Source organism: Neovison vison, chromosome 8, assembly GCF_020171115.1.
Source record: "Neovison vison isolate M4711 chromosome 8, ASM_NN_V1, whole genome shotgun sequence".
NCBI lineage: Eukaryota > Metazoa > Chordata > Mammalia > Carnivora > Mustelidae > Neogale > Neogale vison.
In genome coordinates this window covers 111107994-111180082 of record NC_058098.1, presented here as the reverse complement: position 1 = coordinate 111180082, position 72089 = coordinate 111107994, and the positions used below count along the sequence as shown (strand labels likewise).

At 35.6% G+C, this 72089-nt stretch overlaps 1 pseudogene; it reads left to right on the top strand.

Annotated features, from left to right (window-relative positions):
- The first annotated feature begins 14779 nt into the window (after positions 1–14779).
- On the top strand, positions 14780–16790 carry LOC122915471 (annotated as a pseudogene).
- Positions 16791–72089: the final 55299 nt, after the last annotated feature.

Sequence of the window (72089 nt, the reverse complement as noted above, 5' to 3'; positions counted from 1 at the left end):
GGTGATATAGGATAATACATATTGCCCTTGAATTGGCTAAATCATGCCTCTAAAAGTAGTTCTTCCACAATATTTCTTTGTTTGTGTCTGTTATTGCTGGGGGTGGAAAGGGAATGAAAAGGGAAGGATACGTCTTGTAACAATGTTCTGGGAACCCATCATTTCGCTATGGGTACAGCCCTTAGGCATGTAATTTTTCCCAAAGGATAGTTCAAAATATAATGTTTCAAAATGAATCAAAAAGTTCCTCTGAACTAACAAAGAGAAAAACCTTGTCAAATGATGCATAAATTGCATCTAATTCATCAAATTCTTTCATAACCTACTTTGGGGTGGGGAAATCACCAAGGCCTAAGTATGGGGAAAAAAGGGGTCTGTAGCTATAGAAAATAATAGTTTTTAATGATACCCTTTTTTGGGTATTGGTCTTGAAAGCACACAACATTTTCAATCATCTAGGAAACTTAAATATGTCAATAAAGTCTTTGGTTTTTCACAGAAATCATTTTGCTAATATCTGTAGACTTACCAAAAGCCTGATTTGGAAGCACATGGTTATCTATTTTGTGTGTGTTGAGTTTGAGAAGTTCTTTATAGGTCCTGGATATCAGTCTTTTGTTTGTACTGTCATTTGCAAATATCTTCTCCCATTCTGTGGGTTGCCTCTGTTTTGTTGACTGTTTCCTTTGCTGTGCAGAAGATTTTGATCTTGATGAAGTTCTGAAAGTTCATTTTCGCTTTTGTTTCCTTTGCCTTTGGAGACATATCTTGAAAGAAGTTGCTGTGGCTGATATCGAAGAGGTTACTGCCTATGTGCTCCTCTAGGATGTGATAGATTCCTGTCTCACGTTGAGGTCTTTTATCCATTTTGAGTTCATCTTTGTGTACAGTGTAAGAGAATGGTCGAGTTTCATTCTTCTGCATATAGCTGTCTAATTTTCCCAGCACCATTTATTGAAGAGACTGTCTTTTTTTCCATTGCATATTTTTTTCCTGCTTTGTCGAAGATTATTTGACCATAGAGTTGAGGGTCCATATCTGAGCTCTCTACTCTGTTCCTCTGGTCTATGTGTCTGTTTTTATGCCAGTACCATGCTGTCTTGGTGATCACAACTTTGTAGTAAAGCTTGAAATCACGTAATGTGATGCTGCCAGTTTTGTTTTTCTTTTTCAACATTTCCTTAGCAATTCAGGGTCTCTTCTGATTCCACACAAATTTTAGGATTATTTGCTCTAGCTCTTTGAAAAATACTGGTGGAATTTTGATCGGAATGGCATTAAAAGTATAGATTGCTCTAGGCAGTATAGACATTTGAACAATGTTTAGTCTTCTGATCCAAGAGCATGAAATGGTCTTCCATCTTTTTGTGTATTCTTTGATTTCTTTCATGAGTGTTCTGTAGTTCCTCGAGTACAGATCCTTTACCTCTTTGGTTAGGTTTATTTCCAGGTATCTTATGGTTCTTGGTGCTATAGTAAATGGATTCAATTCTCTAATTTCCCTTTCTATATTTTCATTGTTAGTGTATAAGAAAGCAACTGATTTCTGTACGTTGACTTTGTATCCTGCCATATTACTGAATTGCTGTATGAGTTCTAGTAGTTTAGGGGTGGAGTCTTTGGGTTTTCCATATAAAGTATCATGTCATCTGCAAAGAGAGAAAGTTTGACTTCTTCATTGACAATTTGGATAACTTTTATTTCCCTTTGTTGTCTGATTGCTGTTGCTAGGACTTCTAATACTATGTTGAACAAGAGTGGTGAGAGTGGGCATCCTTGTTGTGTTCCTGATCTCAATGGGAAGGCTGTGAGCTTTTTTCCATTGAGGATGATATTTGCTGTGGGTTTTTCATAGATAGATTTTATGACGTTCAGGAATGTTCCCTCTATCCCTATACTTTGAAACATTTTAATCAGGAATGGATGCTGGATTTTGTCAAACACTTTTTCTGCATCAACTGAGAGGACCACGTGGTTCTTCTCTCTTCTCTTATTGATTTGCTCTATCACATTGATTGATTTGCGAATGTTGAACCATCCTTGCAACCCAGGGATGAATCCCACCTGGTAATGGTGGATAATCTTTTTAATGTTTGTTGAGAATCTTAGCATCCGTATTCATCAGTGATATTGGTCTGAAATTCTCCTTTTTGGTGGGGTCTTTGCCTGGTTTGGGGATCAGGGAGATGCTGGCTTCATAAAAAGAGTCTGGAAGTTTTCCTTCTGCTTCAATTTTTTGAAACAGCTTCAGCAGAATAGGTGTTACTTCTTCTTTGAGAGTTTGGTAGAATTCCCCAGGGAATTCATCAGGCCCTGGGCTCTTGTTTTTCAGGAGGTTTTTGATCACTGCTTCAATCTCATTACTAGATGGTCCTTTTAATAAATCAGGGTCTAGAGAGTATTATGATTTTCCAACATGTAATTAGGGTATTTCTTTTGGGGGCTGAATTAGTTTTTGTTTTTTAAGATGTTGTAGGTCCAATCTCTTTGTTAACTTTCTATATTACTGTAGCCATGTAAGACATTTTTATGTTTCTCATATGCATTGAGCTTGTTCAGAAAGAATGAAGTAATTTACCTGAGTTGTTTCAGGCAGGTTCATATAATCCATTCTCTTTAATGGCTTCACAGAATGTTAGTTACCTTTCTCTACATTGTCTCATAGTGTGAAATACAGCATTTCCTACACCTAGGTTAATCCTACCAGTACTCTTTTCCAAAATGAGTCATGATCTGGCACCAAATTAGGGTGGTCGACTTTTTTAAAGTATCAGTCAGGCAGTGCGGAAAAGGCAGAGGAATAAAATGGCCTGTCTAGTCATAGAGCAGGGTCCTGCATGATCAAGTTATCTCATTTCCCATGGGCTTCACATTAGCAGCACCCTGTCTGTCCTGTTAATTTATCACCAGCGCCTCCCATCTCCTAGGGCTGGATCAGTGTTGGCTAAATATATAAGTAAATGAATAAAACTCTATTAGGCATGTATGTATCCTGCAAGGAAAGCACTGGGAGCAGTTTAAAGGACATAAATACCATGACTGAGTTTAAGAGTCATGTCCAGGATGAACATGCTTGGTATTCCTTCATTTTAGGCATAGAAATCACCTTCAAGCACACAGGGGCAAGTTAGGCAGCACATATTATTGAGAACTTGGTGCATGTTTCACATTTATCTAGATCATGGGTATATACAAAAGAATCATAGATACAATTCTCTACCTCCAACCTCTTGGTTGTAACTGGCTAAGGAACAAACTTGATTTATTTAATTAGAAAAATTAAAACTCTCCATAAGGCTTTATGACATTATTCACAAACTTGAGTAAGCATTAAAATCACCTGGAGGGCATGCTATAACTGTGAATGCTGGGCTCCATCTGTCAGAGTTTCTCATTCAGTAGGTCAAAATTGGACCAGAGAATCTGCATTTCCAGCAGATTCCCAGGTGATGCTAATGCTGCTATGCCACACTCCGAGAATCATTGCTCTATGGTTCACAACTCTGGTTGCCTGTTAAAGTCATCTGAATTTTTCTTAATTAAAAAATATGTATTGATGTCTAGGCACTGAACCTACAGATGTATATTTAATTAGCTTAGGGTAAACTATCATCAATTTGATGATGTCAATCCACTGAAGAATCACTGTTCTAGAAATATCCAGAATTACAATTTTCATAGTCAACCTATAGATCACAGAAATACCGTTCAAGGTCAATAGGCCCTTGGCAGTGAGCAGTGCATTTTACCAGTCAATTGATCTTGTTTCCTTCTAGCACAATTTTTAGACTTTGAGGAAATAATTCCTTCTACCATAATTTTTGGACTTTAATTTGAGAAAATAAGCTAGGACATTATCTTCTTTTCAGTTCCCATCCTATTCTAACTTATAGAGACAAGACTGGAAAGGAAAATGCAAACTTACATATCTAGGTATATTCCCTTCAGGGTTCAATGACCTTTTGAGCAAAGGTCGGTTTTGTTTTTTCCTTTTTATTAATAATTTGAATTAATAACTCCAGGAAGACCAGCATCATCCTCTTAACTTTCTACACTCTTAGCCCAGAGTTTTTAATGTTCCTCATCAGGGCAAGGGTTGGAGAGCCTATTGTGACCACTTGCTATATTCCCACTGCAACCCAAATAATGTCAACGGTGAGAACTGATGCAACCTTGTCCAATACATTTGCATTCAGTGGCTCACAGATAACTTTACCAGCCTAGGTACCAGTAGATAGTACTGAAGGATGGCACCGTACTCTGTGCTCTGAAGATAACAGTTCTTCTGGATTACACGGACATGGTCAAACATTTTACTTAAAATGGACCTGCTCTGTCAATGTGATTGGGTCAGGTAGGGCTTCCACACCTACATAACATGCTTTGCTAAAATAGCCTTCATTCAAGAACAGATTAAGGTTTGCTGTCACCTTCATACATTTTAGTTTGAGGTACGTTTCTTGCAGGAAATATCCATCTGGAACCTTTCAATCTATGAGAGAAGGTCTAATAAGGTGGATCCTAAAAGAGGAAGAAATCTGGATTCCCTTTCCTCGAGGTGCTCATTGGCCCCACACATATTTTTTACATACACTCCAGCTATCATTCCTGTATACCAGGGAGATTTCAGAATAAGAGCTATGGGTAGCCTCAAAAGTTGCTGTCATGTTCCTTTTCACAGGGCAATGAGCCTTACTAAAAGTACTGTCTATTGGCATTACTAAGTGTGGTCATTCAAATCATTATTTTCCTAGTAATCAAAATCTACTCTAGGCTGATAAAATTTCTATACCATATAGCCACAAAAGGACTGGCATTTTTTTAAAAAAATTCTTCCTTAAAGGGAATTTGTTTTTTGAACTGGAACTTTCTTCTCCAAACATCCCAAGGAAAGAGACTATGTTTTATTCATTTGATATTTACATTCGCTCTCCTAGTCTAGCATACCATGTGGAAAGCACTGATTGAATGTTAAACTGAATTAAATTCCTCCCATTCATTCTATTTCTACTTACACAAAATATGTCTCCCTGGTGTTTTTATCTTTCTCATTGGAGATACATAAAATAAATATAATAACTCTCAAACATAAAAATTCTTCAACTGTTTGATGGCAGCTATTTTCTTCCTACCCTTTTGGTATTCTTTACTCCAAACTAAACATCTTTAATTCCTTTAACTGTTTTCTTATGTTAGAGAATCAATAATTCTTACTGCCTTGCCACTTGGTCTGAGATCAGACATTCTTTAGCTTAAGTCCATGAACACTTGGGAAATTCATACATGGTTTCAGGGATGCTGTAAACCTTCTGAAATTGTATATAAAATTCTGTGTATATGTATTTTTTTCCTGGGGAGGTATCTATAGCTTCTTTTAAAGTCCTAATGAATATTATCTATGATCTCCCAAAGATTAAGACTCACTGATAGAGAAGTTACCTAGTTTGTCACTGTTGACCCTAAAATGTGGTTCCCAAACTTGCATATAATGCTGCAGTACAACCAGAGAGAGCACAGAGGAATTGGTATTTCTCTTGTCAAGAAAATATTTTTCTATCAGTGAAACTCAGGCTTCCAGGCACCTCTAATTGTCATTTGATAGTCCTAGTTAACATTAAATTTGTTTGTAAATAAAACTACTAACTCTCTTACCAGCATACACATGAACACACACACACACACACACACACACACACTTGCACACACAAAACTACACAAGTTGGTCTTCACTAACAGTGAAAACGTTTATATATCTTTTAGTGTGAAATACATATTCTACATTTATACCTGTCAAAATTCATCATGCTGACTTGGCTTTTCATAGTAATAGACATTTTCTTGCATCTTATTTCTTACATTAATTAACCTTTCTGGTTTCTAGTCATTTATAAATTTGATAACCATGTCTTCTCTCTCATCTTCCAAGTTGTTAATAATACTGTTGACAGCTCTGTACCAGTTTATAAAAGATATCCTTTCCTATTGCTATGAACCCATTAAGATCCACACTCTTTGGGAGTTTTTCAGCAGAGTATATTGCTGTGCCAGTAAATACCTTCCCAGTGTTTCAGAAGAGATAACATGAAAGATTTTGGTAATGCCTAAATAAAATTAGGGGCTTTCTCTATAAAAACATGCAATCTGCTAATCCTGTCACCACAGAAAATAAGGTTAGTTTTGACAAGGCCTTACTGAACACAATATAATCAATTAATATCCAGTTACTGACTTTTCAAATTTTTGGTTGGTAATTCCAGAACATCACCAATTTGAAATAATCACTGGAAGAAGATCCTCATGCATAACAATACATTAATCCATAATCACTGCGTGCATAAAACTTAGCATTTTAGAATAGTCTAAAGTTTGGGAATTTTTACCTTTCAAAATGGATTATCTTCAGAAATTTTTTTTAAGGTTTTATTTATTTATTTGACAGACAAGTAGGCAGAGAGGCAGGCAGAGAGAGAGAGGAGGAAGCAGGCTCCCTGCTGAACAGAGAGCCCGATGCGGGGCTTGATCCCAGGACCCTGAGTTCATGACCTGAGCTGAAGGCAGAGGCTTAACCCACTGAACCACCCAGGCGCCCCCAGAAATTGGTTTTTAAAGCAACAAATTTGCTTTAGGATATAGAAACAAGCATTTTTAAAAAAAAGATAAAAACTGACCCACCTTAGTATAAGAGCCTGTTGTCATTCTCCCAATGGCAGAGTGATGATTCTTTATAATAAACACTGCCACACATATCATGGCATAATGTATAGAATTGTCAAATCACTACGGTGTGCACCTGAAGAGATTAACACTGAATGTCAGACATACTTTAATAAAACAAAACAAAACAAAACACTACAACCTATGATCCTTATATAGATATATGGATATTGAATTACTTATGCAAAACTGAATATCATGATTTAATATATTTTCTTAAAAATGAACATTTTTTCTTTGGTTGAATGGTGCATGACTAGAATAAGTAGAAAAAAGAATCAAATCAAATATTTTAATATCATAGATGGTAAAACATAATTATAAAACTTTAAGAATTACCATATATATAAATAACAGATGTCTTATTAATTTTAATAATATAACTTTAAGATATATTGATCTATTCTATAAAGTGATTTACCTACAAATGTTAATAGTTTTCTAGAACTAAATATAAGTTAAGAGTATAATATGATTTTTGGCCTGTCCTGCAAGTGAAATAAGAGTAGATAAATAATTAATAAGAGAAAATATGAAACAAAATGGAACACATAATTGTAAAATACTTGTTATTTATTTAAAGATCAATACATTGCATCAAGAAAATTTTCTACATTTTATAAATATAAAAGCACACAAAAACAAAATGTTAAGGAATAAAATGAAATCATTTTTGAATTTTTTCTATGAATTTTAAAAGTTTATAAAATATGTTTATAATCAAAACGCATTTAATTGCTGCAGAAAAAAAAGCAGTGAACTACTTCAAGAATAATAACCTTGGTCCTGAATAATATGTAATTTTATTTGATGAGATAAAAGCCATACTTCTGAATAAAAGGGCTGCCATCCAGGTTCCTAGCAAAGGTGAGAGCTAGAGGTATCAAGAAAACGGGAAATAAATCATGATAGCTTAATTATATACAATATGTTTCACATGTTTATCATATAGGAAATTATTTGAGAAACTGGAAAATTATTTGAAAGTTTGGAAAAGCTGAGAGCATTTAGATCAAATGATGTTTAAAGGTCTATTGAGCACAAGGACTCTTTGAACCTGAATTTGTTGAGTTCTTGATCCAGCAGTTCAAACGATACTAACATCTTTCTCAAATCTTGTCCATCATTATGTGACTGCCTATCTGCACACTCCCGAGCACACGTGCCCTATCCACCTGAAGAATGACTGGGCTGTTTCTGTCCTAATCCCCTTCCTCTTCCTATCCTTTGCCTACAGCTGTCAGAGATGATTCATGTTTATCCCTCTTTGAGTCCTGCCATTCTATTAAGAATGGAACAGAGTCGCTCTTGGGTTTTGAATTCTGAGTTCAGAGGTTTATTTACATGATCATCGAACTGTGGAGAACAAGGAAATAACATAGTGCATAAAAGATGGGGATCTTCCACTTTGGGTTTCACCAGTGTTCCTTCTCCTTTGGAGATGAGATGTGGCAAAAGAAACTGTGATGGGCATATTTGAAAAGCCCATGTACTGAGAACAAGAGGTTTGACCTGCCCATTACCAGCAGCATGCTCATATAAATAATTTGTGGTGTAAATCCTATGGCATACCACTTAGAAATAAAGAATGAACTAATGTTACACTCAACAGTATAGATAAATATCACAGATATAAAGATGAGAAAAAGATGGTGGTCACACAAAAACATAGCATATTTTGAAATCCAAGTGTACATGAAATTGGCAAAACTAAGCTATTGTGATAGGTTAGCAAGAATGCTAGTTACCTTGAGTGTGCAGGGTATTCACTGAGATGGGGCATGATGAGAAATTTTGAAATATCGTGTATCTTAATCTGCCTGGTGCTTACCTGAGTGCATATATACACAGAAGCTCCTAGAGCTGTAGTGTACTATATTATACTTTAATAAAACATTTTAAAAGCAATATTACTAACAGGGGCAATTAAATATAAACCCACATCTATTGCATTTGGGGATATATAACTTTTAAGTTTTTTTCTTTTGTTTTTTAGCTATGCTAACTACTTAGCTAAACTACCACCTAATAAAATATAAAATTTTATTTATGGTTCTTCTCTTTTATCCCAACTATTATATATAATTTTTATTCCACTTTTAATTTAAGCCACCTTTTAATATTTTGTAACCCAATTTAAAAAATTTTTCCTAAACAGGTATACCTTAATTTTTATTTAACTAGATTCTAAAATAGTGCCCTTCATAAATTTTATGAAGATTTTGGGTAAGATTTCAGAAACAGGGTTTAGAAACAGAATCTTACAAAACCCTTTATTTATACACAAGATTAATTATGACAGAATACAAAAAACTGTTACCTTTGAGTTTATAAAAGCCAGTGTCCTTTTTCATGACTGAGAAAATCGTGATTTTGAATTAAGAAACACTGTATAGTGTATCTACATAATAACATTTGGCAAGAGATTAACAAACATTTTTGCTGTACAAGGATGATTTATAGAATATTTGAGTTTAAATTTTTATTTTATACTAAATATGATTTTTGGTTAGGCTTATGTAATTCTTCAAGTGTGTGGGATGCAGATTAATGAGCCAGGCCAGCAAAGAGATTCAAATTGCTGCTAAAGAACTCTATGATCTATAGAACATCTTTCCTGCCCACCTAGTCACATTTAGCTTCCGTACAGGGAGAAAGAAAATATAGAAGGAAGACAACATCCGTCAATATGCTGACATTGCTGGAAGACCATGCAAATATTTTATAAAGAAAAGTCATACTTGGCCCCTTGGGTTTACTTTCTCAGGAAAGGGAAATACAGTTTTTTTTTTCTTCTGAAATGTATGTTTCCAAGAAAGTACAGTACTTCTTGGAATTAAACAAAAATCTAAGGAAGACACAATTTGCATATACCATGTGATGCATATGTGTGTGTTTGGTGATGACTACCTCCCCCTGTGACACAGAACCACTGTATGTGATGGATCAGTCCTGTTCATATCAAAATGAAATCTCTGCCCTGAAAAGTACATACTCTCTTCCTCAAAATAGTTCCCTAAGATGCACATTCCTTCTAATGTTTAAAATCTTATGGGAATAGGCTCAACCTTCAAATTTCTTGTTCAGTGAAATTTTGCCATAATAGGGGAAGAGGGGAACTGGAAAGATAATTTGTGTGCATGTGTGAGAGAAAACACTAATGTGTTCCTATCATAAAAGCTGGGAAAGGACTTTTGAGTATTTCTGACTAGGGTAAAGGAAGAGGTCCTGTATTAGTGCTTAAAAAATAAAAATATGGAAGGATTCTTATTTTAATGATTTTGTAACCTAATTTAACTATAGTATAGTATTTACAGATTAACTACTAGCAGTTTTTCTTCATTATTACACGGTTTCAGAATACATGCAAAGTGCCCAAGGTTTCAGAATATACGCAAAGTATTAACTTTTAGGTCAGAACGATCATGTAATGTTCTCCATGGTATGTATAATTTTGGGATATAACAATATGGGATTTCCATTTTCCACCATCAGGCTCATGGAAATTAGAATCTTTGTGGGATGCCTCATTATTCCACTGCTGGAAGATCAAGAAGGACACTGATGCTTCCAAAATATATAACAACCAACAACTATAAAATTCTAGGTTGGTGAACATAGAATTTCATAGAAATTATGATTGCTTTTGAAGTTTGTCCCATTTATTCAGAATGTTGAACACTATATTAATAAGCTATGGATTCTAAACCGTCTTCACCATTTACAGTATTTAGTCTGGCAATATTCCAGCTCAAGTGAAATAAACTCTCCTACAGGGTATTGGAAACACTTCCAAGGATGATATTTTGAATTGAACAGAATTAATAGCATTTAAAATAAGTAGATATTTGTATTTTTATTGACTAAACTTCATAGATTTGCTTAAGTTTTCTTTTTCTGGATCTTCATTTATTAACCTTTTAAACAAAAAAATCATAAGGATTCACCTTCATTTATTAATTTTTTTTAAAGATTTTATTTATTTATTTGACAGAGAGAGATCACAAGTAGGCAGAGAGGCAGGCAGAGAGAGAAGAGGAAGCTGGCTCCCTGCCAAGCAGAGAGCCCGATGCAGGACTTGATCCCAGGACCCTGAGATCAGGACCCTGGGATCATGACCTGAGTCAAAGGCAGAGGCTTAACCCACTGGGCCACCCAGGCACCCCATTTATTAATCTTTTTTTTTTGAAGATTTTATTTATTTGACAGAGAGAGCTCACAAATAGGCAGAGAGGCAGGCAGAGAGAGAGGGAAGAAGCAGGCTCTCCACTGAGCGGAGCCTGACATGGGGCTTGATCCCAGGACCCTGAGACCATGACCAGAGCCGAAGGCAGAAGCTTAACCCACTGAGCCACCCAGGCACCCCATTTATTAATATTTTTAACAAACGTTTTTACCTCAGGGAAGATCCTTCCTTCCTTCCTTCCTTCCTTCCTTCCTTTCAAGGAAGAGAGAGAAAGATGGAGAGAGAGGGTAAGGGGAGAGGCAGAAGGAAAGGGTGAGAGAGAATCTTAAGCAGGTTCCATGGCCAGCGTGGAGCCTAAAGTGGGGCTCGGTCTTACATCCCTGAGATTATAACCTGAGCCAAAAGCAAGAGTCACACAATTAACCCACTGAGCCACCCAGAAACCCCTTCTCAGGGCAGATTTTTAAAAATTATAAATATTTCACCTGTCTTAACAGAGTTATTCCCTGAGTTATCAGCATCCTCTAATTAGAAATCTATGTATTTGAACAAACATAGGGATAGTTACACAGTGACAGCTACTGGTGCTCCTCCCTCCCCAATTTTTAACACAAATTTTTAAAGTGTGAGGGGTATCAGGATTTAGATGGAGTTGAACAAATCTCTCATTCTGAATGAAACTAAATGACCATTAGCTTTTCAAATTTTTTAATTGTTTTCTTTCCCAGCCAGCATGCCAACACCAGTAAAGAGCTCTCTCTCTCAAATAATGTCTCTGGGTAACTTTCAAAATCAAAGAAGGCAGTGAAACAGATTAAATATCTCTAAAATCAGTTGTCTCCAAATATTACAAATAAAGATTTTTAAAAGTCCATCTATGCTACTGAATTTTAATTGCAGCCTTTGTGAGAACATCTCTCCCACTCTTCTTTATTGAAAATGGACCATTTTTACTTTGGCAGTCAAATTAGTTTTCTTTTCTTTTCTCTTTTCTCACTTTACCTTAAAAAGTGTTTCCATGGAAAAGTGCTTTCCATCTCCCAAGTCGCCAACTTATGAACAAATCTATGCCTCACAACCTGGCTTTTAAGTGGGGAACTTATTATATTAAAAATGTCTATCTTTTAGTGACATGCTGGTGTCATTATTTATAGCAATAATAAGTTCTAACTGCCACTTTTCAGCACTAGGTTTAATTACAGATCTTAGAAGGCACCATAGAGAAAATTTATTCTAATAGTTACAAGCACTTAAAAATAGATTTCTAAGTCCACTTCCTAAAAAAAAAAAAAAAAAAGTCCAGCAAACCCAGTCTAGAAATACCTAATAGATAGCAGTATTTACTGCAGAATAGGAGTGAGGTTGGGCAGCAGGTGGACAAACATTTGCCCAGTCACTCTCCATTCTGATCCTTAGGGTCCTCTGAGGGGTATCTTCGGAGGCTGTGTTTGAATGTATCAGATCTAGTCTATCCACTTCATTTAAAGATATAAAGTAGAGTAAAAAAGGGGAGGGTTGCCTGGGTGGCTAAGTGGATTAAAGCCTCTGCCTTTGGCTTGGGTCATGATCTCGTGTCCTGGGATCAAGCCCCACATTGGGCTCTCTGTCTCTGCCTGCCTCTCTGACTGCTTGTGATCTCTCTCTCTCTGTAAAATAAATAAATAAAATCTTTTAAAAAGGGGGGGGCAGGGAATAACTCACAGAAGTCAACACACAGGTCAATGGAAATAAAGATGTGAGTCTGATCTACGGAATCACTTAACTATCTTGCCTTGAACAGTGTTGGCTTATATACTGTTTAAGCAGTTAAGTCAGAAAATGAAGCTCAAGTGTACTTGTTTGTGTACCCTCTGTGAGCCCTTCTTCACAGTTCTCTTTTGGAAAAAGTGGTAGAAATTTTATTAGGTGGATTTCAATGTATAAAAAATAACTGGCCACATGAAAAGTATCATTGAATATTTCCACTTTAGGTCCTAATAGTTTTGATTGGCTTTCCCATTAAAAAATCTGATTTTTGTTAAACCCATCATAAGGACTCACTTGGGAAAAACTTCTCTTCTAAAAACAAAAGAATGCTGGGGTGCCTGGGTAGTGCTGTTGGTTAAGCATCAGATACTTGGTTTCAGCTCAGGTCATAATCTCTGGATCATGAGATCAAGCCCCGTATTGGGCTGCACGCTCAGTGAGGAGTCTGCTTGAGTTTCTCTCTCCCTCTCTTTCTCAAATAAATAAATAAATCTTTAGAAACAAGGGAATGCTATCTTTTTGTTAACTGTGAAATAGAACTATTTTGAGATTCCAACGCCCACTGTCCAGTTGTTGTTGGACAGGAACAAAATAAAAGCAAGGGCAGGGAGAGATTCTAATTGTTATGAATTTTTTTTCCATTACAACTTTTGGTTTTCTCTAATAGGCCTTCTTGTTTTGTTGTTTTTCCTGTTGCTCAAAGTGGAGTGAATCATAGCAGCTTGCTTGCTTCCATTAGAGGCTTGAGATAGGATTTTCAGGTTTATTGAAATGTAGCACATGAGAAAATCCTCAGGAAATGCCTTTATGCTGGTTTAGCATTAGCTCTAACAAATGGACTCCCAGAATTTTCTCAGTTTTCGGTTTTCTCATTAGGTACACTGGTTGGTAAGAAAAATATGGTTGTTTTTTAATATAACCAACAGGGAAATGATCAGAAATATCTGTTAAAATGCAGTTTTCAAGAAAAAAAGTATATTGATGCTGCCAGTTCTTCAAAAATTATGTCCTACATACCCATAATCCCTATCTGTGAACTGCTTATATTCTGTACATTTGATGACTGCAATTTATAAACAGAAATGAACTTTCATAATGTCTGAATGAAGTCAGTCATTTATCAGGACAAGTCAATAAGTGATATTAGTTTATAATATCACTAAAATATTATATATTTACAATGAACAACCAGAGGGAATATTATGACTTCAAATGAATAATGCTTCCATACTGCATTTTAATGACATACTACTTTTGATAGAAGTAACATTGGCAGATAAAAATTACAACAAAATTGCCAACATTTTCAAAGTGATCTTGTTAGGTATTTCTTAAATTTGAATAATTTAAAAATTCCTTTTAAAGAAAATGACTTTTAGGCATTTTTAGATAATATTTAACCTGTTAAATATTAAATAATATTTAAATTTAAATAAATATTAAATAATATTTAACCTGTACAAGTATAAATAATTGTATATGACATAAAGCTATCCTACGTGCTATACATCTATTAAAAAACCTACAAAACCAAAAGGTAAAATTCAAACATTAAAAGTTTTTTTTTCTCTCTCTCACTATATAAGTATGGCAAGCACTTTTGAGGTGAGATGTTAACAACATACTTACTTTATAGAGATTTAAGAAATAGATTTTTTCCTTTTCTGAACTTCTGCAAATCTTCGGTTGGCTGACACAAATTAACACTCACTTATTTGGAAAGAATAATTTATATATAAAATATATACCACTTCTTTTCTGATCCATACAACAATGATTAGGATACTATAGCTCTACTATGTAGCACCAAAGAATTACAGGCATATCTCAGAGATACTGTGGATTTATTTCCAGACCACTGCAATAAAGCAAGTAAAGCACGTCAAAGGGATTTTTGGTGGTTTCTCAGTGTATACAAAATTTATGTGTACCCTACACCATAGTATATTAAGTGAGCAATAGCATTATGTCTGAAAAACACTGTACATACCTTAATTTAGAAAAAAAAACTTCATTGCTGTAAAATGCTAACCATCATCTGAGCTATCAGTGAGTTGTAGTCCCTGATCACAGATCACCATAACAAATATAATAATACTTTAAAAGTCTGAAATACTATGGGAATTACCAAACATGGAGATAGGAAGTGAGCACATGCTGTTGGGAAAATGGCACCAACAGACTTACCCCAGGCAGGATTGCCACAAACCTTCAATTTGTAAGAAATGCAGGATCTGGGAAGTGCAACGAAACAAAGCACAACAGAGTGAGGTAGGCCAGCACACACACAAATGAACATGTGTTTGAATAGCACCTATCGGTTCAGGGCAAAGAAGCGGTCATCTCTGAAAAATACTTAAATTAGTCTTTTTACATTTTGTGATTGAGAACACAGAACAGAAAAATTATTGTAGAAAGCTTGTAAAATCCAAATAATACATTTGGCTCCTCTCGGTTTTGACACACTCTAGTCTACTCTTGCTGAAATCTTGAATCTCTATGATTTTTTAATAACTTTATTGTGATAAAATTTATACCAACAAACTGTGCCCATCTAAAGAGTACATTTCCATACGTTTTAAGAGGTGCATATATCTGAGAAACCACCATCACAAGATACGAAGTTGTTTCCAACAACTTCAGAAGTGTCATGCCCCTCTGCAGTCTATCCCAAGCCCCCACCCCCACCCCACACCAAGTCCTAGATAACCACTGGCCCACTTTCTATCACTATGAATAAGTTTGTATTTTAGAGTTTTATTCAGGTAGAACTATTCAATATGTACCATTTTGTGTCTGACTTGTTTCACTAAGAATAATGACTTTGAGTTTCATCTATGTTGTTGTGTGCATGATCAGTTTGTTCCTTTTAAGATTTTATTTATTTGACAGAGAGAGAGAGATAGCAGGAAACAGCATGAACAGGGGGCAGGGAGAGGGAGAAGCAGCCTCCCTGAGAAGCAGGGAGCCCAAGAGGGGGGCCTCCTGGGATCATGACCTGAGCAGAAGGCAGACATTTAACTGCCTGAGCCACCCATGTGCTTGAGTTTGTTCTTTTCTCTTTGCTGTGATTTTATCTTTGCTATATATCTAATAACACTACAGCTTGAGAACCCCTAGGTTTGATGAGTGGTTCCTTGGCAGATAAGCTGGAGACACATGGTTCTGAAGCTGTGAAAAAGGCCCAATAATGGTTTCATCAGTTCCATGGGTAGTGGGAGCAGTGAGCAGACCCCAAAGATCCCAGAGCAGCCCAGTTGAGCAGGGGCAGTTACCCCGTACCACAGGAGAAGGCGCCCAAGTCAGTCACCATCCCCACAACCCAGACCAACAAGGATGAGACCCAACAGCCACCACAGCCCCTGCCCTCGGCGCTGCTAACACCAAGCCTGGCGCCATTGGCAGCAGCGAAGGTAGTGGTGGCCAGGTGACCTCACATCGCTGGTGCCTGCCTGGGGTGAGAAGAAGGTCATCACAAGGAAGGTTTTGAGAATAGTCAAATTGTTCAGTGTAAGAAACAGATAATGGTTTCATCAACAGGAATGATGCCAAGGAAGTGTATTTGCACAACGGACCACCATAAAGAATAGGCCTAGGAAGTTCTTTGGCAGTGTAGGAGATGGGGAGATGGTAGGGTTTGATGTTGCTGAAGGAGAAGAGAGTGTGGGGGCAGCTTCTGTGATAGGCCCTGGTGGAGCTCCAGTGCAGGGCAGTAAATATGCAGCCCACTGTAACCATTATAGACCCTCTCCACATGGCTAGGGTCCTCCACACAACTGCCAACAGAATTTCTAGAACAGTGAGAGTGGGGAAAAGGAGGGTTGAGAAAGTGCTCCCAAAGTCCATGCCCCACAGAGCTGCTCTCTGGCAGGGGAGGGTTCCCACCTTACCACAGGCAGAGACCCTAAAGTCTTGGGCCACAGTCCTCCAACCTTCCTGTGCTAGGAGAGGTGATGGCGGGAGCTGACAATCAGGGTGCAGAGGAACAAGGTAGGCCACTGAGACAATATGTATCAGGGTACAGATCACGATTCTACAGGGGCCTCCTGGCCAATGAGAGCTTAAGGAGGATGGCAATGAAGAAAATAAGGAAAATCAAGGAGATGAGACCCAAGGTCACCAGCCATCTGACCTACGTTGGTAGGTACCATGGTATATTCAGTTACCTGCACAGATGCCTGGAAAACCCTAACGCACAAAAGTAAAGCTTGAGACAAAGCTAAGAGACAAAAGCAGCAAGCATATCCACCAACTGAGAATTCACCAGCTCCCAGGCTGAGCAAGGTAGGACTGAGTAAATGCCATTTTACCATCTCTACAATCATCCAACACAAAGACATGAGTATGAAATTCCAGCAATAAGAAATGAACAAAAGATTGAGGCTGAAGGCCTTAAATGCTTGCTTTTTGCCCACTGACAAGATAAACAGGACTATCATCATCACCTATGCAGCATGGGTTTTTTATTATTTTTTACCTAAAGACATCTATTTTTGGTAATGACAAACATTTTTTTTTTCAATATACCTTCAAAGGTTTATTAATTGTTTCATATCTGGTCAAGTTGAGAGTTTTAAGAACCTCATTTTTCATTTGTAATGAAAGTTTATGACTTTTTTTTTCAAAAAAGTTGACAAACAACAAGCATCTGTTAATAAGGTCTTAAAATAATTGTCAAAAGGAAAAAAAAGGGACCAATAATTGCTGTTAATAGAGGAGGTCCTCAGAAACCACTCATTTTAATCTTGCTAAGTCATTGGATATTATGGGAGATTACGCCTATCTCAATTTTGTCTTTGAGAAAGCACCATTCCTTTTGTCACTGTAGATGTCTTTCTTACTAAGAATTCAGACTAAGATCAGAACAGTGAAGTTTTTTTTCAGTTGAGTTAGAAAAAATAAACTCTCACCAGAAATATTTTTCTCTTTATTGTTGATAAGTTAAGGTCTCTTATCACTTAATAAAATTACTCTCAGATGAAGACATGCACATGTATTTCATACTGGAGGTTAAAATCTTAATATCATTTATGTAGTCCTTCGTATGGCAGTGCAATATTGTGAAACATGACTGTGAAGCCAGAGACTATGGAATCTTAATAATTGATAAGAAAGATTATGATTGTTCCCTGATCTTTAAAATTTTTGTCAAATCATTCAAAGCACTCTTACTGTCAGTTGTAAATGCATAGAAGAATGCAAAAAACAATAAAATTAATATTTAGTACACTCTAATTTATAATACTAGAAGCCCTGAGAACTAAAGTGTTTTATTTCTTTGTAAAAAACTTAGTAAGGAGGAGAGGGAGCCTGGGTGGCTCAGTTGCTTAAGCGACTGCCTTTGGCTCTGGTCATGGGATCAAGCTCTGCATCAGGCTCCTAGCTCAGTGGGGAGCCTGCTTCTCCTTTTGCTCCTCCTGCTTGTTCTCTCTTTCTCTCTGTTAAATAAATCAATAAAATCTTAAAAAACAAACAAACAAACAAACAAACAAGCTTAGCAAGGGTCGTTTGAACAACACTTGCCTTACTCTTCTTGTTACATAATTTATATATGAAGGATCTTTCATATATGAAAGGACCATTTATATAGAAAGATCTCTTCTGTGCCTTAGCAAGCTATCATACTTCTTTCTAAATTTGGATTCGCTCCCAACACTTTAGTTTTTGTGCTTGCAATGTTTGAAATACCTTTGAGAGTTCCATTAATGTGGAGTATTTTCCTAGCATCACTTACTCTGGACATGCTGCCAGTTCTTGAACTAATAGGTGAGTAGCGACCACTCATGGATGGATTTGGAGAGAAGTGATGTGACTGCTCATGGATTGTGATGCGCTTCTGTTATTTACGCAGTGATCTGTGGGCCAATGAACTTGCAGCAAAGCTGGTACTTTATGCAATTGTTCACAGGTAGTATACCATAATTAAAGTTTGAACTGTATTTCTGGGGAGTGGTATTATTTATCTAAATCACCATAACTAAAATTTATGCACACTGGAACTGAGCAAAACAAGGCCTGTGTGTGCGTGCGTGCGCGTGTGTGTGTGTGTGTGTGTTACATTTTTCCCATAGTTCTCTAATAATCAAAAACTAGGACTTGGATTCTTTCTGCATTTGGTAAATAATCAGCATTGGACAGCTGTCTCATTTAAAATATACATCCACTCTTGATCTACTCTTCCTACTTTTAATTCTTTATCTGAGTCTGTCTGGGGGACTTGTCTTCATGACAGGTTTATACTACTTTATTATCACAGTTTATACTTGATGGCACACAGGAACAAAGAAATGGAGAAGCTGACCAAAAACCATGAAAAATCTCTCATTCCAAAATTTAGGAAATTTACGTTCTCCTGACCTCAGATGCTTTAGGCAGCAAAAAACCACGATGAAATGTTTTGAATGAAAAATTCTACTTCTGCAATTAGAAGACAACAAACATTAAGCCCTACTTTTTACAATTAGAATCAGTTCTAACTTCTTTGCATATTAGGGAGCAAAAGTGTTTATGACATTGGCTTTCCTGGGGCCCCTGGGTAGCTCAGTCATTAAGTGTCTGCCTTCTGCTCAGGTCATGATCCAGGGTCCTGGGATGGAGCCCCACATTGGACTCTGCTCAGTGGGGAGCTTGCTTCTCCCTCTCCCACTCCCTCTGCTTGTGTTCCCTCACTTGCTGTCTCTTTCTGTCAAATAAATAAAATCTTTAGAAAGAAAGAAAAAAGAAAGGAAGGTAGGTAGGGAGGGAGGAAGGAAGGAAGAAGAGAGAAAAGGAAAGGCAAAGCAAGGGAAGAAAGAGAGAGAGAGAGAGAAAGAAAGGAAGAAAGAAAGAAATTGGCTTTTTTTTTCTCTACATGTAGTTTACCTCCTGGTATTCAAATTCTAACTCTCAAAATATCGAGTTCTTTCTTAAATAATAGAATGTTATGTGCCAATTTCTGCCTATGAGAAATAGCCCTTTCTCTTTTAATTGTGCTTAAAATGGAAAATACAAGACAGAAGATACAAACCCTCAATATTATTTGCAATAAAATCCTCTCATTTAAATGTATTTAAAACCAGATTCTAAATATTTCAGCTTTTAATATAGGCACATGCTGCACTAAGAGTTACAGTAGAAAGTGAAGAGTTACATTTTTTAATCACAACCTTCCTTGACTGAAGGTGGTACATAAATTGACCAGATGAAAATTGTCCTTCATTAGGACAGTCCCAGGTCTAGCAACGTCTTTTGCTTTGTATTCTATTTTTAAAAGCTGCAAACATATTTGGGCCCCTATTCTTCTTAACCTTGAGCTACTTTTAACCTTTAAAGAGGTATCTTGGCTTTAGGCTGGTGTATGTAATTTTTGAAGTGTTCGCTCTAAGTCCAAGTTTCCTTTTCTTGCCCTCAAGGAATCTTCTCTGTTTCCACACTAACAAAACTGAACAATCTCTGGGGGAAAGACTGGGTTGGGGAGGGGGCTCTAAAATATCTTTCTGTATTTCAAACATTGACTTGGGTGAAGTAATAGAGTATAACCATTAAGCATGTGAACTCTGCAGCCAAAATACATAAATCTAAATTCCAGTTCCACCATTCAGTGTCTGTAAGACCAGAGTTACTTACTCTATTGATGCTCTTTTCCTCTGTAAAATGTGGGTGATACAAGTGTCTAGCATACGGAGTTTAAATGATGTGATGTCATAGTATTCCTCACATACCATGTTCAATACATACTAGTTTTTATTAGTATTATTAATATTATGATGATGATAAAAATTTCATATTTGTTTCATTTTAAATCTTCCAGAGAATCTATAATTTTAGGTTTTATCACCCCAATCAATCACTTATAAAACATTCACTTATAACAAATAGGGCTATTCCTAGAGTTCTCGACTTTTCCTATAAAAATTGATATGGCTGGAAACAACTTAAGAAGTATTAGAAAGCCTCTTCCCATACTTGAAGAGACTTTAGTTTTCTGTAAAGCACCATACGCTATAATTATTTTTGTGACCTGAATGTGACAATTCTGTTAAAAATAGTACAAGTTATGTTAAAAATATCTTCTTATTTCTGTGAGCCAGAGTCTCGGGAAAGAGTGCTCTCATTTCAAATAATTACTTCATATTGGTCATTCTGAATTCCCCTTAGGAACATAAAATGAAGACTTAAAAAAATGCATTGCGTACTGATTGCAATGAAACATTTTTTTCCATTGAGAAACAAAGTTCACCATTTTGTTAATTTTTTGTTATTATGTAGAAAGTGGTGCTCTATAGCAGAACTAAAAGATAATGCATTACATCATTTATAAAAAAAAATCAGAAGAGGAAGGTACAGCCATTTCAAGTCAAGTTTCCTTTCCATACACTACAGTCATGAAGTATTATATTTTAGTTTTCCATCTATTCTCTTAAGCATATACAAGCTTCCCTTTCTTTTCAAATTCATACTGACGGAAAGAGAAATCATGTCAGAAGCTTAAAGATAAAACACAGTATTTTTAAAGGAAGAGACAATATTATTTTGGCTGGACTTATATTTTTTGATATGAATTAGAAGCTGAAGTCATCCAAAGTTTGATATTTAGAGTGAGGGCAGTTAGTATGGAATAATGAGACTCAGTAGCTATATATATATATATATATATATATATATATATATATATATATATTTGTCTAAGTATGTAATTTTCCAAAATAATATTTCAGATGTAACTTGCAGCTGAATATTTAAAGTCAGTTTGGTTGACTTTCCTCTTGGTTGTAAAATATTTCATAATGGATTTAACATTTTCTGATGAAATATCAATTTATATCATAAATATTTCATCAGCATCTGACAGATGACAAACAACTTATCAGGCTTCAAGAAATTAAAAAATGAGTGAAACACACAATTTCCTCTCAGAAAGCTCAATCTTTTCTGCATGTGAACTTTTATTACAAAATGAGAAACTTTAAAGATTCTCTACTGAGGTTAATTTTATAATTGTAATCTTGTTTCCTAATTATACACCTATTGTGATTAGTTTCACCTGTTTAGTTTCCACACTAACAAAACTGAACAATCTCTGGGGGAAAGACTGGGTTGGGGAGGGGGCTCTAAAATATCTTTCTGTATTTCAAACATTGACTTGGGTGAAGTAATAGAGTATAACCATTAAGCATGTGAACTCTGCAGCCAAAATACATAAATCTAAATTCCAAAAGTGACTCCAAATTCTGACTCTGCCAGAGGCATCACTGTGTGGTCATCTTGGGAGTAGACTGTTCTTTGGTCTGCCCAGACATGCTCAAAAATTGATCAATGTAACATTTTATATTTCTCTTGATGACTTCAACATTTTTACATCTACTTGATTATACTCCACCAAGCCTTTCATTCCCTTTATTTTCCAGAAATATTTTATGTAAAGAAATCAATAAATAAGACATATATAATAAAAATATGACTTAATTAAAATTGTGTTTGGTTAAGGATAAAATAATGAATCCAGCAACCAAGGTCATGCTAATGGTGGATTAGTGACATGGAGCATGAGGAATGATCAAACAAGACATGTTGCAAATAGTTATTTGAATATTTCTATATTATTGTTTATATTATATAAATAATATAATGAGTAATATATATTATAAATAGTCTCAGAGATAATTTATGCTCTTTTATAGAATCACAGGTTATTCAAACTCATACCTTCCATTCAGATGATTTAAAAAAAAAAGAAAAGAAAAAGAAGAAAATAATTCAATTGTATGGAAATAAAAAAGTTCAGGAAACTCACATTTTGACATTCAAAGAAGCTTATTAATTTGCTAAGGCCTAATACTTCCTTTAACAAAAGTATTACACAACAACTATTCTGTGGTAAATATGCTCAAAAAACTAAAATTAAATGTAGTTTCAGTGGAAAATGATGAAAATTAATTAGTATAATTCTATACAATGTTTTCAGACTTTTGTCTTCTTCTTTGTCATAATTTTCAGGATTCAACCTATGTAAGTACCTATAGTTTGAACATTATATCATCCTTACATTATATTGAATACAGTAATTAAAAGAAATACTAACAAAAATTAGGTCTTAAATTCACTTACCTCTCTTTACATGAGTATCAGAAGACTGAAGAAAACAACCCTATTTCTATTTCTATAGGGATAGGAAATCCAGCTAGAAAGGAAGCCATTCAGGAAATGTTGATATTCTTAAGACAGTGGTCTTCCTTCTATATTTGCTTTCAAATTCTGCTCAAAAGGAAATTTACTGGTTTCTCCCAAAAGCCAGTCAACCCATATCCTCTCCCTAAAACTGATTCTCTTTTATTTTCAACAATTTTAATTATTTTCCCCCTTTCTTATATAAAAGAAAATACACATGGAAAGATTAAGACCTATGTAACAGCCCTTTCTGTATAAGTATATATAAATATATTATAAGTATAGCCAAGAATGTGACTAAACACAATATTTTCCTGAAATCTTTTCTTGCGTGGTATTATTTTAATATGCAACACTTTGGTTCTTTATACCAAAAGAGATTTTTAAAATTCTCAATATGTTAAAACCTAAATTCATTATTTCTGTGATGATTATATTTGAATGCTCATCTTTGTTTTTCTAGTCATTTAAAGGAAAAAAAACCCACCAAAAATAATACATACACCTGTGATATCCCAGAATATAAGGTAACTTCCTTTTGCATTTCTGTTGTTCTCCAATCACAGAAAAAATTCTGAATCTCAAATAAAATAGCAATGATAATAATATACCAATTTGAGTGATCTTAGAAGACTATCAGCTCCTTATGATGATTTATGAGTAGGCTTTTATAGGAATTCACTATTGGTTTTCTACTGATAGGTTTATAATTGGAGAATGCATATACCTAGGATCTAAAATTTTAGAAAATCAAAACATAAAATGTTGAGTGTAGATGAATTTATCAATGCTGTGGTCAACTGAGTAAACTTTTCCTTCTTATTTCCATGGATGTTTAATTTATAAATATACAAATATCCAAAGCATTTTTAATTACAACATTTTTACAAATGGAAAAATAACTATCTTCCAAGAATTATTTCAGATAAAAGCAAAGTTTCACTTGTAAGTATTAACATAAAGAACAGAAATTCTTCCAGTGTTATATAGGCAAATTTCCTATATTAATATGAAAAGTTTAAAAATAAATTGTATAAAATATGCTCACTCTTACTTTCATGCTTGTCACTGTTTTCCTTATATTCTTTTCAATTAATAGTGTATTTTTAGAAAGTGGCTATAATAGGGGCACTTGGGTGGCTCAGTCAGTAAAGCTCTGACTTCAGCTCAGGTCATGATCTTGGGTCCTAGAATGGAGCCTGCCACTAGCTCTGCACTCAGCAGGGAGTCTTGCTTCTCCCTCTCTTTCTGCCCTCCCCCCCAACTGTGTTCTCTCTCTCTCTCTCTCTCTCTCAAATAAGTAAAATCTTTAAAAAAATAAATTAAAAATAAAAAGTGGCTATGATAACAAAATATATGTATATGGTTGTTCTGTGCTCCAAATAGTTTCCTTAAAATTGTCTAAATAATGGTTCAGTGAATTTGTGAAATCACATTGTCTTGATGTCTAATAAGTTACAGAAATGTAAATAATAATACTTGTTCATCAAAAATCGATATTTAGATGTTAAACTTCCCACCATTTCTTACAAATCTGATTTCCTTTCAAGCTTCAGCAATTTTGAATCTATCTTATTTTAGATGGTGATGAAATTTGACAGTTTCCTAACAGTAGATCTCCAGAAGGTAAGGAATATTATTACCAAGTATCTAAACATCCAGTGGTTAAAAAAAAAAAAAAAATTATTAATTATAACTGCTCTTTCCAAAAAACCATAAAATATATAAAATTGAAATGATTTAAAAATGCTTGGTGATATATTGGGGCTTCTAGGAAGCTCAGTCAGTTAAGTGCCCAACTCCTGGCTTTGGCTCAGATCATGATCTTAGGGTTGTAAGATCGAATCCCACATCAGCTCTGTGCTCAGCACTGAGGCCACTTGATTCTCTCTCCTCCCTCCTCAGTCCTTCCCCTGGCTCACGCTTAAATAAATAAATAAATACAATCTTAAAAAAAAAAAAAAGATGCTTGGTGATGTAATCCATTCTGGTTTTGTTCTTCACTCTGAGGAGGAAGTTTTTTTTCTATTCCTTGAATAGCACCTTAGAGTTGACTCCATGACAAAGGACAGAGTTATAACTGGAATACCAGGTTTCATTTAACTGAAGGGTTTTCTTTTGTGCTCTCGATTTTTCCACTGTAATGCAAATGTCAAGTGTTTTTTTTGGTAATTTCCCCCCAAAACCCAGTGGCTTTAGAGTTGGGAGAATAATTACAGTCACAACAGTGCATTATCACATGATTTGGGAATACTCAATTTTACCAAGAAATAAACCAGTTATTGGAGATCCTGCTGGCTCATTTCGATGACCTCACTTGAAAACTAAAATAAAGCCCTTCAGTAATGTACATGTAGTTGTAGATGTATTCCTGAGAACATGTTTTTAGGAGGACTGCTATTCCAGAATGAAGTTGGCTCTTTTCGTTTTTTATGAGCAGTAAAACGCTTTTCCTAAAGTTGAGCAAAATTTTGAAGAGGTGATTTGTACAAAAACAAAGTATGTCTGAAGTCTCAAGTAAGTGTCATAAAGTGATGTCAACCAAGAAATTACATTTCCCATTTTATTTTCCTAATAATAGCTATATTTATAGAGAAGTTAGTATGCTCCAGTTACAAAGTAGAAAGAGAACATCAGAAAATTAATGATATCATTCACAAAAACTGAAAACAAGTCAGAAAAGAAGGACTCATTAAAATAATGCCTATATTTATCAACTCTTCTATTAAGCTGATATATATTAATTACTTAAAGTCATTTTTTTTAAAAAGCACTGGCTTGAAAGTGAAAGGACCTGAAAGTTCTTCATTAATCTAAAAACCATGACATTTTTCACAAAAAAACCAATTTAAATCTATGGGTTTCAGTATCTTTTTTAAGGACAATAGGGATATAATATGAACCTCAACAGAAGTATTCAATGAGAACTTCCACAGATTCTTCTAAGATCATATCTACCAACCTACATGTATCTCTGTAGGAACAAAATATTCATGTTCCTCCACATTATATTTAACACTCTTTTGTCTGTTTAGTTTCCTTTCCATCTGCTTCATTATCAATTTTTCATGTTTGCTGGATCATTTTGATTTAGTATAAAAAGCCTGATACGATATATGCCATATTAAATTTTTTATTTGTGCACACATTCTGCTCCAGTTAATAACCCATTTCTTTGCATCTTTACACAATAAAACTCTGAAAAAACTGTCTCCACTTGTTATCTTTCATTTACTCTTTAAGCCAGTATAATTTCACCTTCTATACTACTCCAACAAATGGCTACTGTCAAGGTCAATAGTGACCAACACACTGCTAAATCCAATGGTTTTACTTACCAAGACAGTTGACCATTTATTCCATCATAAACTCTTTCCTCACCCTATTTTCAAGATATCAATCTCTCTCAATTCTCCTCCTACCTCCATTACTGCTACTTTCCTTCCCAATAACCTATAAATATTGGAAAGTGCCAGGATTTAGGTCTCAGACTTCTCCTTTACCTGCAGTTACTCCATAGGAAACCCCATTCACTCTTATAGCATTATTTATATGCTTAGGATTCCCCATTTTATATCTCTAAAGCTGACTATTCCTTTGAATTCTAGACTTTCATATACAACAAATTTGTCAACATGGTAGTTCAGTATCATGTGCCAGCCTTGTTCTTTTGAAACTTAACATAAAACTATTAATCTTTTTTTGTTCCTTTACCTTTCCCAAAACCTCCTCCTTACCTACCCTACCTGATTTGGAGTATTGATTCCTCTGTTTCTTTCATACACTATATCCAATCTATCAGCAAATTCTATTGGCTTGAGCTTCAAAATAGATCTGGAATTTCACCCTCAGAATTTCTACTGCTGCAAGCAAATTCCAAGCCATCATTGTCTCTTATCTGGATTACTGCAATAATTTATAACTAGTATCCCTGTTTTTGTCCCTGCTCTCTACTCTGCCACCATAAATAAAATCATGTCACTCATATAAAATCCTTTAATGAATTCGCTTCTCAGAGTAAATACCAAAATCTAAACAATATCTTACAAAACACTAGATGTTCTGGCCTACCCCAGCTACCATCCTGATAACTCATCCACTATCCCTCTTCCCTGCCCTGAACTCTGCTCTGTCATATACACAAAGTATTCTTGGAGGGCTGAAACCCTCCAAGCACATTTATGACTTAGTAGTTTGCACTGGGTCTTTCCTCTGCCTGAAATTCTCTGCTTTAGATAAGCTTGCAATTCCCTTCTTCACACCTTTCAAGTCTCAAATGCTCTATTTGCAGTATACCCCTCTCTCTCACACACCCCCCCCAAACTTCCTAGTCTCTTGACCAATTCTATTGTATTACTCAGAGTTTTACTATTTCCTTACCTGTTTGCTTATTGAATGTCTCTTCTCCAAAAATAAAAGGTCAATGCAGGCAAGGACTCTCTTCCCTGCTGTATATAACCCAAAACTTCTAAGAATTTCTGACATGAAGAAGGCACTCTATAAATCTCTTGAATGGCTGAGGAGAAACCTCCATGTTTTCTTTCTACCTCAAAACTTAACCCATGATATGTTTCCTAATACATTTTATCATTAGCTTTGACCTCTCTACAAAATTGTCTACCTACATTCTTCTAATTTCTCACTTTTGATATCTGTTCATTGTAGGGACAATTTTATATCTAATCATTAAAAAGAAATTTTAGAATTCAGTCTAAAGGTACAGAAATATCTGATTGAAATACAAATACTATAAAGCTGTCTCATACTTAAATTCTAAATTAAATATTTTAGGTTTAAATGGAATTAAATTACTTCTAAATTAAAATATTTGCTGCATAAGTCAAACTCATAGAAATAGAAAGAAACATGGTAGTTGCCAGGAGGTGGTGGGTGGGGGAAATGAGGAGATAATGGTCAAAGAGTAAAATCTTTAGTTATAAGGTGAACAAATTCTGATGATCTAATTTATATCATGGTGAATATTGTTAATAATACTCTATTTCATATTTTAAACGTACTAAGAGAGTAGATCTTAATCTTTCTCACTAAAAAAATTGTATGTGAGATGATGGTAATGGACATGGTAATTAACTCGACTGTGCTAATCATTTCACAGTGTGAGTATATATCAAATTCATCAATCTGTATACTTTAAATATATATACATTTTGTCAATTATACTCAATAAATCTGGGGAAAAATAACTGCAGTATAATGTATTTCAGCTGAACAATTTTTATAAAGGATGTTACGTTGCAGAATGTGTTCTTTCGTTCTAGAACAAGCTAAAGAAATAAACACATCTAGACCATCATTTTGATTTGGTTACCATCTGGTCCAAAACCTTTGATGGCTCCCCACTGAGTGTAGCAGCAAGTCCAAGTTTCTTACACTGGTGTTTAAGGTTTTCTTTAACCTGGAAAGTTATTAATAGGCTACCTTTTATGTTGACTCCACTTCCACCTCAGAATCCAAGCTTCTGCCACTTCCCCATTACCCACACATATCATCAGATCTCATTGTTTTTCTGCCCACATGATACTATCATGCATAGTAAGTTTTGGAATCACAGAAGTAAGTTTGTATAATGATAAGTTTTTCTGAATTCCCAAGTAAAGCCCATCTCAACCAAGACACTACAAACAGTTTTGGATCTAAAACTATCAACTGTGTGGCCTTAGCTAAGGAATGTCACTTAACCAGTTTGCTCAGCTATAAAATGAATATCTACTTTATCACTCTGTTACTATTTTTGAAAATAGAAAGTGCTCAATAAAATACCTGAAACAAGTAGACACAAAAGGCTGCATACTTTCTTTATTTCCTTCTCCCAGTCATTCAACGCTATTGTCTATATCAAAGCTCTATCTCTATCATACAACTTTTAATTTATCTGTTTCGATTAGTTTTTTGGTTTTGATTAGTTTAACCCTTGCTCTTGAGGTTATTTTTTTCTACATTACACATACACCCTCCCTGGGTACTAATCTACTACTGTTTATGAGTTTTAATTTTTTTTTTTTTTAAGTAAGCTCCATGCCTAGAATGGGGCTTGAAACTCATGACCTTGAGATCAAGATCTGAGCTGAGATCAAGAGTGGATGCTCAACTGACTAAGCCACCCAGGTTCCCCTGTTTTTAAGTTTTAGACATGTGATTTGAAGTTTCAAAATTGTTATAAGGTATTGTAGAGAATAAGGTAGCTCCCTATGAGCCTGGTCTATCAAAAGGGGCATTTATGGGGAAATCTTTTAAATGTATGAGTTTGATATAGCCATCAATCATTGTTTAATTTTCTGGTTAACATTACTAAAAATGATTTGGGGTGTTATGATGGGATGGTAATAACTTCAGTGCAATTAGTTTCTGATATTATTCACAGAAACATTAAATAGCTTGCATAAGATTATTTTCTATAAACAGTATGTTTTAAAATAGCATAATCCTAATTTAGAATTACTGCCCTTTTCTTTAAATCAAAGATGCTTAAAACTTTTTCATTAGCTGATCTAGATAAATAATTTATAAGTCAAGTTAAAGTCAGAGCTCTATGTTGAAATTAGATTTTCTCTGAAGAAGTAAAAAACAACAATTTGGAGAAGGTTAACTCTGATTAGGTAAAAAGAATTTCTTCCAAGTGATGCTATTTCTGTCACATTATCCAAAATTGCCCATTTCCTTCTGGCTTTATAGATTGTGTTTTTAGTCCCTGTTGGGGCGTTTTGTCCATTAAGTACTTTTCCTTCAAGGTACTGAGGAGTTGTTCCTTTTAAACACAATACAGCAAATAATTTGTTATCAAATGTCCTGGTTGTTTCCTATTTTTTTTAAGTAGTAGATTTTTTTATATCAATTGAATCTGCAATCATAACTATTCATTCAGGAGAAAAGGAGCCTGCAGATTGAAAAATAGACCAATTTAAAGGAAAGTTCATTTTGACATTTAAACCTCAAGTAAGAATTAAACTTTGCCAATAGTATTGAATTAGAAATAAAAATTTTGTTTTTAGGGGAGAAAAGTAATATTGGTAGGCTACAATTAATTTTAAATAAGATAAAATTTGTACTCTTTCATTTATCTTTATTTTCTATAATATTATTTTAAATATATATTCTTGCAACTTGTCTGAATGTCACATTGCCAAGACAAACTAAATGTGCTTCAAGTTTGGAAGAAATATTATTTTGAGTACTGAATATTCTGAAGAATTTATTATCTATTTTATTTGTCATTACAACTCTTCTGCCAAGGTTCTTTTCCACAAGTTCCAATTTTCTTGAAAAATTCCCATATATATTCCCAAATCTATTGTATAATAAAGAAACCGTTGGGAAAACTTAGAAAAATGCTGAAATGATTAATAAAACAAATAAGTCATCAGCATCAGTACTAGGTTTATAAGTGCATCTCTAAGGTTAAAATACCTTTAGATGGATAGACAGATATAAACAGAGCTAAAGACACAGATACATATATATCTACTATCTATCTATATATTTACTTATTATCTATGAATCTATCATCTTCTGTAATGATTCCAGACATCTTTGTAAGAAAGATGTCTTTTTAAAAATGTTTTTAAAAACTAAATTAAATAGGACAGGAAATGGCATACCATCTTGATCTGACCAAATCAGCTTGGTCACAAAAAGACCTGTTAATATTAGGTATATAAATACTTTCCTCGACCAAGAAATTTTTCAGTAAGCAACATGCTTAAAACTGTATTCCACTTTCATTAAATCCCATTTTAGAAAAAATAATGTTATCTTCCTTCTGAAGAGATGCTGAGGAAACCTTTTCTGAGGGACAGAACTGAGGGAAATGGATTTCCTTCCAACAGTTCTGCCTCTGACCTTCTCCTTATTGTTCATTTCTTTATTACTAGGAAATACTTAGTTAAATACTCTCCCTATCTTATAACTGAGAATACACTGAGACTATACCCATAGGAGGAATTTCTAAAGTAAGATTGAGGAAGCCAAGGAGGTGTCTGACAGATCCATCCTAAGGCTCCTGAGGAGGCTTTGCACTGTGTAACTCTATTTCATATTACATCTCCTCTGCCAGGCTTCTCCATTTTCTGAGAGTAGTTCATAGTAACTAAAGAGTCTGTTATGGTTTTAAATTCAGAGCCAAGTTCTCTAGAAACAGTGAATATAATCATTCCACAATAGATAGAAATAGATAAATATTTTTCTTCTATTTTCCCACCAAATATTCCTATGTGGCTATTTAATTTCATATATGCTTCAAACTGATCTTCCAAAAAATATAACCAGCACTGTGGATAGATTCCACTGCATCCTACTGGGCTAGAATTGGAGAGTTAATCAAAATGGTGTATCTTCAACTTTCTAAAACCTTCTAAAAACTGTATATCCCAATAAAATTCCAGTCGTATCTTTTCCATAAGACTTTGTCCATGGAAGGGATTTCACAGCAGGACTCACAATTTATTCTTTTTAACATAGGTTAATTTTTCTTTTCTGTATCTATTGGGGGTATTATTTATTATTGGATGAAAATTTTAATTGGAAAATCTATTTTTTTAATCAAAGGGATTCCAATATGATTTAAATTAATTGATTTTATTATTGATTCTTTTTTATAATTAAGAAGGGTAATAATTTGTGTTATGTCTATATCTATGCTAATCAATTTAAAAGAAATATGTTCTCTTTCTAGATTGTATCCACTGAGAGAAATAAGTGTTTCTAAAGAAAAATAAAGCCTGGTGAAATAAGAAAGGCTAGCCTGAAATCCCCAGTCTTCTATATATTTAAAGAATATATTATTGGGAACATAAATGGGAAATAAAAGAGTATAAAACATATGATAATGGTTTATATAAACCCTAAACTTGTGATTTACATATAGTGGTTAACAGAACAAAATGATATTTTTAAAAATTATATAAATTGATAGACAATATGACTACATTATTATCTATTGCTGAGTAACAAATACTCTGAAACGTAGTAGCTTAAAGCAAAAAAACACTTACTATCTCAGTCTCTGTGGATCATGAATTAGAGCATTTATCTGGGTACCTCTGGCTCAGAGTGTCTCAATAACGTAGCATTCAAGGTATTAGCCAGAGCAGCAATCATCACAAAGCTTAACTGTAGCCCTTGATCTATCTGTCCTGGACTTCACCCAGTCTGTTGACAGACCACAGGTCCTTACTGGCTATTGGCTAGAAACATCAGTTCTTCGCCATGTGATTCTTTCTGTAGGGCAGCTCACAACATGCCAGCTAGTTTCTCAAAGAACAAGTAAGCCAGAAAGTGAGAGACAGAAGCCCAAGGAAGGGAAAACAGTTATTTTGCAACCTAATTAGAAAGGTGACTTCCCATTACAGTTGTCCATTATTTGTTAGAAGCCAGCCTTTAGGTAAAGCCCACACTCAACAGAAGGCATCAATACCCAAAGGCAGAGATCACTGGAGACCATCTTGGAGCTACCTAGCAGACTCTCTCTATGAAAATAAAGGTGTTATTATGAAGCAAATTAAGTGTTACAGAGGCTTAATTATCTCAAATTTAAAGTTTCTATAAACATTGTTTGGTTGTATTCGGTAATACGAGCACAGTGATATATAACAGTGATATATTTAGCTACTTCCTTCTCATTATCCAAGAAAGCAAATCTGATGCATGAATTGGGAAAACTACTGTCAGCTATTGATTGATAAAATTAGGCAATTAGAATAAATCTGATGCCAATCCACCATTTTTAGAGAGAAGAGAGCAAGGAGACCTGGTTTCTTTGATCCTAATCCCCTATTATTTGTTATGTTATTTACTTTATCTTGAAGGGAATGAAACTAATGTATATTTTTCCTCTTTTTGTATTTGAAATTTAGTTAGGGACACTGGATGTTTTGTAAAATATTTTTTAGTCATGGCTAGTGATTAATAATATTCAAAATATGGGTGTAATTATTATCAAACAGGTATTCAACAATTTTAAAATCCCATGAACACAACCCCTCTCCCAACCCCCCCCCACACACACACATGCTGAGAGTAGAAGACACTGACAGCTGAGATGATCTTAATACAACCGACTTCCCAAGCAAATAATGAAAAAAAATAAAGGAAACAGAGGAACTACCTATGTGTTTTTATTATCATCAAGCTAAAGAAATGAAAGTATATTATTGATGTCTTTTGTTCTCATGGGGAAGGAAGATATAGTCATTTGATAAATGGAAAGGAGACCACCTCAATCATTTATATTTGAAAATTTAATAAAGATGTCCTCTGAATGATCATAGAAATATTGCATTCAAGAAATGAACACTAGAATCTGAAATCTAAAAATTCATTCCATGGGATTCCTGGGTAGCTCAGTCAGTTAAGTGTCTGCACTTCTCTAAGGTGGGTCTACAGTAAGTAAGCACTGCTCTGCTCCCATCAACTAGGAAACTGTTGTAAAAGACAGTGATATATACAGTAAATTCAATGGACACATTTCTGAATACCTCTCAGCACACAAAGTTGTGTGATCTGGGGGAATTTCTGTGAAGGGCAGGAGAATTTTCAACCCCCAATATGCCTTTTTGGCATAAGGATTATTTCGAGCTAATTATTTTTAAGAACCAGCAGACACAAGAAGAGCTCTGTTACTCCTTTATAAGAGACATTTACAGGGTGCTTGGGTGGCTCAGTGGGTTAAGCCTCTGCCTTCAGCTCAGGTCATGATCCCAGGGTTCTGGGATCAAGCCCAGCATCAGGCTCTCTGCTTGGTGGAGAGCCTGCTTCCCCTACCCTCTCACTCTGCCTGCCTCTCTCCTACTTGTGATCTCTGTCAAATAAATAAATAAAATCTTAAAAAAAAAAAAAAAAAGAGAGAGAGAGAGAGACATTTACATTTGTAAGGGGAACCTCCATATACTAGGTCCTCTCCCTCCCTGTACCAAGACAAAGATGGCCCTAAATCTTTAGAAACTCTTGTCAATGGAGAAGGCAGGACTTAAATCTACATAACAAACCATATCCTTGGTGACTGTGTTTTCTGGGTACCCTCCCATAACCAATCCACTCCTAATACCTTCCTTTTGCCTTTTGCTAGAGATAGTACTTAAGGTGACAATGTGGGCTATTTCCGGGGGTGACACAGTAATTCCTGGATAGCTCCCATTTAAACAAGAGTATACATGTTATTAAATTTCTGTTTATTCTCTCCTATAAATTTGTCTTTTACTATGGGTGGAGGAGGTCTCAGCCAAGAACTTAAAAGGGTAGGGATAAAAATTTTTTTTTTCTTGCCTCACACCCACATGTGGGGAGTCTTAGAAAGAAGTGTATTTTCAAAAAGGGGACAATTTCACAAAAGCCAAATGAGAATAACTGCTAAACTTTATTAAGAATTTAATATATCCATATTATATGTGTTATATCACAGAACCCACGGAAGTACAGACTGTTATTTTGCACATTTTACAATTAAAGAAAAAGAGACACAGAGAGCCTATATAATTTGCCCAAAGCAAAAAAATAAATGGAGGGACAAAGATGTGGATGTAGGCTGTTAGGCTTCAGAATGGATACACCGCACGTTAGAAGCAGTGCCCTCTTTGTCTGGGATTAAATGGTTATACTGTACTCAAAAATTTGGGTTTCTTGGAATCCATGCCATTCCAGGATACATGCAAAAACATTCCCAATCTATTAATGCTAAAGTGATGTATGCACATACCAAAGATAAAGGAAGTTACTTCAATTGCTAGTCAAAGCATATTAATAGTTGAGAATCCAAAATTATGTCTTGCCTGTCAAAATCATGGAAATCAGTGAAGGGTACAAATTAGAGCTTGTTTAGTTTTGTTTCCTGCTTATTGAACATTTAGCCGCATATCACAGATGGAAGTCCTTTAAGTCTATATATATTATATATATATAGCCAGGTGAACTGTGGAATCCCTGGGCCCTGAAGTATCAACCTGTCCTGTCCGAAAGATGTCACCAGAAGCTCTTGGTCTCATGAGAAAGAACTCAAGAATAGACACAGCACAGCAGATGAGTGACACAAGCAGGAAGATTTATTAAAACAAAAGCACACTCAATGAGATGTGAGAGCAGGCCAAGGTCAAGAGAGAGATAGAGCTGTGTCCCTCGGGCCTGTTTCTAGCTTTTGCCGACAGTCATTAACAAGGGGGAAGAATGCTCATTATTTGAGGTGAGGATTTCTTGGAAGCAGGGTTTTACATTTTTTCTTCCTTATTTGGTCAGGGGTTTTTGGCCATCTTTGTCAGCCATCTTGGAACTCTCCAGTTTTATCTGGCTTCTTATGGCTTTGTTTTGGAGTGCTGCCAGGACAAGCCTCAGACTTACCCTGTAGCTGGCCATGGCTTCCTTTTTGTTGGTTTCCAGGCATCCTGTTAGAACCTAATTGCCTCCATATATGTGTGTGTGTGTGTATGTGTGTATCTTTATTTTTAAAGATTTTATTTGTCGGAGGAGAGAGAGAGAGCACAAGAAGGGGTAACAGAAGGCAGAGGGAGAGGGAGAAGTAGATTCCCTGTTGGCAAGGAGCACAATGTGGAGCTCAATCCCAGGACCCTGGAGTTATGACCTGAGTTGAAGGCAGATGTTTAACTGACTGAACCATCCAGGTGTCCCTATATCTTTATTATTATTTTTTTTAAATAGACTTTGTTTTGGGGTGCCTGGGTGGCTCAGGAGGTTGAGCCTCTGCCTTCGGCTCAGGTCATGATCTCAGGGTCCTGGGATCAAGCCCTTCATCGGGTTCTCTGCTCAGCAGGGAGGCTGGTTCCCCCCTTTCTCTGCCTGCCTCTCTTCTGACTTGTGATCTCTCTGTCTGTCAAATAAATAAATAAAATCTTTTTTTAAAAAATAGACTTTGTTTTGTAAAGGAGTTTTGGGTATAAAATATGGTGATCTCACATACACACTCTGCCCCCACATATGCATTGCCTCCCCCATTATCAACATCTTCCACCAAAATGGGTGTGTTTGTTATAATTGATAAACTTATATTGACACATAATTATCACCTGAAATCCAGAGTTTACAATTAAGGTTCACTCTTGGCTTGGTATATTTTATTAGTGTGGAGAAGTGTATAATAACATGTATCCACCATTATAGTATCATACAGAATAGTTCCATTATTAAAATAATTACCTGTGCTTCATCTCTTCTCTTCCCTAACTTTTGACAAACATTGATCTTTTCACTGTCTTCATAGCTTTCCTTTCTAGGATGTAATTAAAGGATTACATCCTTTCTAGGATGTAACATAATTGAATCATAACAGGATGTAGACTTTTCAGACTGACCTCTTTCATGTAGTAATAAATAAGCATTTCAGTTTTCTCCGTGTCTTTCCATAGCTTGATAGCATATTTCTTCTTAGTGTTGAATATGTTCCTTTGTCCGGATGTATCACTATTTACTCATTTACCTATGGAAGGATAACTTGGTTGCTTCCATGTTTTGGCAATTATGAATAAAGTTGCTACAAACATTTGTGTGGACATAAGTTTTCAACTCCTTTGGGTAGATACCAAGGAGTACAATTGCTCGATCATATGGTAAGAGTATGTTAAGTTTTGCAAGAAACTGCCAAACTGTCTTCCAATGTGGTTATACTATTTTGCATTCCCAATAGCAATGAATGAGAGTTCCTGTGGCTCCACATCCTAGCCAGCATTTGGTGTTGTCAGTATTTTGGATTTTGTTCATTCTAATTGGTGTATAGTGGTATCTCATCATTGGTTTAATTTGCATTTTCTTGATAGCTTATGACATGTAGCATCTTTTCATGTGCTTATTTGCCATCTGTATATCCTTTCTAGTGGTGTATCTGTTAAGGTTTTTGGCCGATTTTTTAGTCAAGCTATTTACATTCTTATTGTTTAGTTTTAAGAATTCTTTCTGAATTTTAGATAACAGTCCTTTAATCACATGTATTTGTTGCAAGTATTTTCTTTCATATAAATTTTCTTCTTAAGGAAAAATTGCACCTATGGTTCTGCACTGATTTCAAACCATCTGTTTTAAAAGTAAAAACAACTCAACAAAAGAACTGGGAGGCATTGTTTAAAACAGCTTGTGGGGAGCAAGTCCAAAGATCATTATTATGTAAGGGCCTTGTTTCAATGGGAGAGAGAAGAGGAATGGTGGGGAAAAGCAGAGCATTTAGGTTTTACATATCCATATGATTAAAGGCTGTTTAGGGAAATGGAAGGTCTTTGAATTCATACTGCCTCTAAATCTATTTCTCTTCAGTTGAAATCCTTTCATTTTAAATGTAATTGCCCAAAGTTAAGCTGTACTTGTAAAACATATGACTTGGAGAAAGATTAAATTTTATATTTGTGTAATCAGTTCCAGCATGCCATCAGAGAAGGGTAGGAATTAAGACTCTGAAGAATAATCATTACAGAACAGCACCAATAACTACATAAAATAATCAACAGTATATATTGCCTACATTACAGCTTCAAGTAAAATTATTTTTTTTTAATTTTATAATGTGCTTCTTTTTAAGCCTCCAGGTGCATATACCTAATTTAACATTCTTGCATGTGTAGCTTTTTTCCACATGAAATTATTCTGATTCAATAGTATATGACTTTTTCCTAGGGGGGACATCCTGACTGCATGGAGTAAAAACCACATTCTAATCACATAAGCATATGAAACTCTTCTGGATGCTGGAAACTTCACAGACTATAAAAAGGGCTACATTCAGTAATATATTAAGTAGGAGTAAACATAATTTTCCCTTCACCTTTCTGACTTCTTAGCTGAGATCCCTATAATAAAAGATATTAACAAGAGAAAAACAATCAGAAGTTTATGAACATGTACACCTCTTGTATACTTGGGCTATGTATACCCAGGGAAAAATGAGTCACTCCCTGAGGTGGCTTGGAATTCAGGTTTAAATACTATGATAGGGAAAAAGGGGAGATGGTGTAGGACTCTCAGGGCAAACAATGTTTAGGATGAATGGGCCCTTACAAGAAAAGATTGGAGGAATGATGGTTTGTGACAAAGTTTGTCTGGGTGTGATGTTGACCTCTAGTCTCATTCCCTGTGATGAATCAATCTTCTGTGGTTGACAAAAATCCCAGGAAGGTCTACGACAGTTGAGTTACTTTTGGAGGATATTTCTTCAGGCAGATAGGGGGGGAATTCAAGATTCAAGATTCAAAGATTCTCCCTGCATTTGCTATTTTTCAAGTGTTTACAGCTCAAAATAATATACCAAAATTGCATATTTTGGGGTGGCACATCTTGAATTCCCACAGTCATATTTTGGGTTGACATATTCTGCTACTTTTCAATATCACTAGTTTTACTTATTTTTCATCCCAAATCAATTGTCCAAGCCATGCTTTTTGTGTTTTGTTACAGGAAGAACTCTAGCTGTGCTTATGCAAATGTGTCAAGTGGGAGGGGGAAAAACAAACAAACAGAACTGCTTTAGTTATATAGATAATAACATTTTAAGCCTGAAGAGATTAAGAAAAAAAATTCATGTGTCTATATCATATATTACTAATTCAGATTCTGGGGGCCCTTGGGTGGCTCAGTCAGTTAAATGGCTGCCTTTGACTCAGGTCATGATCTCCAGGGGTCCTGGAATGGAGCCCCTCATTGGGCTCCCTGCTCAGTAGAGAGTCTGCTTCTTCCTCTGCGCTTTCCCCTGCTTCTCCTCAATCTCTCTTAAATAAATAAATAAAATCTTAAAAAAATCCTCTATAAAAAAACTCAGACTCTCAACACTAAGGCTTGAGATTTTCAATTGTGTTTTTCTAACACATATTGTCAAGGCATTGAGTAAAAAAACAAGGGGGCACATATATTTTTTGTTGGAGAGGAAGAATTTCTTGCTCCATTCAAGGTCTCTCTACCTGGACTAAAATCAAATTGACATGGAAAAGATTAATAGGAAGCCTGGGTGGCTCAGTGGGTTAAAGCCTTTGCCTTTGGCTCAGGTCATGATCTCGGGGCCCTGGGATCAAGCCCCGCATCGGGCTCTCTGCTCAGCAGGCAGCCTGCTTCCCTTCCTCTCTCTCTGCCTGCCTCTCTGCCTACTTGTGATCTCTGTCTGTCAAATGAATAAATAAAATCTATGAAAAAAAAAAAAAAGATTAACAGGAGAAAACTAAATTCAGTTTTGTATGGACAGGGAATCCACACAGACGTGAAATTATAAAGATAGGCAAAATGGGATCTATATCTCTGAACTCAGGAGAGCGGGGTAGTGGGCCCAAGACTTCAAAGGTGAAGAATGTAATTCATAGAGTAATAAGAAGAGCAGATGTTTGATAATTAGATGTTTGCCCTGCCATTACAGATGGGTCATTTAAACAAACTTTATCTCTGACAATAGTTTTACACTGGAAAAGACCCCAATTAAGATTCTTCTATGCAGTTAAGGGAGGGGGAAAAGTTTCTCTTGAGCCTGCAGGATTTCAATTACCTTCACCTCAAAATAGTCCACATGCCAAAGTCACACATTCTAGGGGATGTGTCCCGAACCCTTTCAACTGGAAATGGCCAAAGCAAATGAATAAACGAAATGCCAAGGAAAATAAAAAAAATTTTTCCCTTAAAGTCTTAAAAAAAAAACCAAACATGTTTTAAGTTTAATATAGCCCTTCCTCCTTTGTTAATTTTTTTTGTCTGGGTCATTTATGGATAAGAGACCATTTAAAAGTACTGTAGAGTTAAAACCTACTTAAAAATATTTTGCATTGGAATCTGTCCCCAGAAAATAGTCTGAATACAATCACTAATATATTGCTCTTTAAAAGAGAACACAAGCCTTTCCTTCAGAAAGTAAAGCTGTTTTCCTGGTTATAGTCTATAACGTGTAAATTCAACATATCTATATCCCTGCCACTCCCTCCAAACTCCCTCCTTTTCCCTCCTTCCCCACCCTCCCACCCATACACACTGGATCAAAAAAACACATCCACTCACTGAAGTCTCTAATTCTACAGTTAGTCTTTTAAAGCTTATAACTTGGCAGAGGTAATCCAATTAATAATAGAGCTCAGTGTGAATGGATTACAGACTTTTCTCCTTACAGGAGAGGCATTGATCAGGGATGATGACAAGCACAAAGCGACCACACCAAGATTAATGGTTTGGAAAGGGGAACTGGATGCTGACAAAGATAAACCCTGCACTTCTCCATTTTGAGTAAGATCAAGGGTGACTTCAAGCCATGTCTTCTATAGATCCCAATTTGTTCTGGAATTAGTTTTTTGAAGAGCAATCCATATTTTGAGTATCTGCTATGTGCCAGCCTTGTTCTTTTGTGTTTTGACCCAATTTTCATAAGTCTTTACGATATAGGGGGTACACTTACTACACAAATGAGCAAAATGAAAGCTCCAAAAGGTTCAATAACTTATGTTCCATTATTCTTCTAGAAAGTTGTACTATTAAGGATCAAAATAGGTCTATCTGCCTCAAAAAACTTGACTATTTTATGCCACCTATAATTCCTCAAACAGGTAGGGTAGATATGAACTGTATTAATTGAGGAACAAAAGATAATTTTCACTGTGACTTCTGATACCTTCTAGCAAAGAGCTCAAAAAACACATTAGGGAATAGATTTATGAGGCCTCAGCAGAGTTCTGCTGAATTCATCTGTCTGGATTTCCTGTGGTCAAAATAGGCTTGAAACTCTATTAGTAGAAGCTCTATTAGTACCTTCCTTTGGTTTAAGCACTCGTTCCTTCTCCCAGGCAGTAGTATCCTATGAATGTGATCTCCTATTCATTGGGCATAAAGCCAGCACACTGTGGATCACTCCTTCTCCATGCTGAGACAATCACTAGCACCATAGAACTTATGAGTACAATTACCGCTTATCCTGAAAAATCAACTACATGACTCATGATTTATGTATGGATCAGGAGGAGTGTAGTAATACATGAACAATTACCAAAGATTCATGGGATTATTCATATACACATGACTTCTCAAATCCTTCTCAAGTATTAATCACATCATAAATAAATTGAATCATATACGTGTTAAAAGCTTTAAAAAGTACTTCCATATACATGTTATCTATAAATGTCACTTGCTGGAATCGATTTAGTAGTTTATATTCCATTTTATGAATTTCCAAGTTACATAATACGTAGACTTTTAAGAGCTGTGATAGGATGGTGTTCCCATTACTGCCACAAGTTCTTCTCATTAATGATCTGTTAGAAATTCTACTTGGCCTTTATAAAATCCGAGCATTATAAAAGAAAAAAAAAAAGCATGGTAAACCACAGGTGAGCAGAATGCAATTTAACAGTGTGTGTTCAGCTTTTGTGTTCTTTGTAAGCCAGGATTGATTTCAGTAATTATCCCAATTTTCTAGGAGCCCTGGCCTCTAGGCTATTTCTGCTTCCACAGCCAGCTTTTCTTTAGGTGTTCTTGGAACTCCAGCTTTAAAATGTCAATGATCTGCCCCCTACTTCAGAGTGATGTTGCCTGGATACAGGAGTTTATGTCCAAAAGCATCATATGTTCTTCAGGACATTCCTTTTAAAAATAAAAGCAAAAGCCTAGGTTCATTTTGCCTTCAGGAAAAAAAAAATCAGAAAAATGCTTGCTTTTGAGAATGGGCATCATTCAGATACATTTTTTAATCTATTACTTGATCAAATGCATACCTTCCCTCATCCAAGAGACATACCCATTCCTCCAAGCACTGCTGTCTCTTATCGCCCATAAAGACTTTCCACGTTTACAGGCAACAAGGCCTTAGCACTTGGCATTGCATAGGTTTGTACTAGTTGAACACTGTGTTTGCTTCCTTTCTGTTCTCTTGTGACGGTTATCCAGTCTCCAATATTATACTCTAAATTCCTTTATGACAAAGATTAAGTATTTTAAAATATAGTTCTTATTATTATTTAGCTATAGCAAGGCCAACAGATCATGATACAATTGCCATGACTAAGGTAGTTTGTTATAGTCATAGATTCTAAGAGAAGGCCACACCATGGGGTGCTACACTGGGGAGAACCAAGAAAATATGGACAGGAGCCTTTATTTTGGTTTTCATGAGAAGGAATGGGCAAGGCAGCATAAGTAAACCTAGCACTGGCTAGTTCGAATAATTTCACTGGGTGGTGGGGCATCGAGGCTATCTCCAGTTGTCTGGTACTTGGCCTGGGCTGTGATTAGGGCAGGGGAATAGTGACTCAGGATGTGAGACTGTAAAGAAGTTGCCAGGGCTATGTGGCTCTGCCTTGTTTGGTTTGCCCAAGAAAGGAGTGGACGAGTGGTTTGCTAGGAATTAGCTAATGCTGGAAGAAGCCATCTCTCCAAGGTCAGCAAGGCTCCAAGCTGTCAAACCATCTATAAGTAAAAGCCATGGGTAATACACTCAGGTTTCTATATTTTGACTTCTTATAATACAATGCAAAACAATAAATAGACTGAAACACAGTTTGAAAAACAAAATCAACTGTCTGTAAGAGAGGTATACTCTACAGGTTGCTGTGTTACTGTTTTGTTGTTTTTGTTGTTGTTGTATGTTTTTAGCCCATCTGGGATCATTAGCATGGGCTAGCTTGATAAATATACTTATAAAATTAACAAAACCACTAATACCTCTTAGCTACATCTATTGTCAACACCCTCCAGCCAGAGACCACCAGAAGCACATGTGTAGTTAAAGGAGATGGGCTTATTTCTCATGGCAGTAAGAGATAATGTACCATGGGGAACTGTGGCGTGTCTCGGTGAGAGAGTTTTAGAAAAGATTTGGACTTCGGTTAGTTGGTTGATTCTGGAGAGAGTCCACAGCAATGGGAATTTGCTCTGGATTGAGTGCTGTCTGAGAGTAAGGGCAATTCTCCATAAATCTTATCTGTAAGGAGGGCAGGCTGGAGGGAGCTATCAGGCAAACAGTAAAGAGGCTGTAGTCACTCATGTTACCTCAGAGAGGGAGGGTCTGGCATGGTTCTCTGTGGGCTGGAAATGCTCAGGTTTCATCTGTGACCAGACACAATTACAGAGTTGTCTTATTTTTATCCTTGATTCCTCATGGTCATGGAGTCACCTTGTCTTGATGTAGATATTCTGTAAAATTGTTTATGCTCAGCAGGAGGATATCAATATTTAAATGTGAGTGTCAGGCCAGCTTCCGGATATAAGAAGCTGCTTTTCTGCTTCTCACTATTTGATATATATAAATGTCAACTTTCATTATTAGTGAATATTTACATATTCACAGTCACTGTGAACTCTGAGTTAACATGAACACTGTCCTCCTAGTGGAAGTAGAGGGTTAGGTTCCTGTGAGCCACTAATCACATTTTCATCAACCAATCGTTACATAACCTTGTTTTACGGTCTTTCTGCTTAAAGACACCTTATTTAGTAAATACTGAGGATCCGTTAACATTGAACTCCCAACAAGGCTGTCTAACACATGCATCTTCTCTACATGGCCCGTCACAGCCTTCTTGCATTTAGTAACATGAGACAATACTTCACCACCACTTAGGGGCCATTTTAAAGAGTGACATCACCAACAAAAAGTACAAATATGGCAAAAATGCGGGACTACCTAGACCATACCTTTTACAGTGTGGGAGCTGAAATAAGAAGGCAAACATAGATTTGTTCCAACTCTAGGGATGGGCGGGTGCACATAAGATGATTCAAATTTTTTGCTGTTTTGAGCATACCCATGTGTGACCATAAAGGAACCACGAGTATTGGCCTTGGGGTTACAACTAAATTTCAGTGAGTAGGCATATTTACAAATATGGAATGTACATGTAGTGAGGATCAACTGTATACATTCTCCCTAGTCCTTGAAGAATTCTTCAAGGTAGTACTGCACTAAAATCAATCAATCAATCAATCAATCTGAGGCAAAATGACATACGTCATTTGCTTGTGGTCACAAAGTTAGTTGGCGGCTCAAGAATTTAAACTCGGGTCCCTTTGATTTAAAATACTGTTCCTTCCATCACCCCATACAGCTGCTCTTTGAAATGAGAATGCAGGGGTGCCTGGGTGGCTCAGTGGGTTAAAGCCTCTGCCTTCGATTCAGGTCATGATCCCAGGATCCTGAAATTGAGCCTGCATTGGGCTCCCTGCTGTGTCAAATAAATAAATAAAATCTTTAAAAGAAAAAGAAATGAGAATGCATTCTCTTTAAACATTAAGGCCTTTTCTTAAATTTAAGAAGGACACTGCAAGCAACATTTCCAATATATCATCATATTAGTAAAATCAAGTAATTTGGTAGTAAGCCTAATGTTCCTTTCTTAATTATTAAGTAAATAGGAGTTATTGCAATTCACTCAGCACATAATTCAGTGCCTGCATGTGTCAGGCAATGTTCTGTAATTATAGGCGACTATAATTAAGGGAGTGGCTAAGTTCTTTCCTTTCAGAAGCTGCAGGAGGCCACCAGTACTTATTTATTGAAGAGTTTATTATTTGAATCTGGAAGCAAGGCTAGAGTCTTAGATACTGCGTGTTAGTTTTCCACCTGAAATGGGGTAAATTCTGATACAAACATGAATCACAGAACTATAGCTGTCTCTCATTATTTGCCTACCAAATATTGAGAAACTGGAAGTCCGGACATTTGGCTACATTCTCACAAGGTATGATCCTGAAAAACAGAGATGGTTAAAGACATCCCATCTCCTCTGTGTTCCAGAAAAGAGTTTAACCACCACCTTTCCCCACATGATTTATATAAGACTTGGGATGCCCCCCTGTTCATCTATGACAAGGCCAGACAAAGATTCTCTAAATTCCATTCTTGCTTTATAAAAGATTCGCTGAATTATTGTCCCCTCTAATCCATCTGAACAAAATGGTTGTGAACTTGACCAAACATCAGTGAAGCTTTTCTCCTGCACACAGGACCCTGAACTTGGAGCTACACTCAGCTTTAGGCATCTGAATAACAGATGCTTCCCCCAAATCACTGACCACGAAGAAAGACATTTCCTGATCAACTGCCTGAAACCTGTTCTTTCTAGTCTTGTTTACTCCGTCTGATAGAAGAAAAACCCTTTCCTACCAGATCTTCCAGATGCTTGTAGTTCCCACAGCCACAGCTCTCTTCATATGGCAGTGGTCCCAACGTCACCATTGCAGGAATCTTTCTGAATGAAGCTCTCCTTTAAAGTCTGGATTTGTTTTTCATTTGACATTTTTTATGTCATAAAACTCTGACGATACGCGAAAGCGGAAAACAAAAAAGACTGTAGTCTTTGAAATATTCTATTTTCTAGGTACAGACCTGGGTAAATATGACAAATGACATTTTCCTGAAGTTCTCTTTATTCACCCTAGTAAAGCTGAAGTTGAGAACTAAATGCACTGTCTTAAGAAGCCACATTTCAGAGGAAAAAATATATCCTCTTTCATCAATTTACTGAAATATTTTACGTAAATCGAAGTAGGTTTTAGCCTTGGATTATATATCTGAATTTATGACTTATTATAAGTAATCTCAGGGAAGCAGAAATACTGTTTCAATTTTTAAACCTCTTAAAAAGAATAAATACAGGACACCAAACAAATTGATGAAAATTTTTGGATGAAATACTTAAAGTGAAGGTTTTCAGTGTGAATGCTAACATAAATAACATTTGACATAAAAGGAATCTTCATGTATGGTCCCATTCTAAGTTATTAAATTGACCTGAATACTGGTACTGGGTGGTAAGTAGTCTATGTAAGGTACAAATTAAAACAAAGGTACAAATTAAACTTTGTTTGCTCATGAAAAAGCGATAACATTCAAATAAACAAGATAGCTTTCATCTTTGTTAGAAGGAAGGATGATAGTACTTATGAAGAGTTTAAATTTTCAGACACCGTGTTGACTACTTTCATATACATAACTTTATTTAATGCTCTTAATCTTATGAGGTAACAATATTATACTCCAAACTACTCAAACACTGAGAAGAAGACGTTGAAAACAGACTTTCCAAGCAGAAACTAGCAGAGACAAACTATGGACACGAAAGACTTCTGTTATTACATCTAGAACTTTTGTTGAACATTTCTCTCTCTACCAACTTAAATGAAAACAGACTTAGAATTTTCCACAGTGCCTGATGAGTAGAATAGCTAACATTTTACTCACTCAAAAATGGATTTTAAGGCAGGAATTCTGCAAATAAGAGGAAAGGATGGTCAACAACTAAAATTGGTTTTTTGTTTACTTAAAGAAATGAGTGTGGTGAGCACAGATACTCTGTAAATGAAAGGTACCTCAGATATTAAAGTAAGGAAAAAAAAGATGGTTCTCCAAGTCAAAGAGAAGTTATTATTAGGACCTTCTTCCTTGTCATTTATGTGGTTCAAGATTCCAAAGCCTTTACATGATGTACACTCTAGCTCAAGAGAGGAGTGTGGACTTTATGGATTATAAAGAAAATTTTATCTGTTTGATTATCATGGCTGTCATTTTATTTCAAATAAATTTTTATCAAAATAAAGCTAATTATGAAAATATTTTCCAAAAATTTTCTCTATAAAATAGGCACAAAATAAGGATGCTAATGTAAATCCTCAGAACGTATAAAAAATTCTCAGGGAATTTTGATGAAGCTTTAAGACACCTGATGCTCAGATACAGATTTGTCTTTGTTAAAATGTATAAGTACTTCATATCTTTCTTTAGTGTCCTCAAATTATGATTTCCTTCCTCATTCCCAAACTTGTTCTCTGGCAAGGACTCAGTCTATTGTGGAAAATTATATTACTTAAAGAAGTTATCTTATTAAGAAATTATAATAGTAAATGCAGAATACTTGCCAATAGGGGGAAATTTAAAAAGCATGTTTCATTAAGGTGGGGGAAGGATTAATGGCTTATAAATTAGTTTTTTGGGAATATTAAATTAAAATAGAAAAATTAGTGAGATATGTGGTCAGTTCTAACCTTTTCCAAGCTTCAGAAATAATGGTCCTTTTTCAGAAAGACAGTGTCAGGAACTGCATCTATGAATAGGCTACTAGGAAATAATGAATTACTGAAATATAATATGTATAAATTATTTGCAAAATTACACATTGACATGCTGTTTTAAATAAAATAAAATATCAAAAGTTCCATGACCTCTCATGATTTTTTATAATCAATGTATAACCCAATACTTACTTTTTCAAATCATTATTGACTCAAGCACGTTCAAGGTCAGTGTTAAATTTAAAATTTCTAATAATGCTATGACGTGTTATTTCTCCCTCACTTGTCGGTCCTCTTAATATCTTTGAGAGAGGTATGTTAAATATTTCTCACTATGACTGTAGAACTGTAAATTTCTTACAGTTCTTTACTTTTTGCTTTGCATATTTTCAATCTACCTTATTGGGTTCATACAGATTTAAAATAGCAATATCTTCCATTTGAAAATGTCCTTCTGTACATCTAATAGTGCTTCATGTTTTAAAGATCACTTTGTTTGATACATAGTATTTATTTTGGTTAGTATATTCATAATTTTTCCTAATACTTTTAGTTTTAGGTGTTCTGGATTACATTTCTTTTGTAAGTAGCATATATATTTTAATCTACTTGAAAAGACTTTTTTGGCTAATTGGATAATTCATCTAAATTTAAGCTTTTTTTGTTTTTTTCTCCACCATCTTTTTAGCTTTCTATTTTGTCTCATTTATTCATTGTTTGAAATAAATAATACATCAATTTTTTTCTATTTCCTCCTCTTTTAGCTCATCAGATATAAATTCTTATATTTTTATTATACTTCTTACCCCAGAATATGTCTCCTTGCCTTATTCAAGTCTAATATAAGTTGATATCTTAACCACTTTCCAGTGTTAGAATCTTAAACACTTTAATCTTTCCCTCCTTTATCTCCTTGTGCTATTGTTACCATTCATTTTAATTCTACATTTATTTCACCCCATAGATATTGTCTTATAAAGTGAATATTTAGTTAGATTTATATAGATATTTATCCTTTATATTGTTTTTTAGTTCCTCCTACTTTCAATTTTTCTCCATGGGATTATTTCCCTGCAGTCTACAGAATGTTTTTCAGTGTTTTCATTAGAGCAGGTGTACTGGCAACAACTTTGTCAAGCTTTTGTTTTTGCTGGAAATGTCTTTATTCCTTTCTAAAGATAAATTTTTAATTTTGGAGTAATTTTAGATTAAAAAAATGGTTAAAAGATAATATAAACAGTTCTCATATACCTTCTCCCCTCACTCAGTTTCTATAATGTTATTATCTTATATTACCATGCTATGTTCACCAAAAGTAAGAACTCAAAATTATGCTATTATATTTATATATTTATTAATAAATCATATATGATAAAAATATAATTAAATATATTTGTTTATTAATTATAATAACATTATAATGCTATTAACTAATCTCCAGATTTTATTTGAATTTTACCAGTTTTTATAACAATGTCAACAAAAGAGAAAAACATAAAAAAATAGTTATTCCTCAAAAAAGTAGAAAAAGAAGAAACATGGGGCAAAGAACAGATGAGTAAACAGAAAACAATTAGTGAGTTGATAGACTTAAACTGAACCATATCAATGACACACTAAATGTAAATGTAAATGCCTGTATACTGCATCACACTGGTCATATACTTATTAGAGACTCAGACTCAGGGCAGAGCTGAAATATACTCCATCTACTCTACTGTAGAAAGTTAGTCACTCAAAATTAATGATCTTCAAATGTTTCATTTTTAAGTTACTTTTACTGAGTTCCTAACTTGTAGAGTTGTTAATATCAAAGGTAATGTTTAGAAGGTTCCTCATGCTAAGCCAAACCTAGAGGAGGCCCTTCTGCTAATAGCAGTTATCATCTTAAGTTTTTAAAAAATTTTCATTTTAGAAAATCACACAAAGTATTACTTTTAATTCCAACTCTAGAGTGTGACACTCAACCATCTGAAAAATTCACTGAGGAAATCTGAATAAACAGTAATCAACCTAATGTATTCAGCACTACAAATATTCTATTTCATGAAATCCTGGCAGTATTATGAGGCAAAACTTGTAACTTATGTTTACACATGAAGGGAATGAAGATAAGAGCTGTTAAATACTTTGTGTGAGGGTACAGAGTAAGTACAAAGACAAAATTCAAATCCTCTTTTTTTTTTTTTTTTAAGATTTTAATTATTTATTTGAGAGAGTGAGAGGGAGCAGGAGAGGGGAGAAGATCAGAGGGAGAAACAGACTCCCCATGGAGCTTGGAGACTGATGTGGACTCGATTTGGGGATTCTGGGATCATGACCTGAGCCGAAAGCAGTCGCCCAACCAACTGAGCCACCCTGGTGCCTCCTTTGTCTGATTATAAAGCCTATGTTCTTTATCTTACCACTTGACAACATGACAACATTACAACTTGACAACAACTAATTCATAATTAGTATCAGAGGAAACAAAGTAGGGGAAAAAAGTAAATGGAGACGATTATAAGTTTTAGTCTTCTGATTGAATGTCTTAGATATTTTTCCTCCAATTTCTGAAGAAAAATTAAAGTCTTTCATTCTGCCTCTAATAGATCTTTCATCTTTTTTTTTTAATGTCAACTCTTTATTCTTTTACTGAAAAGGTACTGAGAAATGTAGAATATAGTAAGGAATATAAACCAATTTTAATTAATCCATTTGTATTTTTTTTTAAGATTTTATTGATTTACTTGTCAGAGAGAGAGAAAGAGAGAGCACAAGCAGGGAGAGCGGCAGATAGAGGGAGGAGCAGGTTCCCCACTGAGCCTAAATGTAGGACTCGATCTCAGGACCCAGGGATTAGGACTTGAGCTGAAGGCAGATGTTTAACTCACTGAGACACCAAGATAGCCCCATTTGTACTTTTCAGATAAAATAAAACTAGACCAGAATTCACTCACTTTAATGCTAAAAGGAGCAGGGCGTTGTAGGGGTGGAAAACATACATACAAACTATTTAAAAGGAGCACCTGGGTGGCTCAATCAGTTAGGCTTTCCACTCATGACTTGGGCTCAGGTCATGGTCTCAGCATCCTGAGATGGAGCCAGCTTGGGATTCTCTACCTCTTCTTCTCCCTTTGCCAACCATGCCCCCTGCCCCAATTGTGCTTTCTCTCACACTCTCTCAAAAAAAAAAAAAAAAAAAAAAAATCACTGAGCCCTCATAGAATAACATACCTCTGGAAATAAAACTTCATTAAAAATTTAAAATGATCACATGTAGTGTCTGCTAATAAATAAGGCATTGCTAGTCTGAAAAATCACACATTGAGTTTATCCCCAAATGTAGGTCTGCAATCTTTTTTTTTTTTTTTTTTTTCCTGCAATCTTTTTTGGAGGATATATTTCCTACCCATGTCGATACCATTTTTAGCAGCAGGTAGAATGCTAAGATTGGTTTTTCTTTTTTCAAACCAATAATCAAATTTTAAATATTGTACATTACTGCAACTTTGTGCTTGTATTAGAAGAAACAGCTGCCACAAACTTCCTTATGAAATATGAAGAAAGCTGTTGCAATGTGCCAGTCAGTTCTTAACATGTATACATATTATATACTGCTTTTCCTCTTAGTCCAAAAATGTGAGCCAGATGTTACTCTACAGAAAAATACAATATGTTGTTGGTGAAAATGGGTAACCAGTATTTGGAGGGTATCATTAAGAAATACTACATTGTTTTCCAAGAATTTTTTTCATGTCATTATCTAAATATAAAGTATTATGCTTTAGACTATGCTATTTAACTTAGTCCAATTAAGCAAATATTTATGCAAATTTTATTTTGGAAAAGGCATTCTGAGAGTCTAAGGAAATATGACATAGCTTATCAATATTTAACTACGTCCGTAATTATTAAAGTGCCACTGGTATGTCTCTTCATATCAAAAATGATACAGCTGCAACCAAGCAAAGAAATATCTCAGGAAAACATTTATGTACAAGTATTGGCTTTACATAAAAATATGAAATATAATGACAGTTAAATTATATTAATGAAAAAATATTACTGTTAAGGCCTATCCTCACAGGAAATTTACCAACATCCATTTTTCTAACTCTACAGATAAATTACATCGAAAAGCAAATTATAATCAGAATACTTGGTAAGCATGAAATGAGAGGAAGAAGAACTAAGCAGAAAATGAAAAATTTAGTGGTTTTGGAATCCGATCATCTAATGAATTCATATGATTTCATTTTATAATCACCCAAACTGAATCAGTTAAGCTTATAAACATTTGATATCTATAATAGTAGGAACTAAAATATTCAACTTGTTTATGCTCCAAAATGTACATTGTATACATAAATGGTTTTAATATTCTGTGAGCTCTTAGCACATACTGATAATAATGATCATAAGATACAGATATCAGCAATGCTTACAGTTTATCAAAAAGTATATAATGGGAAAGCAAAGGTCAATAAAATACACAGTTGGGCATTTAAAACATGTCTCCAGAGAGAATTTCATATTGTTTCTAATCAAATGGGATTTCCTTAACTTTCTTTTTTAAAAGATGTATTTATTTGAGGGAGAGAGAGAGTAGCACAGGAGGAGGGGCAGAGGGAAAGGGAGAATCTCAAGCAGACTCCTGGCTTAGTGTGCAGCCTGATGTCAGGCTTGATCTCAGAACGCTGAGATCATGACTTGAGCCAAAATCAAGAGTCAGACAAGTGACAAGTGACTGAGCCACTCAGACATGCCTTTTTGATATTTAACTACACGACCCAACAAACAGAAAGAAAGGATAAGGTAAATAATAAAGTACATTTTTCTAAGGTATAGGCAGAGAGAAGTTTGCTTAACAAATGATGATTATTTCATATTTTACAGATCTATAGAGCCTATAAATTCTCAGTGATAGCAGAAAGTAAGTTCCACAGGGAAGAAACTTTAGCTGTCATGATCACCCCTACATTCTTTATACTTAGAATTTTGCCTGACAAAGTTGCTGCTTAAAAAATTATTTATAGAATGAATATATGATCGAATATATAAAAGTACTTTTGAAACACTGTTGCCAAAAGTTACAATGGATTTGTTAAACCTTCACATTAAAGTAACATTTTAGTCACCTGTTTTACCATATTGATTACCCACCTGCTATATGCCTGGCGAGTGGGGACTGGGTGAGCAGAAGCCGAAACAAGAGAGAGATAGGTGATACAGTGCTGCAGAAGCCATGTAAAAATTTGGCTTCTATCCTTATTGAGGGATAGCCATTTGGATTGTTTTGAGCCGAGCATTGGTGGGACATTACTGTGTGGTGATACTCTGGCTTCCCTGCAGAGGGGCCACCAGAGGAAGCCAAAAATGAAAACAGAACATCTGGAGGTGTACTGCAATAATGTGGGTAGGAAATGGCAAATGTTTTGACCCGTGTAGGAGTGGTAGGAACAAATAACCAAAATCTGTGTATAATTTGTTTATAGACCTGACGGGATTTGGTGATTGGATGATGCAAGGTGTACATGAGAGAGTTATAAAGCATGGTCTTGAAGATTTTGGCTTGAGCTAATCGAACCAGGGAGTTGCCTACCATGGAGAGGGAGCAGGTTTAAGGAAAATCAGCATTTTGGTTTTGAACTTGTTAAATTGTAGATGAGTGCTTGAGATTCAAATGGAAATGTCAAGAATTTGAGAATTTGGATCTCAGTGAAGTAATCTGGGCCAAAGATAAAACTTCGGGAGTTCACAAATGCATTGATGGTGTTTTAAAGACTTGACATTGGAGGTACTCCAAAGGACTGTATGAAGAGAGAGTAGTTCCAAGGCCCAAACTCTGAGCAGCTCCAATATACGGAGTTCAGGAAGATGAAGGAGCTCCAATGCAGGGAACAAAAATAAGAAACTGGAAAAATCAGGAGAAAACCGAAAAGAAAGTGGTGTCCCAAGGGAAGAAAATTAAGGAAGCGCTTAAAGAAGGATGAAGTGATCAAGAGTTTTAAACGCTGATGTCAGATCGGCTACTAGAAGGTCTAACAAATTAGCCACTGTAATGACAATTAGAAGAAGGCATTAGGGACTGTGAGAAGAAAGGTTTTGCTGGAATGGGGGGGGGGATGAAACTCCAACTGGAATGTGTTAAAACTGGGTAAGAGTAGAGAAATTGGAAAAAGAAAATAGAAATCAATTATTTGCAAGACTTTCTGGAAAGGAAACTGCACAGATTGTTTATTATCTGGAAGGGAAAGTGGGATGATCGGTGGGGCTTGTTTCAAGCCATACCAGGTGCGCAGGTCCCCCTTTGCAAGAAAACAAAAGCTTTGGGGAGTAAAATGCTATAAACTTCCACACATCTCATGGGTCAGGTTGTGTTTCATGGCCAATTCCCACAGCAAGGGAGACTGGGAAAATGACTGCTTATCCGGGATCAGTTTTCCTGAACACAATCAAGATTCTACCAACAAGGGACAATGGGTGAATATATATAGGGAGGCAACTAACAGTGTCTGTTAGAAACCCCTAGGGAGTGTCAGATATTGTGCTTAATCATATGCAAGTTTCTTTTCAAATATTGTCACTGATACTAAATAAGGGTGCACTTTTTGTTCATCTTCTCAGTGCACTTGGTTGGCTCTACCTCCTTTTATATTATTGTGATTATATTACCACTTTCAGGTCTAACCCTTCAAGGAATTTAGTTTGGACTCGCAGACACAGAGGCCATATGAAAACAATTAGGGACATGATTTCTCACTGCCATTGCTCTTAAAGACCCTACTTCCCTTCTGATTGTTTTGTTTCATCTCTCCTAGCGGATGATGAATTGCCAGAGCTTGGGATGCTGATGATTTCTTCACGTCTTAAGTATGACATTTAAGATTCATTATAATGTCATTTAAACATATGCTGAATTGTATAGCTCTAAAGGGTGTCTCAAGGATAGAGATATGCCCTCAAGCCCGAGCGAGCAGAATGTGGGACAGATGGTATCTCCATAAGTCCAGCTCCCTAATTACCTATGAAGTTTCACTCGGGACAGGTGATTCTATCCCTAAAGTTATCAAAACAAGCACTTAGGTTGTAGTTCACAGGGGCAAGGTGGGGTCGGGGAGGGGGGAAAGCACTTTCATAGGGTGATTCTACATAAAGAGGAAATCCTTTAGCGAATATTTGTACGTTGGTACAATTCTCAAACCCGTACATTTGGTCTGAGCGAGCAGTAAATAAGGTACTGTTAAAGAGAACATTTCCAAAGATAGATGCATTATTACTCATGTTTCCCAGTCTCTGAATTTATGTACATCCCTTCTCAGAATCTGCAGTGTTAATGAGTAAGAGGGGAAGGATGTGTTCAAATGTAACCCCTAACATGCTCTTAAAAAGACAGAAATATTTTTCCTGAAAGTGACTCACTGTTTCAATGTGACTGTTTCTGCACTCAGTCTCAGAAGATTTTTGCATACAGTTTCCCCTGTGGGGAGTAAAGAGAGTCTTCAGCCTTGGCTGGAGCTTGTGCTGGGCTTTCATTTTCAGTATTTCACCAAATTTATAGACTGCCTACATTGTATCCTACTTACAAGAAACTGGGAGTATAAAAGTGAAAAAGACTGTTGTGTTGCCCTAAAGGAGTTCAGATTTTGAGGGAGGGAGCCAATGAGATGCATGCTGAGGGCACAGGGCTATGGAGAGGTCTCTAGGTACATGGGAGGTAGTCAGTGGAAAGGTAAAACAGGAGATGGTGCATGGATTAAAAAAAAAATAGCATTTAGGACCTTATCACAGACCACAAACACATAATTCTCTCCTCTTTGTTTCACTATTATTCCACTATAAATTTATAGTTTTAAGGATTAACTCAAGAGCCAAATGATACATCTATGAAACTATTCTCTGATTTAACTGTAAAAACAATTGTCATTCTTTAAACTTTATTATTTTCTTGTGGTTTTTAATAGTTCTTGTGTCTATTTGCATTGGCTTCCACTGAAGTTGGAAGTATTATCTTATATGTTTATGTATTCCATGGTGTCTTAACACAGGTACCCAGTATGAATTATCTTATATGGTCCCTCCTGGTCTCACCCTCTGCCCTCCATTTTCCAGAATGCTTGATTGTCCCTCCTGATTATTATATGGGCTGCAAACTGTCATTTGTTAACTCTTCTTTGTATTTCTTTCTAAGGCTACTGTTACTTTCATACATGAACTAGAATTCCAATGATGCACATATTTTGAATTGCTGAAATCCTATGAAGGTATAAAATCAATTCCTTCAATCTGAAAATGCCAGTACTAAAAAAATGCCTTAATTTGTACTGGGCAAGGCTCTCTCCTCTAAGTAAATGTAAATGGCTATTTTTCAGTTAACAGTTAACAAGGTGATACCCAAGTCTTGTTTGGAGATGCTCCAAATCTGAAGCTACATTTGGAGTTTTAAACTCTCTTTCTGTTTTACATTTAGTATTTATGAGAATTAATAACCTGATGTTTCTGGTGTTTCCCATTAAATACTGATTTTCACATGATCTATAACTGATTTTCTAGATCTAAAACTGGATTTTTTTTTTTTCTGGTTGATTTCAGAGATCATGAACCTATTGGTGACTTCATATTGCAAATCTGTAATTTCTTTCATATAGGAAGAATTCTCAAAATGATGACAATAACTTCAGATAAATCAATAAACCTTTGGGGAAAGAAGTGAGTCTACTATGTGTACATGTGTTTAGAAAATACATTATCCAAAAGAAAGAAAAGGAAGTATTCAAATATATGTTAGTAAATATTTTTTATGTTTGTAAGTATGTATATATGTGCTTATATATGTGTATACATGTGAATATGTACACATTTATGCATGCATGTATTTTAATATATATGTTAATATGATGCTTTTGTATTCCTTGGAGTCAACTAATTTTGATACTTTCTTGGTCATTCTCATTCCCTAATAAACTTCATTATCTTCACAAGAATAGGTGAGAAGTTATGTAACAATGGTAAAATAGTTGAACATATTCCAACACCTTCCCTGGAATGTGGAAACAATTATATACATCTTCTACTACTTCTTCAAGTAGCTCAATGGTTTCCATTTCCACATCTACTAGGAATTTTTTTCCTGGAATTGCAAAAGGTACAGTATATGGGACAGATAGAAACTCTCTAAGATCAACTCCTTCATTATGTACAAAATATTTTTAAAGATTTCATTTATTTATTTGAGAGAGAGAGACAGAGAGTGCACAAGCAGGGGGTGGGGCAGAGGAAGAAGCAGACTTTCCACTGAGCAGGGAGCCTGCGGTGGGGCTCAATTCCAGGATCCTGAGATCATGATCTGAGTAGAAGGCAGACGCTTAAACAACTGAGCCATCCAGATGCCCCCCTACAAACTTTTGTCTAAGTTTGCCCTGCCTGAATCCAAAGTCCCAGCACTCTGACATCGGAGTGGAATAACCATTTAATGGGTATATGTGCACATGTCTTGGGACAATTTTTCTACATTGTAGGATGTATAGCAATATCCCTGACTGTTAGCAATATGATAATGGCACGAATATGGTGCCAGTAGTACCATACCCTGAATCTATAACAATTAAAAATGTCTCCAGGCATGCCTGGGTAGCTCAGTTAGTTAGGCATCAGACTTGATTTCGGCTCAGGTCGTGACCTCAGTGTTGTGAGATGGAGCCCCAAGCTGTGCTCTGAGCTGAGCTGGAGTCTGCTTAAATTCTTTCTCTCCCTCTCCCCCTCAGCCGCCCCTCTGCTTACACTCTCTCTCTATAGAAAAAAACAAAAAAACAAAACAAAACAAAAACAAAACAAAACAAAACCCAGAAAAACTAAAAAGCCTCCGAGCATTGCCACATGTCCCCTGAGGGTAATACATCCTGGTTCTATTTCTTGCCCTGAATGATCAGATTCTCACTTTGGTCAGGTCTATACTGTTAACCCTGGGAAAGTCATTGAAACACTTTTTTTTTTTTAATGTTCTTATCTTTAAAAATGAGCATTTCATACTTATCACCTATGTGTTATTGTGGAAATGAGAATTAAAAATAAATGTCCTAGTAGAGATGGATGTGGATGTAAAAGGTATTACTCATGGTTCTTTTTTCTTTTTTTTCCAAAAAGAGATGTTTAAAACAGACATTAAATACTATTTAAAACATAATTAACGCCAAAGGGTTACTTTTGCCTGAAATATGTATGTAATTGGAGTGTTGTTCACTTGAGTCTTCTAGCCCCATAATGCTAAGATACCTACACACTGCCGGCATCCTCCCTAATGGGAACCCACAGCACAACACTCAGCTGCCGCAGCTGGCTTCATTTCACTGTAGGGAAAGGCAAAATAGCACATGTCCTGAGGTTGCGCAGGCAACATGTGGAAAGTCATTTGTTAACTCTTCTTTGTATTTCTTTCATCCAACTTTCCACCCCATCGTGTGGGATACTGAGATCCCCTCATACTCCCCTTCACATCCTATTCCTATCATGCTCAGCAGTCACTGAATTATGTTAACAAATCAATTTCAAGCTACAAATGCTCTTGGTAAATAGAACAAACTACTGCCAGTTGACTGGCTCTGTGACACGCCACAATACGACAGGCATGGGGGGAGGCAGGACAGAGTTCATCCAGTTGAAACACTGGTTAGATCTAACCTCCACTGGGGAAAATTTCTCTGCCATGCTTTATCAGGGCTATGCTGACCACAATGCCCTGGTCCAAAAAGTAAACAAACTAACAAATCCCTTATCTTTCCACAAAACCCTTTCCAAGTCCATGAATTCTCTTTTGAAGAAAATACATGATTCCAAGTTTGAACTAATAATCTATATCTATGTATATGTCTATATCTATATCTGCATCTGTATCTATATCTATATATATGGTCCCATTTGTTCTCTGAGTTTCTTATGACATCATGATATTATCCTGGTTGCTAGACTAAGAAATCCAGGCATCCTCTTCCACCTACCTCTTTCCCTCATTCCTCCCTCTCATCAATCCACCTGATGGCTATTAAGGCTTTCTTATTCCTGTATTTAAGTATCTACTAAATTCACCTACTCCCTATATCTCACTACCACTCCACGCCTTATTATACATATTACTTTCAAGGGGATCTTCATAATATCATCCTCAATGGTCACCCAGCTTTACAACACACATCGAACTGTTCTCTAAATGTAGATATGTTCATTTCTTGTAATGCAAATTGGATAGTATCTTTGTATGGTCAAGACCATTCTCAAGTGAGACAGATGAGAGTCCAGTTCCCTTTCTCCCCATATCTACTGCAATGCCACATAAAAGGTGCGAACTCAAGAAATAGCTGCTGAATGTGTCCTTTTGGAACAATCTCCGTATTTGACTGCATTCCAGTAGAGGGCAGATTCTCACTCGGAAACTTCAAAATGAGCACTTTCCAAATGAGGGCTGTTTGGGTTTGAGTGCTAACTCTAACTTGTTCCATCATTCAAATGGCACATAAGACAGGAAGGAAATTATGACAAAGACCATTAAAATCCACGTGTGAATATGTTGTAGATAACTGAGGCTTATTCCGTCTTTGAAATTACAAGAAACATGGATTCAAATAGGATTCTGGTTCTGTGGTTTTGAGAGCATGTCCAGTGAAGTGGAAAGAGCAGAGAATTGGAATTAAAAAAAAAAAAAAAAAACCCTGGGTCCGGAGTCCCAGAGTCCTGTCCAAATAATTTGTCATCTTCGCTTAGATTCTTCATCTACAAAATGAGAAGGAGGAATGCTATTTATATTACTAAGGGAAACACTGAGTTAGAAAAAAGAAGTGCTCAACTGTGAGTTACTACACATCCACCAACAAATTATTCTTATACTTTGGGTCATTCTCAATTCCCTAAAATTTGTGCACAAACCCTAACAGCTTTGACAGTAACAATTTGATCCTAGATCTCTGGTTAGGAACACTTTCCTTATAATTTACACCACCATTGTCTGTTTGGCATATCATTTAATCCTCTGAAAAATCCTGGAGTGTTATATATTTTTATTCTCTCTAATTACATGAGGAATGAACATGAAAAAGAGGATTTAAACTTAATTGAAAAGGCTATATTTGCTTTCTTCATCTTCTAGTCTTCAAAAAGGAAAGATGGTTGGAAACAAACCATATCGAGAAAATGTCATCATCTTCACAAATACATCTGAAAAATATTAGGATTGAAGAATGGTTTACCATAAGTGGGGAGAAAATGGATTTTCCTGTTTTTTAGTGACACAATTACCTCAAATTACCACTGCATTGCAGTAAGTTTTTGTGGAGATCAGGGAGTATATTTAAACAGAACAAAGAAGCTTTAGTCCAGAGTTAAATATAGGATGTGCAGTACATACAGCGGGGCTGTGCAAATCACACCAGCACAAATGTTTAATCCAAAGAGGAAAAAAATCTTTTAAATTGGTTCTCTAAAGTTCAATGCAGCTCTACACTTCAAATGGTTGTTCGGACATTAGATTTCCCATATCCGAAGAGCAGGACGCGTGATCAGGGACTATCAGAACTATTCCCCTTCCTTGAAACTGTGGTTAGTATTTTAAGATCATGCTTCACTTTTATGGACCTAAAATGACTGGCGTCAGAAATTCCACTATTCGACTTATTAAAACAGCAAGACAATGCCTACAAAGTAGCTTTATGTTAAACTTCCCTAATATATTGAGCGGTATTACAGCTTGTTCCCAAACTGGGTGTCTGTGTTACTCTATATTTGCATACCACTGTATCTATAGATTCTATGTCTGCCCATACTCATTAATTGGGAATAAGTATTAAAGAGTTGAAAGTCAGGTAGCTGAGATCTAGGGCCATTCTGAATTTAGGAAAGAAAACAGCTTTCTCAATGACTTGTGCTTTTGGTCTCTTTTTTAATCTTATATAAAAAATGGAATCACATTAATCTATCTCCTTCAGCTATTTAAAGAATTACAATAGAAAAGAATCTAAAGTGTTTCATAAATTGTAAATACAGTATATATCCATGGTAGTGTTTTTATTATTGTTTTGTTTCAAAGAAAGTAGAACGAAAATAGAACTAAAGAAAGCTTCTTGGATGAGCAGACAGGTCTAAAGAATTGAGTAAGTGATTAAGGATACTTCTGTGGGAGCAGTTACTATAACAAAAAGAGTTCCAGAAGGATCTAGCCTAAACTGGACTTGGCTTGCCGCTGCATCTTAATACTGCCTTGTGTCCATCACTGCGCTCCAAGGTATATTGTCTCTCCTGAAACCCTCTCATTTTCTTAGACGGACGAAACACTTAATCTGCAATTGTTTTGGCTCTTGGTGATATAAGGCTGGAGGGAAATTCAGAAACGATAAAGGAAGAGGGAGGGATGCTTTCCTAAAGTTGTCTTCACAGAGTGGAAATTTCCTAAGGCCACAGTTAAGGAATGTCTGAAACGTGCTATGCAGTTTGCCAGGGTCTCATATCTGAGGCTACTTAGAAGCTGGGTCACAGATTATGACTCCTTCTCATTGTAACCCCAGCAGCCACCACTCAGCAATTGGGAGTTGGCCTGCAGACAGAACCCATTCATCATTCCTGTCCTAGACTGAAGGTGAAAGCTACAACCTGAGCCTGGCCTGTCTTCACAGGCAGTTATAACATTTTTCATTAGAAGAGAAATACTGCTATCATCATCTCTAGCTCTTGTATTTATATACTATAAAATACTGAAGTTCAACCTCTGGTCATTAACGTTGGGATGAGAACTTCTTTTAATGATCACACACTATATACCACTGATTTGAGAATTCAAATGAAATAGATTGCAATATGTATTGTTATCTCAATATCATTGTCTCTTTGGAATTTTTTCTGTTTTAGTTCTTTATACCTATCAAAACACATCAGAGCTTTCCCCCTATGTGCAGGCCATGGTGTAGTTCCATTTTTCTTTTACAACAGAACATTCTCAATGTCTTCGTAGTTTGTTCATCTTTGCTATAGGCTGACAAGGATTGCTGGGAGATTAAGCAAGACAAATTCAGGACAATTCTGTTACGGAAACAGTCACCTACAGTTTAGTACTTGATTAAATTCAGGATGTGGTCTGTGACGACCATAGTTATAAAGTGTGGGCGATGTGCAAGCCATATTAGCAAAGCTTTAGAGCCAGAAGAGAAATACTCAAGTTCAGCTGTGCTGGTTACTAACTTCTGGGTTTTGGAGAAATCCTTCAACTTCTTTCTACTTTTCATTTAACAGTGAAATGAACACGTTGACAGTTTATGGAGCTATTAAGGATTGAATGAGGAAACAGCTGCAGGCGCTTTGCAAACCACAAAGCATAATAATGGTATCATGTAAGTTTGTGGTCCACCAACCAGACAAAAGTGGGTGACATATAAGGACATTTAAGTAGGTAATCAGCTCACTTTGGGGTACGGCTGAAAAGGCGCCTCTTCCTACTACCCCGCCATCTTGTCCCCCTCTCCCTATAAGGACATTTAAGGATATGAAACAGACTGATGTCAAATTTAGCAAGTGACTGGCCTTCAGCCACGGCAACATATATAGTCCTGGGATTGCTTGAGTAAGTCAAATATTTGTGATAAATCCACATTTGATGATTTAATGATTATGTTCTTGTTGTCATTTTCTCTTCGTTTATTAAAAAAAGAAATATAAAACTTACATGTCATACAATAATTAATTTTGGTTTGAGCTCTGTGAGTTTTGATAACTGTATACACTGTCCCACCAGCCAAAACAAGAGTTAGAACATTCCCATTATTCCTGAATGTTCCTTTCTGTACTATAGTCACTATACCCAGGTTAGCAGGGGCAATCATTTCTAATTTCTATCACTATCAATTTGTTTTTTTCCAGTCTTTTGAGTTTTATAGTACTCTTGTCTCTGGCCTCTTTTGTTCAGTAAAATGTTGGAGCGTCACCTGTGTTGAAGGCTATCCGTAATTTGTATGGTCCTGATATTGCTGAGTAGTATTCTAAATTGTACAAATATGGGACGCCTGGGTGGCACAGTTGGTTGGACGACTGCCTTCGGCTCAGGGCGTGATCCTGGAGTCCCGGGATCGAGTCCCACATCGGGCTCCCAGCTCCATGGGGAGTCTGCTTCGCTCTCTGACCTTCTCCTCACTCATGCTCTCTCTCACTGTCTCTCTCTCTCAAATAAATAAATAAAATCTTTTAAAAAAAAAATAAATAAATAAATTGTACAAATATGTCAAAAATTTTACCTTTTTTTTTTTTTTTTCTGTGAAGGACACTTTTGTCCAGCCTGTGGCTATATAAATGAGTTTTGTTATAAACATTCCTGAACAAGTCTTTTTGTGAGCTTTTCTGTTGAGAGCGGGGCCTCTCTTAGGAGTGCCGTTTCCCTGAGGGTATTATTTCTTTGGGAGTGGAAATGCTGAATCATAGAACAGATGCTGGTATGAGTGTAAAATTGAATGTCTACATTGGAAAATTACCAGTATTTTGTAAAAGTAAGTATGTATCTAGCCTATCTAACCTCTCCTGCCTGTTTGCTAGACTTTAAAGAAAGTTTCCAAATTGTTCTTTAAAATGTCTGTCCAGGGGCACCTGGGTGGCTCAATGGGTTAAAGCCTCTGCCTTCGGCTGAGGTCATGATCCCAAAGTCATGGGATTGAGCCCACATCGGGCTCTCTGCTCAGCGGGGAGCCTGCTTCCCCTCTCTCTCTCTCTGCCTACTTGTGATCTCTGTCTGTCAAATACATAAATAAAATCTTAAAAAAAAAAGTTTGTACAAATTTTATACTCTTACCAGCAATGCATGATGATCCCAGTCACTCTCCATCACAACCAACTGCGCTTGCGTTGGCCATTCATTCATCTTCAGTAGGCATTGTATATTGGTTTTTGTAATTTTTAATTTTTTCCAGGTTAGTTGCATGTACTAGTATTTCATTCTTTTTAATTGTTGGGTGGTATTTTATTATACAAATAACTGAATTTATTTATCTACTTCTTTTGTTAGTAGACATCTGGGTTGTTTCCAGATTTTGTTTGTTGTGGATAAAGCTGTTATAGACATCAGCATGCACATTTTCTAATAGACTAATATTTTCATTTCTCTGTAAGAGTTGGATTTCAATGAATAGTTTAGATGAGGGATTAGCAAACACTATCTGCAGGCCAGACCTGGCCTCCTACCTGTCTTTGTAACGAAAATGTTACTAACACCCTGTCATGTTCATTTGTTTATATATTGTCTGTGGCTGCTTTTGAGCTGCAATGGCCAAATTGAGAAGTTGTAGTAGAAACCATATGAACTGCAAAACAAACTATTTATTTCTGGCCAGTTACAGAAAAAGTTTGCCAACCCTTAGTTTAGATGTACATTTATCTTTATTTAAAAAAAAAAAAAAAACTGCCATAATTCACCAAAGCAGTGACATACTTTTAAATTCACACCAGTATTGGGACACCTGGGTGGCTCAGTTGGTTAAGCAGCTGCCTTTGGCTCAGGTCATGATGGCAGCGTCCTGGGATCGAGTCCCACATCAGGCTCCTTGCTCAGCATGGAGCCTGCTTCTCCCTCTGCCTCTGCCTGCCACTCTATCTGCCTGTGTGCTCTCTCTCTGACAAATAAATGAATAAAATCTTAAAAAAAATTCACATCAATACTGCATGACAGTTTCAGCTATTCCCCATTTTTGCCATTCTTGATATTGTTACTTTTTATTTTACACGTTCTAATTTATTGAAATGACCATACATTGTGAGTTTTATTTGTGTTATCTTGATGACCAAAAATGTTGATTGCTTTTTCATGAGTTTGTTGATCATCCATATACGTTCTTTAGTGAACTGTCTGATGAAGTCGTTTGCCAATTGTGAAATTTACATTGTCTATACTTTTATTGTTCATTTGTAGGACTTCCTTCTTTATTCAAGACACAAGTCTTTTATTTTTATTTTTATTTTTATTCATTTGAGAGAGAGACAGTGAGAGAGAACATGAGAAGGGAGATGGTCAGAGGAAGAAGCAGACTCCCCCTGGAGCTGGGAGCCTGATGTGGCAGCATTCGATGCTGGGACTCTGGGACCTGACCCGAAGGCAGCTGCCCAACCAACTGAGCCACCCAGGACGCCCTGACACAAGTCTTTTTTAAAGATGCATGTATTTCAGTTTTATGCCAGTCTATGACTTTGTCATTCTTGCCAGGGACTGCGTCCCACCCCGAGGTATCTTTTGGTGAACAGGAAATTTATATTTCAATGAGATTTTATTTGTCACTTCTCATTTGGGGTGAAGTGCTTGCCATGTCTTGTCTGAAAAATCTTTGCCTATTCCAAGGTAACAAAAATATTCTGTTAAACTTTTTTTATAAATTAAGGAGTATACTCCACACCTCACATTAATCATTGCATCTGGAAGGGGGTGAGGGGCAAAAATTCAGTTTCTTGCCATGTGGATATCCAGATATTAAGGAACTGTTCATTTCTCCATTCAACTGAATGGAACCTTGGACAAAAATCACTTAATCATGTATGTTTGAGTTAACTTCGGGATTCTGTACTCCACTTATCTCTTTGTCTATCCTTATACAAATACCATACTGTCTTTATACTGCAACTTTATATGATACTAAAATCAGTTAGTGTAAAGCCTCCAAATTTTTTCATCTTTTAAAAATAATGTGTTAGTTTTTTAAGTTTTTGAATTTCAATACACAGTTTAGAATAAAGGTGTCAATATCTTTAAAAGAACATCTGGGGTTTTGTTTGAGATTATATTGGATCCATACATCAACTAGGGGATAATGGAAATCTTAACATTGAGATTTACAATTAAAACACATAACATTTCTAAACTGAGTCATAATAATCCATGTATAATCCATAAGTCATATATTTGGGTCTATTTTAATTTGTTTCAGCATTTTTCTATTTTATTCTATTTATATTATAGAGATTTTGCATGCAATTTTTATTTTCTATCTAGGCATTTTGGGTGTTAAATTTAAAATATTTATTTCCAATCATTTACTTCTAATACACAGATATGTAGCTTTATACATAATTATGTACCTCTAACATACAGATGTAGAATTAGTTTTATTAGCCTGACTGGGCTGCCAAGACTAACCTATGCTACAAACACAGACAAGTAAAGTAGGCAACATCACACAGTCAAGGTTTCTCTCCTTCCTTTCTCTCTCTTTTTTTTTCAAGCTCTTTTTTTCCCCCAAATAGACAAAGAAGAAAAGAGAGAGTTTTCCAGCATGATATATAAACACATTTTTCAGCAAAGGCTGCTAATAAGACTTCCAAGTCATCATCAAATATAAGTAACTGCCAGACAGACTTCAGAGTCTATAACAGAGGCTGAAACTAACCCGCTTGACCCAAGTTAAAGATAATCAGACTATGTTGCATGCTGGTCACATATATCACAAAATCCACACAACAACTCAACAGATAGTGCCCATTGACCAAAGAAGCAGAGGACACCCTGAATGAGCCAATAAATCCCTATTCCCTGCTTTATAGACAGATAAGCCAAACCCTGACACCCTTCTCCCTATACACTCTGGCCCCATCTTCAGGAAAGAAGAAGGAAGGGACACATCCCTGAGATTCTAAAAAATGCTACCAAAAAGATAATATAATTTAACTGATAGTAGATCACTTATAGATTTCTCCCCCTCAAATTTATATATTCTCTGTACATATGAGTTACAGTGTAAGCTTTAAAAATCAATATATATGCATATAATTTATGAAATATAAAAATATATATGATCACATAAATATCTGCATATATTTTTATGATGGATATGTCACAGTTTATGATATAACTAATACTTTAATACTTTTTAAAATCTTCATATGCTATCTATAGTAAAATATAGTAAGTAAACATGAGATAAGTTTATGACATATGACATAAGTGCTTTATATATGTTACTTCATTGAATTACCTAAGAATTCTTATAGGTTACATACTCTAATGACCTTCTTTTAAAGATTTAAAAAAATGAAGTCAGAGGAAGTAGATAGGCAGGGTGGTACAATATCAGGCAAGGTCCTTGATACATACTCTTATCTGCTCACAGAGTGAAATAATTATCACCTACCAAAGGAATCAGCTCTAGAGCAGTAAAGGTGTCTATGTGTAAAAACTGTGATATTTGAAAAAAGGAGTAGGGCTTGTTTCAAATTCTAGCTCGGGTATATCCTAATTGAATGGTTTTTGTCAATTCATTTTACCCTTCTGATCTTTAATAAAATGAACCACCCATGGACATACTGAACATAAATTCAAAGAGATAATGTGTACAAAAGTACATGGTGGCAGATAGCCAATAAATCTGAGTAGGATGTTAGAGACAAAATAGAACATACAGTGTTGGACTTCTATCCGTACTACAGACTTATTCAAAATATTCTAGATGTTTGTTAAATATGCTTCCTACTTCCCTTGTACCAGTTCTGAAGTAATAACTATATAAAGGCAAATCATTGTGGAAATTTCAAATGCATTTATTGGCTAAGATTTAATAAGTCTATTTCTATTTCACACTTAATCTTTTTCAGTGAAAAATAATCATTTTTTGCTTTAAGATGAAATATTTTGAAAACAACGAAAAGAATAACATGCCTTGTTTGCTTATATAACACATGATTACATAGCCTTATATGTGTAGTATATCATTTATCCATATGCTTTTGGTACAATGTAACTGATTTGTGAAATGGAAATAATTACTTACATTTCCCTCTCAGGATAAAGTCATACATAATAACTCTTACAATGAATATAAACCCCTGACTACAGTAAAGGATTGGCTTAAGTCTCTGGAAACTTTATAAGCTCAACTTCTTGGGAGGTTTCTGTTTCAAATTTGCATTTTCCTACCAGTATTGAACGGGATAAGACCCCTCATTTCTAGTAGGGGCATTGCTTTGGGCCGTTCAACATTTCTAAAGCCCTTGTAACTTAAATTCTCTCAGCTCCGTCAGTCTTTTTTACTTAAGCTAAATTACAAGGTGCTCTCTGTGTCTATAATACAGTGATTTCCAAAAGCTCTTTTGAAAGTGAATTACATGCCATGAAAAGAATCAATGTACCTGAAAAGACAGATAGAAAGAAAACATTCATTATAAATTTTTAAAGGGGAAAACCTGGCGACCTGTCTTTAACTTCTTCATAGAACTGACTCCTATCCTCTCATTTTGAATATGTTTTTCTTTTCCCTCCTTTGCTAAGAGCTTTCCTTCTTGGTGGGTTTTTTAGGCACCACCACGCATGTGATGGAACCCAGGGTACAAAAAAATTAACAATAGTTACCTCAAATAATCTTATGTGAAGGTTGACAACTATTTAATTTCTTTGGGTAAAAAAGCACTTCCTATTCTCAAAAACTGTAGAGCTGAGCTCCTCCTGAGAGTTCAAATGTGAAAGCTTTTTAATCAAACTCTACTCACACGTGTTTAGAAGATAAAATAGCAATACTAATTATAAAATATATCGAGGTGATTATAATGATAATGTACACTCTCTTCTTTTCCCAGCTGGGAATCACCTAATGTACTACCACAATGGCCTCAGACAGAAATGCAGAAATTCCCGGTCTCCTCCCAGAGGGATCCAGAAGTGGTTTGAAGTCAAAGGTGGGGGATTCAGTGAGGGATCCTCATTGGGTAGTCAAATCATGTGGCACCCAAAGGCTGAAGACACACACAGGGTATTCTTTCCTTTGCATAAAGACTGATCAAACAACTTACAGTCTGATCCTGGCCAGCCTATGTCCCCTCAATTGTGATTGGATAATAGAAGACAAAGGCAATTCTCATACTGCACTAAGGCATTTTGTCTCAGAAGGGCTCACTTAGATTGCTTCTCCAATCCAGCACCATTCTTTGGAAATTTCCATGGATCTAGCAGTCTTTCCATACAGCCATTCACCCACTGTCTGGGTAGTGGACCCCTGTGGAACCTCTTTCAGCTCAGGATGTGGCCCAGGAGTATAACCCCCTGGTACCAGGGCACCACTGCTTTCTCCTTGTTTCCACTCCCTTCTGGGTGTTCAGTTCTTAGTTCTCATAACTAAAAGAATCTGTCCCTCCCGTTTCCCTTCAGACAATTCAGCCTCAATGGCTAAAGACTTCGAATCAACCCCAACACTGACTGCCAGCAACTCCTTTGCAACTCAGAAATATAAAAATGGTAATTCACTCTCTTGAGGAAAGATAAATTTACTCCTTAGGAATAATACCTCTCTATCTTCCTAGGGATGGAGTTGAGAGTACCTATTATCTTGGCAGAGGGCCCAGGGGTCATCTTGGTGGTAAAAAGCAAGATACAACTTGTAACCAACAGGTTATCTAGCTACATCTGATTAATGGGCTACCCCAATTTCTAACCAGATCTAAAATTTACTGAGCACTAATGGTTCTATAGGCATTATCCAATCTAATGCTGAAACACAACCATGGGTTTTGTAACTTGTTAGAACTGAGGAGATGGAGGCTTAAGGAGGTCACATGTCCAAGGTCACACAATTAAAGCCAGAATTCCAGCTTTAGTTAGTCTAATTTGAGAACCACTCTGAAATCATTTCACTCCACTACTTCTAAATTTGTCCAGATTTCTGAAAGCTCACTACTTCATAACATAACAATCTCCTGCATCATCCCATCATTGTTGCCTCAACTGGTTGACATCAGTCTATGTACAAACAGAATGCATCAGATTTGACAAAATTCACTTTTAAGAAAAAAAGAATCCTCACCTTATGAGGCAGACCTATCATTATTAAACATTAAAAGAAAAACATTGCATGGTTATGGTTATTAATACAATAGATTAATTTTCTTCTTCAAATGTGTGTTTCTGAGCTGGATAGGCATATTAGCTCAGAAAGATTCCTCTGCAAGCTTGTATCTTTGATCATCAATCTGCATTTAACTTTGAAGCTATTGTTAAAAAAGGTATGGAGTGCTCAATTTCTGATTCATTTTAGGAGAACAGCTGGAGTCAAGGATGTGTGGCTATTTTTTTTCCTCCAGAATTACTTCTGTAATTAGTGCTGTATACTGTGGGCTGTGGAATATGTCTTTTGACTCAGAATTATAGGAGGATTTGCACAAGGTCACCGAGAAACTAATTTAAGGAGTAATTACTAACTTCATTCTTTTCTTTTGTTGGTACTCCCTAAGAAAATGTGTTCAAATGAAGTAATGTGATTAGTTTTACCAGAATCCGTACTGTTTCTCAGCCATATTTTGGGCTCAGATTGGACACACTGAATTCTTTTAAATTTCACACTTAGGCAACAGTTAGAAGAAAAGAAAATATGGAATATTTATTGATGAGCCCAGTTCTCCATCCTAATGCCCAGAAACAATTAAGATATTGTAACTACAAAAAAATCCTATCTGTAATAAGGCCAGGTATTCAAATTTGAAAAGAGTTGACTGATGTGAAAAAATATTTGGCTGTCTTGTTGTCACTGTAAATCTCTCACTGAGTTGAACTGAACACTATGAAATTGTGCCACTCAAATTTACTTTTACACTTTGGAGTGTGAACAGTAACTTCAAGCCTCAGTGCGTCTCCCCCCTTAAATAAAAGCATGCACAGATCAGAAAAACTGAGCATTTCTACTCCAATACAATATACATATACTTCTGAAAAACCTCAGTTTGAAAAAATTAGAGTTTATGGACAAAAGTAGGATTGAGGAAGACTATTCAAAACCTATGGAACTTTGCAATCTGAACATTCAGAAAAATTACAATAATCTTAATAAAAATACTAGAACTGGGCACTTTCTTAAAATCTCAATTCAGACTTTTCTTTAAGATAACACAAAGTAAAAAAAAAAAAAGTAAAAAAACTGCTGTGATTTGCATATCAGTCTTCAGAAACATGTTTCTTCAAATGTTAAGACTAATATTTGAAGGAAAAGACAAATGGAAAATAGGATTACTGATTTGGAATATTTAATAAGGTAATAAACATCCAATGAGACTATTTTGATTCTGAGGTTCTGATTCTATTAAAAATGAAACTGGAAAGTAGTTAGGGAACTATGAAAAAATGTTTGTCATTAAGGGAAAATATGAACAATCTGAGGAAATGTTATAATCTAATAAATTTATATAAATGATGGGAAATATAATCTTAAATGTGCATCAATTTTCCCATGCAATTCAAAAATATGTGTGCAATTGTGTATAATATTAATGCCATATCAGATACTTCCTACTGTCTAAAACTTTACAACTTGATTTTCTAAAATCTCAAATAATTTTAAATAACACAAATAATTTTAACTTTTATGTAAGTTTTAGAGTTATAGACAAGATTAAAATGATCAAATAAGTGGATTTCTGTTTCCTTTAAGTTAAGAGAATGAGAATGAGAATCAAGAGCACCTAAAAATAATTTGTGGCCATCTTCCTGTTGCTGAGAAGGACCAGAGAAAGCTTTTTCTCAGACTGTGTGAAATCACAAATAAATCCTAGCATTGAGTATAGTGCCCTGTGACCTGATGTGTACTACGTTCTTGTTCTGTTGACTGAATTTAACAATCTGTAAATAAGCTATTGATTCATGCCTTTAAAAGCATTTCCTCTTGATGTACTAAGTGGGTTGCATACATTTACAAATTTAAAATCAACACTTTAAATTATATTTAAAAAATGCTACAGAACTATAGAGCTAAAATAGACCAAAGTTTTAGTTTTTTGTTTTTTGTTTTTTGTTTTTTTAATTTATATACTAATTCTCATTTCATTTTACTTGAAGTCTTGGTATGGAGTCATGTGCTAATTAATCCCCATTCTTCTCCAGCCAGTTAGTTCCCCTGCTTATAACCATAAACTAGAGACTGGCCCAGCAAATTTATTTTGCATTCTACAAGATGTATCTGTGTAATCATATACAGTGATGATGGAGGGAATGAGTCCTATTATTTGACCCAAGAATCTAGAAATACATAGTCTAAACCTTGTTCAACTGTTTGTATAACAGACGATTTTTAAAAAGTAGTTGCTTATTGATAGTAATCATTCACATCCATGCCACATGAATCAAATGCATTTCCATTATTCACCGTGTTGGCAGCAGTAAATCCTAGACCACTTAACAAAACACAAATCTGAAACACTTTATTCTGCTTTCCTGAAACTAATCACAGGATTATATTGGGCTTATAAAGACTGGCTATGAATGCACCTAGAAGATTCTAGGACTATCTCCAATATAGAAGGTTGTGATTTCACGACCACTGCAATCAACTGCTTTATAGTAGCACTATGTGCAAAGAAATTGGTTATTTAATTAATTTATTTATTTTTTAAAAGAATTTACTTATTTATTTGACAGACAGAGATCACAAGTAGGCAGAGAGGTAGGCACAGAGAGGAGGAAGCAGGCTTGCCGCTGAGCAGAGAGCCTGATGTAGGGCTTGATCCCAGGACGCTGGGATCACGACCTAAGCTGAAGGCAGAGGCTTAACCCACTGAGCCACCCAGGTGCCCCAGAAATTGGTTATTTTAAAAACAACAACAACAAATTTCTTCTAAGCTCTCTTCATTAAAAAAAGCTTTCATCCTGAAACAGAAGAAAGTGAGTCAGGCATACCCACAGCACAGTATTAGTAAAGAGCTGAGTAGCAAAACAGACCCTCAAGGAATACAGAACTTCATCAAATGCCCAAAGTATGCAGCACTGCTTTTAGTTTCAAATGATCTTGAACTTGAGTTTTCAAGTAAAAGTTTTTAATTACAGCATTGTTCTCTAACAAGCAACATTTTAACTCAAAAAAATTTTACAGGTGAGGAAGATTTTATTCATTATTTCTTAAAGTAGAGAACATTTGTATCTTTTCCAATGCCAGACATAATACATGTTGCTTTATTCCCTTCAGAAAATTTTGTCAACAACTTTAGAATATGCCTTCTCTTATATAGCTTTTCAGAATGCTGTGGACAAAAGAACCAATATAGCCAACAGTAGTAAAAATGACATTTTAAAGTAGAAAACTCCAATGCTTTAAAATTCAGATTCAAAGGACTTTTATATAACTTTTTCTAAACCTTTATCCAACCTAATTTTTCTGAGCATGCTACTACCTTAATTGGTAACATACTTCAAAACACACCTTTTAGGAGGAGCAATGTCATTTTTGAGGAACTAAAAGAGGTTGAACAAGGTCTATATGTTTAAAATAGGGTTAGTGTTCTATGGGTTTCTTACTCAATAACATTGGTTATTATTTTAGTCAATATTTTAACAATACTTGCACAGCAGTTTGAACATTTCAGGACACATGTACACATCTCTGAT